The sequence below is a fragment of the Maylandia zebra genome, linkage group LG14, assembly GCF_041146795.1.
Source record: "Maylandia zebra isolate NMK-2024a linkage group LG14, Mzebra_GT3a, whole genome shotgun sequence".
Taxonomy (NCBI): Eukaryota; Metazoa; Chordata; class Actinopteri; order Cichliformes; family Cichlidae; genus Maylandia; species Maylandia zebra.
The window spans coordinates 140,135-206,193 of NC_135180.1; the positions used below are offsets into that span (position 1 = coordinate 140,135).

The 66,059-nt window shown below is 38.9% G+C and overlaps 3 protein-coding genes and 3 long non-coding RNA genes across 8 annotated transcripts; 5 read left to right on the plus strand and 1 right to left on the minus strand.

Moving 5' to 3' along the window:
- The first annotated feature begins 26,433 nt into the window (after window positions 1-26,433).
- LOC143412525 (histone-lysine N-methyltransferase set-1-like) lies at window positions 26,434-29,431 on the plus strand. Its single transcript, XM_076873569.1, has 5 exons — window positions 26,434-26,609; window positions 27,304-27,424; window positions 27,508-27,670; window positions 27,789-27,981; window positions 29,303-29,431. The coding sequence occupies exons 1-5, from the start codon at window positions 26,571-26,573 to the stop codon at window positions 29,429-29,431; spliced, it is 645 nt and encodes a 214-aa protein (XP_076729684.1). The 5' UTR covers window positions 26,434-26,570.
- Window positions 29,432-37,850: 8,419 nt separating this feature from the next.
- Window positions 37,851-39,121, plus strand: LOC143421908 (uncharacterized). Its single transcript, XR_013101506.1, has 3 exons — window positions 37,851-37,936; window positions 38,149-38,254; window positions 39,059-39,121. It is a non-coding gene; the product is annotated as an uncharacterized LOC143421908 (long non-coding RNA).
- A 7-nt stretch (window positions 39,122-39,128) lies between these two features.
- LOC106675255 (uncharacterized) lies at window positions 39,129-40,412 on the plus strand. Its single transcript, XR_003023900.2, has 3 exons — window positions 39,129-39,217; window positions 39,296-39,352; window positions 39,785-40,412. It is a non-coding gene; the product is annotated as an uncharacterized LOC106675255 (long non-coding RNA).
- Window positions 40,413-44,415: 4,003 nt separating this feature from the next.
- On the plus strand, window positions 44,416-46,852 carry LOC143421909 (uncharacterized). 2 transcript variants are annotated; one of them, XR_013101507.1, is made up of 5 exons: window positions 44,416-44,604; window positions 45,530-45,593; window positions 45,962-46,026; window positions 46,451-46,580; window positions 46,807-46,852. XR_013101507.1 is itself a non-coding variant. In XM_076891994.1 (5 exons), the coding sequence occupies exons 1-4, from the start codon at window positions 44,582-44,584 to the stop codon at window positions 46,538-46,540; spliced, it is 306 nt and encodes a 101-aa protein (XP_076748109.1). In that variant the 5' UTR covers window positions 44,416-44,581; the 3' UTR covers window positions 46,541-46,580; window positions 46,807-46,852. The 2 variants fall into 2 exon arrangements, 1 of the variants encoding a protein (XP_076748109.1); XM_076891994.1 differs by having other exon boundaries at window positions 45,530-45,657.
- Window positions 46,853-47,896: 1,044 nt separating this feature from the next.
- On the plus strand, window positions 47,897-49,786 carry LOC112434113 (E3 SUMO-protein ligase ZBED1-like). The gene is made up of 3 exons (XM_024801922.2): window positions 47,897-48,450; window positions 48,627-48,879; window positions 49,038-49,786. Exons 1-3 carry the CDS (start codon window positions 47,948-47,950, stop codon window positions 49,452-49,454), a joined length of 1,173 nt encoding a protein of 390 aa, XP_024657690.1. The 5' UTR covers window positions 47,897-47,947; the 3' UTR covers window positions 49,455-49,786.
- Window positions 49,787-53,309: 3,523 nt separating this feature from the next.
- Window positions 53,310-55,476, minus strand: LOC112434112 (uncharacterized). Of its 2 annotated transcripts, XR_003023898.2 has the most exons (4): window positions 55,404-55,476; window positions 54,863-54,941; window positions 54,389-54,484; window positions 53,310-53,333 (listed from the first exon to the last, which is right to left on the minus strand). It is a non-coding gene; the product is annotated as an uncharacterized LOC112434112 (long non-coding RNA). The 2 variants fall into 2 exon arrangements; XR_013101508.1 differs by lacking the exon at window positions 53,310-53,333 and having other exon boundaries at window positions 54,126-54,484.
- Window positions 55,477-66,059: the final 10,583 nt, after the last annotated feature.

The window sequence follows — 66,059 nt, forward strand, 5'->3', positions numbered from 1 at the left end:
ATATTTGTGATTGTGTGGCTGTAATAAATTTTTTTGCAGATTTTTGTCATTTAACAAGTATATTTGAGGGACCCTCAGCATGTTCAGCATTTTTTCAGCTGTCCATTTTGCTTTTCCAATTTTTCTGTTTAACTTATTACTATTGTGCTAAATCATACTATTTCTGCTATTTTATAAGATTTGTGCTTAATATACTATTTCTGCTTTTATAGGATTTGTGCTTAATATAGTATTTCTGCTAAATGTAGTATTTATGCTTAATCATACTATTTTTGCTTTTCATAGTATTTGTGCTTAATATAGTATTTCTGCTAAATTTAGTATTTCTGATTAATTATAGTTTTTCTACTAAATCATAGTACAGTATTTCTGCTTTTTATGGGATTTGTGCTAAAACAAAGTATTTCCACTAAATGTAGTATTTGTGCTTAATCATACCATTTCTGCTTTTTATAGGATTTGTGCTTAATATAGTATTTCTGCTAAATTATAGTATTTCTGCCAAATTATAATATTTGTGCTAAAACATAGTCTCAATTTAAAATTACAATATTCATAGTTCATCACAGTGTCTCTGGTAAATCACAATATTTCTGCTCTGTTGTACTATTTTTCTAAATCATAGTGTTTCTGTAATGTTTAAGTATTTTTGGCTAAATATATTCTTTCTGTTATCTTATACTATTTCTCCTAAATTCTTGTATTTTTGAGAAGTTATCATGTTTCTGGTAAGTTACAATATTTCTGCTAAATTCTGCTATGCTATTGTATTTCTGCCAAGTATTATGTTTCCTCTAAGATATTGCAGTTCTGCTAAGTTATTCCATTTTAGCAAACTTCTTTTGCTTCTGCAAAGTTTTTACAATTTCTGCAACTTTTCAGCTTTTTCAGCTACTTTTTGCATACAGCTTCAGCTTTAAGCATCCACACTGCATTTTCGCAGGAAATGCAAATTTTTCTAGTTCTTTATTATTATTATTATTCTTAGGACTTCCGTACACTTTTCGCCGTAGAACTACTTCCACAATTTTCAGCCGATTTTCACCGTTCAAATTTTAAACTATTCAGCTATTTTTGCTAATGCCGGCTATGACTTTTGCTATTTTTAACTATTATACTTTTTAAAATATTCCACTTTTTTCCTTTAATTTGTCCCATTGAAATGAATGGGAAACTTCAGCAATTCTGCTAAAATTTGCTTGTTTTTGAAACTTAACTACTTCCTCATACTTTCACCTAGAACAACCATTCAAATTTTAAAATGTTCACAAATTATTGGGCTATTCAGGTATGATTCAGCTTTTTCAAATCTTTTACTGTTTTACTTTTATGCCTCTTAAAGTTTTGAGTTGCAAAATTGTGATTTTTCACAAAATACATGCGTTGTTATGGTTGCTATGCTCTTGGCTTCCAGTGTGCCACTGAAGGTTTTGCAGTCTTCTCTTCATGTCCGAACAACTGTTTGCTACTTGCTCAATTTTCACTCAACTTCCACAAATTATACATCAAAACGTAGGTATTTTTGCTGGCTTTCAGAAAATGTCACTATCATTGTTGTGGTATTCATAGAACTTTCGCAAATCTCCTCAGACTAACACAAGGTCAGAAAACTCTCCATATAAAGTCAATGGAGAGTTTGTTCAAAATCACCGCTGCATTTCTGTAATGAGAGGCATATTCGAATCGTCATATCTCCTTAACGAAGCAAAGTTAAGACATGAGGCTTGTCCCCGAATATCTTCAGACACTCGTGACGCTCACAATTCAAGAATTTCTTTCTCAACTATTACCGTTCTGAAATGAGTTGGACTTGTTTGAGGGTAGGAAATTCGTCCTTCGCTCAGATTTCTTCAGATTTCAAAGTCTGGAAATGAACCACTTTTTTCTCTCGTCATAACTTTTTGTTGGATTTCCACAGAGACCTGAAAATTTCCATGATTGTTCACCAAAGCCTGCTGTCTCTTACGGTGAAAGAATGATATTGATACTCCAAACAGATTTCAAGTTACAAAGCGTTGTTTGAGTGCAAGTCAAGGCAGTTTTTGCTTCACTCTACTCAGTTATGGTGCATTAGAAGTCAAATATCTTTAATAATTCATATTTTAATGATAAATTGTAAACACTGGAAGATTCCCCCATGTCTTCTGAACAAAACGGTGTAAGAATGACCGTTCTAGCCCCTACGGTTAGGAAATTATGGTCATTTGTTTGAGGGGAGTCGTCACTATGAGAAATAGACTGCAATAATCCTGTGCCTCTCTCTGCTGCGTGTGTAAAAAGATGCACCTTTTTTGGCGGGAAAACGTAAACAGCCACTCTGATTGGTGGATTTAAATTCGGCAGCTCTCTCCCTCTGTGCCTGTGTGTGTGTGTGTGTGTGTGTGTGTGTGTGTGTGTGTGTGTGTGTGTGTGTGTGTGTGTGTGTGTGTTTAGTGGGAGAGAGAGGACCCTGCCCTTATTTGGCAGCATGTCATTGTAGGATTTAAATTGAATATAGTTAGACTGATTGACTGGATTAGAGCCTGTGTTTGTGTGTCCCTCTCTGCATTTCTGTTTCAATATGCCTCCATATTTGTAATTTTGTAAGTTATTGCTATTCTGCTAAATCATAGTATTTCTGGTACTTTTTGGTACTTGTGCTAAATACAGTATTTCTGCTAAATTATAGTATTTCTGCTTTATTATACTATTTGTGCTAAAACATAGTATTTCTACTAAATGTAGTATTTCTGCTTTTTATACTATTTGTGCTAAATTATAATATTTCTGCTTTTATACTATTTGTGCTAAATTATAATATTTCTGCTTTTTATACTATTTGTGCTAAATTATAATATTTCTGCTTTTTATACTATTTGTGCTAAAACATAGTATTTCTACTAAATGTAGTATTTATGCTTAATCATACTATTTGTGCTAAATTATAATATTTCTGCTTTTTATACTATTTGTGCTAAATTATAATATTTCTGCTTTTTATACTATTTGTGCTAAATTATAATATTTCTGCTTTTTATACTATTTGTGCTAAAACATAGTATTTCTACTAAATGTAGTATTTATGCTTAATCATACTATTTCTGCTTTTTATAGGATTTGTGCCTAATATAGTATTTCTGCTTTTTATAGGATTTGTGCTTAATATAGTATTTCTGCTAAATTATAGTATTTCTGCTTTTTATAGTATTTGTGCTAAAACATAGTATTTCTACTAAAAGTAGTATTTATGCTTAATCATAGTATTTCTATATATTTCTGCCAGGTCCCCAGGCAGCCAATCCTCTGTGAGGACTTAGACATTCAAATTTTCAAATCAGGGCCTGCACGGTTTCCCAGCCAATCATATATGTGTCCTGAGGCATTCAAATTTGCATATTGGGGCCTTCATGGCTTCTAAGCCAGCCAATCATATCTGAGGGCTGAGGAATTCAAATCCACAAATCAGGGCCTGCACGGCTTCCCAGGCAGCCAATCATATATGTGGCCTCAGGCATTCAAATTTGCATATTGGGGGAATTCGTGGCTTCTAAGTCAACAAGTCATCCATGTCGTATATCTCTAAAAATTCACATTTTAATGATAAATTGTTAACACTGGAAGATTCCCCCATCTCTTCTGAACAAAACGGTGTAAGAATGACCGCTCTAGCCCCTACGGTTTGGAAATTATGGTCATTTGTTTGAGGGGAGTCCTCACTATGAGAAATAGGCTGCAAAAATCCTGTGTCTCTCTGTGCTGCTGCGTGTGTAAACAGATGCACCTGTTTTGGTGGGGAAAAGTGCACAGCCTCTCTGATTGGTGGATTCAAATTCACCAGCTCCCAGGCTGACCTAGAAACTTACTTCTCTCTCCCTGTGTGTGTGTGTGTGTGTGTGTGTGTGTGTGTGTGTGTGTGTGTGTGTGTGACAGAGAGAGAGAGAGAGAGAGAAAGGCTTTTAATGGGATGATCTCATTCTAAGATTTAAATTCAATATATTTAGACTGGTTGACTGAATTGGATCTTGTGTGTGGGTCTCTCTGTGCATGTGTGTTTCCTCATGTGTACATATTTGTGATTGTGTGGCTGTAATAAATTTTTTTGCAGATTTTTGTCATTTAACAAGTATATTTGAGGGACCCTCAGCATGTTCAGCATTTTTTCAGCTGTCCATTTTGCTTTTCCAATTTTTCTGTTTAACTTATTACTATTGTGCTAAATCATACTATTTCTGCTATTTTATAAGATTTGTGCTTAATATACTATTTCTGCTTTTATAGGATTTGTGCTTAATATAGTATTTCTGCTAAATGTAGTATTTATGCTTAATCATACTATTTCTGCTATTTTATAAGATTTGTGCTTAATATACTATTTCTGCTTTTCATAGTATTTGTGCTTAATATAGTATTTCTGCTAAATTTAGTATTTCTGATTAATTATAGTTTTTCTACTAAATCATAGTACAGTATTTCTGCTTTTTATGGGATTTGTGCTTAATATAGTATTTCTGCTTTTTATAGAATTTGTGCTTAATATAGTATTTCTGCTTTTTATATGATTTGTGCTTAATATGGTATTTCTGCTAAATTATAGTATTTCTGCTTTTTATAGTATTTGTGCTAAAACATAGTATTTCTACTAAATGTAGTATTTATGCTTAATCATACTATTTCTATATATTTCTGCCAGGTCCCCAGGCAGCCAATCCTCTGTGAGGACTGAGACATTCAAATTTTCAAATCAGGGCCTGCACGGTTTCCCAGCCAATCATATAAGTGTCCTGAGGCATTCAAATTTGCATATTGGGGCCTTCATGGCTTCTAAGCCAGCCAGTCATATCTGAGGGCTGAGGAATTCAAATCCACAAATCAGGGCCTGCACGGCTTCCCAGCCAGCCAATCATATATGTGGTCTCAGGCATTCATATTTGCATATTGGGGAATTCGTGGCTTCTAAGTCAACAAGTCATCCATGTCGTATATCTCTAAAAATTCACATTTTAATGATAAATTGTTAACACTGGAAGATTCCCCCATCTCTTCTGAACAAAACAGTGTAAGAATGACCGCTCTAGCCCCTACGGTTAGGAAATTATGGTCATTTGTTTGAGGGGAGTCCTCACTATGAGAAATAGGCTGCAATAATCCTGTGCCTCTCTGTGCTGCTGCGTGTGTAAAAAGATGCACCTGTTTTGGCGGGAAAACGTAAACAGCCACTCTGATTGGTGGATTTAAATTCGGCAGCTCTCTCCCTCTGTGTGTGTGTGTGTGTGTGTGTGTGTGTGTGTGTGTGTGTGTGTGTGTTTAGTGGGAGAGAGAGGACCCTGCCCTTAATTGGCAGCATGTCATTGTAGGATTTAAATTGAACATAGTTAGACTGGTTGACTGGATTAGAGCCTGTGTTTGTGTGTCCCTCTGTGCATTTGTGTTTCAATAAGTTATTACTATTCTGCTAAATCATAGTATTTCTGGTACTTTTCGGTACTTGTGCTAAATACAGTATTTCTGCTAAATCATACTATTTCTGCTTTTCATAGGATTTATGCCTAATATAGTATTTCTGCTAAATTATAGTATTTCTGCTTTTTATAGGATTTGTGCCTAACATAGTATTTCTGCTAAATTATAGTATTTCTGCTTTTTATAGGATTTGTGCTTAACATAGTATTTCTGCTAAATTATAGTATTTCTGCTTTTTATACTATTTGTTCTAAATTATAGTATTTCTGCTTTTTATAGGATTTGTGCTTAATATAGTATTTCTGCTAAATTATAGTTTTTCTTCTTTTTATAATATTTGTGCTAAAACATAAAACATAGTATTTCTACTAAATGTAGTATTTATGCTTAATAATAGTATTTCTATATATTTCTGCCAGGTCCCCAGGCAGCCAATCCTCTGTGAGGACTGAGACATTCAAATTTTCAAATCAGGGCCTGCACAGTTTCCCAGCCAATCAAATAAGTGTCCTGAGGCATTCAAATTTGCATATTGGGGCCTTCGTGGCTTCTAAGCCAGCCAATCATATCTGAGGGCTGAGGAATTCAAATCCACAAATCAGGGCCTGCACGGCTTCCCAGCCAGCCAATCACATATGTGGTCTCAGGCATTCAAATTTGCATATTGGGGAATTCGTGGCTTCTAAGTCAACAAGTCATCCATGTCATATATCTCTAAAAATTCATATTTTAATATTAAATTGTCAACACTTGAAGATTCCCCCATCTCTTCTGAACAAAACGGTGTAAGAATGACCGTTCTAGCCCCTACGGTTAGGAAATTACGGTCATTTGTTTGAGGGGAGTTGTCACTATGAGAAATAGACTGCAAAAATCCTGTGTCTCTCTGTGCTGCTGCGTGTGTAAACAGATGCACCTGTTTTGGTGGGGAAAAGTGCACAGCCTCTCTGATTGGTGGATTCAAATTCACCAGCTCCCAGGCTGACCTAGAAACTTACTTCTCTCTCCCTGTGTGTGTGTGTGTGTGTGTGTGTGTGTGTGTGTGTGTGTGTGTGTGTGACAGAGAGAGAGAGAGAGAGAGAGAGAGAAAGGCTTTTAATGGGATGATCTCATTCTAAGATTTAAATTCAATATATTTAGACTGGTTGACTGAATTGGATCTTGTGTGTGGGTCTCTCTGTGCATGTGTGTTTCCTCATGTGTACATATTTGTGATTGTGTGGCTGTAATAAATTTTTTTGCAGATTTTTGTCATTTAACAAGTATATTTGAGGGACCCTCAGCATGTTCAGCATTTTTTCAGCTGTCCATTTTGCTTTTCCAATTTTTCTGTTTAACTTATTACTATTGTGCTAAATCATACTATTTCTGCTATTTTATAAGATTTGTGCTTAATATACTATTTCTGCTTTTATAGGATTTGTGCTTAATATAGTATTTCTGCTAAATGTAGTATTTATGCTTAATCATACTATTTCTGCTTTTTATAGTATTTGTGCTTAATATAGTATTTCTGCTAAATTTAGTATTTCTGATTAATTATAGTTTTTCTACTAAATCATAGTACAGTATTTCTGCTTTTTATGGGATTTGTGCTAAAACAAAGTATTTCTACTAAATGTAGTATTTGTGCTTAATCATACCATTTCTGCTTTTTATAGGATTTGTGCTTAATATAGTATTTCTGCTAAATTATAGTATTTCTGCCAAATTATAATATTTGTGCTAAAACATAGTCTCAATTTAAAATTACAATATTCATAGTTCATCACAGTGTCTCTGGTAAATCACAATATTTCTGCTCTGTTGTACTATTTTTCTAAATCATAGTGTTTCTGTAATGTTTAAGTATTTTTGGCTAAATATATTCTTTCTGTTATCTTATACTATTTCTCCTAAATTCTTGTATTTTTGAGAAGTTATCATGTTTCTGGTAAGTTACAATATTTCTGCTAAATTCTGCTATGCTATTGTATTTCTGCCAAGTATTATGTTTCCTCTAAGATATTGCAGTTCTGCTAAGTTATTCCATTTTAGCAAACTTCTTTTGCTTCTGCAAAGTTTTTACAATTTCTGCAACTTTTCAGCTTTTTCAGCTACTTTTTGCATACAGCTTCAGCTTTAAGCATCCACACTGCATTTTCGCAGGAAATGCAAATTTTTCTAGTTCTTTATTATTATTATTATTCTTAGGACTTCCGTACACTTTTCGCCGTAGAACTACTTCCACAATTTTCAGCCGATTTTCACCGTTCAAATTTTAAACTATTCAGCTATTTTTGCTAATGCCGGCTATGACTTTTGCTATTTTTAACTATTATACTTTTTAAAATATTCCACTTTTTTCCTTTAATTTGTCCCATTGAAATGAATGGGAAACTTCAGCAATTCTGCTAAAATTTGCTTGTTTTTGAAACTTAACTACTTCCTCATACTTTCACCTAGAACAACCATTCAAATTTTAAAATGTTCACAAATTATTGGGCTATTCAGGTATGATTCAGCTTTTTCAAATCTTTTACTGTTTTACTTTTATGCCTCTTAAAGTTTTGAGTTGCAAAATTGTGATTTTTCACAAAATACATGCGTTGTTATGGTTGCTATGCTCTTGGCTTCCAGTGTGCCACTGAAGGTTTTGCAGTCTTCTCTTCATGTCCGAACAACTGTTTGCTACTTGCTCAATTTTCACTCAACTTCCACAAATTATACATCAAAACGTAGGTATTTTTGCTGGCTTTCAGAAAATGTCACTATCATTGTTGTGGTATTCATAGAACTTTCGCAAATCTCCTCAGACTAACACAAGGTCAGAAAACTCTCCATATAAAGTCAATGGAGAGTTTGTTCAAAATCACCGCTGCATTTCTGTAATGAGAGGCATATTCGAATCGTCATATCTCCTTAACGAAGCAAAGTTAAGACATGAGGCTTGTCCCCGAATATCTTCAGACACTCGTGACGCTCACAATTCAAGAATTTCTTTCTCAACTATTACCGTTCTGAAATGAGTTGGACTTGTTTGAGGGTAGGAAATTCGTCCTTCGCTCAGATTTCTTCAGATTTCAAAGTCTGGAAATGAACCACTTTTTTCTCTCGTCATAACTTTTTGTTGGATTTCCACAGAGACCTGAAAATTTCCATGATTGTTCACCAAAGCCTGCTGTCTCTTACGGTGAAAGAATGATATTGATACTCCAAACAGATTTCAAGTTACAAAGCGTTGTTTGAGTGCAAGTCAAGGCAGTTTTTGCTTCACTCTACTCAGTTATGGTGCATTAGAAGTCAAATATCTTTAATAATTCATATTTTAATGATAAATTGTAAACACTGGAAGATTCCCCCATGTCTTCTGAACAAAACGGTGTAAGAATGACCGTTCTAGCCCCTACGGTTAGGAAATTATGGTCATTTGTTTGAGGGGAGTCGTCACTATGAGAAATAGACTGCAATAATCCTGTGCCTCTCTCTGCTGCGTGTGTAAAAAGATGCACCTTTTTTGGCGGGAAAACGTAAACAGCCACTCTGATTGGTGGATTTAAATTCGGCAGCTCTCTCCCTCTGTGTCTGTCTGTGTGTGTGTGTGTGTGTGTGTGTGTGTGTGTGTGTGTGTGTGTTTAGTGGGAGAGAGAGGACCCTGCCCTTATTTGGCAGCATGTCATTGTAGGATTTAAATTGAATATAGTTAGACTGATTGACTGGATTAGAGCCTGTGTTTGTGTGTCCCTCTCTGCATTTCTGTTTCAATATGCCTCCATATTTGTAATTTTGTAAGTTATTGCTATTCTGCTAAATCATAGTATTTCTGGTACTTTTCGGTACTTGTGCTAAATACAGTATTTCTGCTAAATTATAGTGTTTCTGCTTTATTATACTATTTGTGCTAAAACATAGTATTTCTACTAAATGTAGTATTTCTGCTTTTTATACTATTTGTGCTAAATTATAATATTTCTGCTTTTTATACTATTTGTGCTAAATTATAATATTTCTGCTTTTTATACTATTTGTGCTAAATTATAATATTTCTGCTTTTTATACTATTTGTGCTAAAACATAGTATTTCTACTAAATGTAGTATTTCTGCTTTTTATACTATTTGTGCTAAATTATAATATTTCTGCTTTTTATACTATTTGTGCTAAATTATAATATTTCTGCTTTTTATACTATTTGTGCTAAATTATAATATTTCTGCTTTTTATACTATTTGTGCTAAAACATAGTATTTCTACTAAATGTAGTATTTATGCTTAATCATACTATTTCTGCTTTTTATAGGATTTGTGCCTAATATAGTATTTCTGCTTTTTATAGGATTTGTGCTTAATAATATAGTATTTCTGCTAAATTATAGTATTTCTGCTTTTTATAGTATTTGTGCTAAAACATAGTATTTCTACTAAATGTAGTATTTATGCTTAATCATAGTATTTCTATATATTTCTGCCAGGTCCCCAGGCAGCCAATCCTCTGTGAGGACTTAGACATTCAAATTTTCAAATCAGGGCCTACACGGTTTCCCAGCCAATCATATATGTGTCCTGAGGCATTCAAATTTGCATATTGGGGCCTTCATGGCTTCTAAGCCAGCCAATCATATCTGAGGGCTGAGGAATTCAAATCCACAAATCAGGGCCTGCACAGCTTCCCAGCCAGCCAATCATGTATGTGGGCTCCAGGTATTCAAATTTGCATATTGGGGAATTCGTGGCTTCTAAGTCAACAAGTCATCCATGTCGTATATCTCTAAAAATTCACATTTTAATGATAAATTGTTAACACTGGAAGATTCCCCCATCTCTTCTGAACAAAACGGTGTAAGAATGACCGCTCTAGCCCCTACGGTTAGGAAATTATGGTCATTTGTTTGAGGGGAGTCCTCACTATGAGAAATAGGCTGCAATAATCCTGTGCCTCTCTCTGCTGCGTGTGTAAAAAGATGCACCTGTTTTGGCGGGAAAAAGTACACAGGCTCTCTGATTGGTGGATTCAAATTCAGCAGCTCCCAGGCTGACCTAGAGACTTACTTCTCTCTCCCTGTGCATTTTTATGCTGATTTTTTCATTTAACAAGTATATTTGAGGGACCCTCAGCATGTTCAGCATTTTTTCAGCTGTCCATTTTGCTTTTCCAATTTTTCTGTTTAACTTATTACTATTGTGCTAAATCATACTGTTTCTGCTATTTCATAAGATTTGTGCTTAATATAGTATTTCTGCTTTTAATAGGATTTGTGGTTAATATAGTATTTCTGCTTTTTATAGAATTTGTGCTTAATATAGTATTTCTGCTTTTTATATGATTTGTGCTTAATATGGTATTTCTGCTAAATTATAGTATTTCTGCTTTTTATAGGATTTGTGCTAAAACATAGTATTTCTACTAAATGTAGTATTTATGCTTAATCATAGTATTTCTATATATTTCTGCCTGGTCCCCAGGCAGCCAATCCTCTGTGAGGACTTAGACATTCAAATTTTCAAATCAGGTCCTGCACGGTTTCCCAGCCAATCATATATGTGTCCTGAGGCATTCAAATTTGCATATTGGGGACTTCATGGCTTCTAAGCCAGCCAATCATATCTGAGGGCTGAGGAATTCAAATCCACAAATCAGGGCCTGCACAGCTTCCCAGCCAGCCAATCATGTATGTGGGCTCCAGGTATTCAAATTTGCATATTGGGGAATTCGTGGCTTCTAAGTCAACAAGTCATCCGTGTGATATATCTCTAAAAATTCATATTTTAATGATAAATTGTCAACACTTGAAGATTCCCCCATCTCTTCTGAACAAAACGGTGTAAGAATGACCGTTCTAGCTCCTACGGTTAGGAAATTATGGTCATTTGTTTGAGGGGAGTCATCATTATGAGAAATAGACTGCAATGATCCTGTGTCTCTCTGTGCTGCTGCGTGTGTAAAAAGGATGCACCTGTTTTGGAGGGAAAGAGTGCACAGGCTCTCTGATTGGTGGATTCAAATTCAGCAGCTCCCAGGCTGACCTAGAAACTCACTTTTCTCTCCCTGTGTGTGTGTGTGTGTGACAGAGAGAGAGAAAGGCTTTTAATGGGATGATCTCATTCTAAGATTCAAATTCAATATATTTAGACTGGTTGACTGAATTGGATCTTGTGTGTGTGTCTCTCTGTGCATGTGTGTTTTCTTATGTGTACATATTTGTGATTGTGTGGCTGTTATAGATTTTTTTGCTGATTTTTTTCATTTAACAAGTATAGTTGAGGGACCTTCAGCATGTTCATCATTTCTTCAGCTGTCCATTTTTGCTTTTCCAATTTTTCTGTTTAAGTTATTACTATTGTGCTAAATCATACTATTTCTGCTATTTTATAAGATTTGTGCCAAATACCGTATTTCTGCCAAATATAGTATTTCTGATTAATTATAGTTTTTTCTACCAAATCATAGTACAGTATTTCTGCTTTTTATAGGGTTTGTGCTTAATATAGTATTTCTGCTAAATTATAGTATTTCTGCTTTTTATAGTATTTGTGCTAAATTATAGTATTTCTGCCAAATTATAATATTTGTGCTAAAACATAGTCTTAATTTAAAATTACAATATTCATAGTTCATCACAGTGTCTCTGGTAAATCACAATATTTCTGCTCTGTTGTACTATTTTTCTAAATCATAGTGTTTCTGTAATGTTTAAGTATTTTTGGCTAAATATATTCTTTCTGTTATCTTATACTATTTCTCCTAAATTCTTGTATTTTTGAGAAGTTATCATGTTTCTGGTAAGTTACAATATTTCTGCTAAATTCTGCTATGCTATTGTATTTCTGCCAAGTATTATGTTTCCTCTAAGATATTGCAGTTCTGCTAAGTTATTCCATTTTAGCAAACTTCTTTTGCTTCTGCAAAGTTTTTACAATTTCTGCAACTTTTCAGCTTTTTCAGCTACTTTTTGCATACAGCTTCAGCTTTAAGCATCCACACTGCATTTTCGCAGGAAATGCAAATTTTTCTAGTTATTGTGTGGATGCTTAAGCATCCACACTATTGAGTTCCTGTTTCTCTTTATTCTTTATTATTATTATTATTATTATTATTCTTAGGACTTCCGTACGCTTTTCGCCGTTAAACTACTTCCACAATTTTCAGCCGATTTTCACCGTTCAAATTTTAAACTATTCAGCTATTTTTGCTCTTTCCGGCTATGACTTTTGCTATTTTTAACTTTTATACTTTTTAAAATATTCCACTTTTTTCCTTTAATTTGTCCCATTGAAATGAATGGGAAACTTCAGCAATTCTGCTGAAATTTGCTTGTTTTTGAAACTTAACTACTTCCTCATACTTTCACCTAGAACAACCATTCAAATTTTAAAATGTTCACAAATTATTGGGCTATTCAGGTATGATTCAGCTTTTTCAAATCTTTTACTGTTTTACTTTTATGCCTCTTAAAGTTTTGAGTTGCAAAATTGTGATTTTTCACAAAATACATGCGTTGTTATGGTTGCTATGCTCTTGGCTTCCAGTGTGCCACTGAAGCTTTTGCAGTCTTCTCTTCATGTCCGAACAACTGTTTGCTACTTGCTCAATATTCACTCAACTTCCACAAATTATACATTAAAACGTAGGTATTTTTGCTGGCTTTCAGAAAATGTCACTATCATTGTTGTGGTATTCATAGAACTTTCGCAAATCTCCTCAGACTAACACAAGGTCAGAAAACTCTCCATATAAAGTCAATGGAGAGTTTGTTCAAAATCACCGCTGCATTTCTGTAATGAGAGGCATATTCGAATCGTCATATCTCCTTAACGAAGCAAAGTTAAGACATGAGGCTTGTCCCGGCATATCTTCAGACACTCCTGACGCTCACAATTCAAGAATTTCTTTCTCAACTATTACCGTTCTGAAATGAGTTGGACTTGTTTGAGGGTAGGAAATTCGTCCTTCGCTCAGATTTCTTCAGATTTCAAAGTCTGGAAATGAACCACTTTTTTCTCTCGTCATAACTTTTTGTTGGATTTCCACAGAGACCTGAAAATTTCCATGATTGTTCACCAAAGCCTGCTGTCTCTTACGGTGAAAGAATGATATCGATACTCCAAATAGATTTCGAGTTAGAAAGCGTTGTTTGAGGGCAAGTCAAGGCAGTTTTTGCTTCGCTCTACTCAGTTATGGTGCATTACAAGTCAAATATCTTTAATAATTCATATTTTAATGATAAATTGTAAACACTGGAAGATTCCCCCATGTCTTCTGAACAAAACGGTGTAAGAATGACCGCTCTAGCCCCTACGGTTTGGAAATTATGGTCATTTGTTTGAGGGGAGTCCTCACTATGAGAAATAGGCTGCAATAATCCTGTGCCTCTCTGTGCTGCGTGTGTAAAAAGAGGCACATGTTTTGGCGGGAAAAAGTACACAGGCTCTCTGATTGGTGGATTCAAATTCAGCAGCTCCCAGGCTGACCTAGAAACTTACTTCTCTCTCCCTGTGCATTTTTTTGCTGATTTTTTCATTTAACAAGTATATTTGAGGGACCCTCAGCATGTTCAGCATTTTTTCAGCTGTCCATTTTGCTTTTCCAATTTTTCTGTTTAACTTATTACTATTGTGCTAAATAATACTATTTCTGCTATTTTATAAGATTTGTGCCTAATATAGTATTTCTGCTAAATTACAATATTTCTGCTTTTTATACTATTTGTGCTAAAACATAGTATTTCTACTAAATGTAGTATTTATGCTTAATCATACTATTTCTGCTTTTTATGGGATTTGTGCCTAATATAGTATTTCTGCTTTTTATAGGATTTTTGCTCAAACATAGTATTTCTACTAAATGTAGTGTTTATGCTTAATCATCCTATTTCTGCTTTTTATAGGATTTGTGCTTAATATAGTATTTCTGCTAAATTATAGTATTTCTGCTTTTTATAGTATTTGTGCTAAAACATAGTATTTCTACTAAATGTAGTATTTATGCTTAATCATAGTATTTCTATATATTTCTGCCAGGTCCCCAGGCAGCCAATCCTCTGTGAGGACTTAGACATTCAAATTTTCAAATCAGGGCCTGCACGGTTTCCCAGCCAATCATATATGTGTCCTGAGGCATTCAAATTTGCATATTGGGGCCTTCATGGCTTCTAAGCCAGCCAATCATATCTGAGGGCTGAGGAATTCAAATCCACAAATCAGGGCCTGCACGGCTTCCCAGGCAGCCAATCATATATGTGGCCTCAGGCATTCAAATTTGCATATTGGGGGAATTCGTGGCTTCTAAGTCAACAAGTCATCCATGTCGTATATCTCTAAAAATTCACATTTTAATGATAAATTGTTAACACTGGAAGATTCCCCCATCTCTTCTGAACAAAACGGTGTAAGAATGACCGCTCTAGCCCCTACGGTTAGGAAATTATGGTCATTTGTTTGAGGGGAGTCCTCACTATGAGAAATAGGCTGCAATAATCCTGTGCCTCTCTCTGCTGCGTGTGTAAAAAGATGCACCTGTTTTGGCGGGAAAAAGTACACAGGCTCTCTGATTGGTGGATTCAAATTCAGCAGCTCCCAGGCTGACCTAGAAACTTACTTCTCTCTCCCTGTGCATTTTTATGCTGATTTTTTCATTTAACAAGTATATTTGAGGGACCCTCAGCATGTTCAGCATTTTTTCAGCTGTCCATTTTGCTTTTCCAATTTTTCTGTTTAACTTATTACTATTGTGCTAAATCATACTGTTTCTGCTATTTCATAAGATTTGTGCTTAATATAGTATTTCTGCTTTTAATAGGATTTGTGCTTAATATAGTATTTCTGCTAAATTTGGTATTTCTGATTAATTATAGTTTTTCTACTAAATTATAGTACAGTATTTCTGCTTTTTATGGGATTTGTGCTAAAACAAAGTATTTCTACTAAATGTAGTATTTATGCTTAATCATACCATTTCTGCTTTTTATAGGATTTGTGCTTAATATAGTATTTCTGCTAAATTATAGTATTTCTGCCAAATTATAATATTTGTGCTAAAACATAGTCTTAATTTAAAATTACAATATTCATAGTTCATCACAGTGTCTCTGGTAAATCACAATATTTCTGCTCTGTTGTACTATTTTTCTAAATCATAGTGTTTCTGTAATGTTTAAGTATTTTTGGCTAAATATATTCTTTCTGTTATCTTATACTATTTCTCCTAAATTCTTGTATTTTTGAGAAGTTATCATGTTTCTGGTAAGTTACAATATTTCTGCTAAATTCTGCTATGCTATTGTATCTCTGCCAAGTATTATGTTTCCTCTAAGATATTGCAGTTCTGCTAAGTTATTCCATTTTAGCAAACTTCTTTTGCTTCTGCAAAGTTTTTACAATTTCTGCAACTTTTCAGCTTTTTCAGCTACTTTTTGCATACAGCTTCAGCTTTAAAGCATCCACACTGCATTTTCGCAGGAAATGCAAATTTTTCTAGTTATTATTATTATTCTTAGGACTTCCGTACACTTTTCGCCGTTAAACTACTTCCACAATTTTCAGCCGATTTTCACCGTTCAAATTTTAAACTATTCAGCTATTTTTGCTCTTTCCGGCTATGACTTTTGCTATTTTTAACTATTATACTTTTTAAAATATTCCACTTTTTTCCTTTAATTTGTCCCATTGAAATGAATGGGAAACTTCAGCAATTCTGCTAAAATTTGCTTGTTTTTGAAACTTAACTACTTCCTCATACTTTCACCTAGAACAACCATTCAAATTTTAAAATGTTCACAAATTATTGGGCTATTCAGGTATGATTCAGCTTTTTCAAATCTTTTACTGTTTTACTTTTATGCCTCTTAAAGTTTTGAGTTGCAAAATTGTGATTTTTCACAAAATACATGCGTTGTTATGGTTGCTATGCTCTTGGCTTCCAGTGTGCCACTGAAGCTTTTGCAGTCTTCTCTTCATGTCCGAACAACTGTTTGCTACTTGCTCAATATTCACTCAACTTCCACAAATTATACATCAAAACGTAGGTATTTTTTCTGGCTTTCAGAAAATGTCACTATCATTGTTGTGGTATTCATAGAACTTTCGCAAATCTCCTCAGACTAACACAAGGTCAGAAAACTCTCCATATAAAGTCAATGGAGAGTTTGTTCAAAATCACCGCTGCATTTCTGTAATGAGAGGCATATTCGAATCGTCATATCTCCTTAACGAAGCAAAGTTAAGACATGAGGCTTGTCCCGGCATATCTTCAGACACTCCTGACGCTCACAATTCAAGAATTTCTTTCTCACCTATTACCGTTCTGAAATGAGTTGGACTTGTTTGAGGGTAGGAAATTCGTCCTTCGCTCAGATTTCTTCAGATTTCAAAGTCTGGAAATGAACCACTTTTTTCTCTCGTCATAACTTTTTGTTGGATTTCCACAGAGACCTGAAAATCTCCATGATTGTTCACCAAAGCCTGCTGTCTCTTACGGTGAAAGAAGGATATCGATACTCCAAATAGATTTCAAGTTACAAAGCGTTGTTTGAGGGCAAGTCAAGGCAGTTTTTGCTTCACTCTACTCAGTTATGGTGCATTAGAAGTCAAATATCTTTAATAATTCATATTTTAATGATAAATTGTAAACACTGGAAGATTCCCCCATGTCTTCTGAACAAAACGGTGTAAGAATGACCGTTTTAGCCCCTACGGTTAGGAAATTATGGTCATTTGTTTGAGGGGAGTCGTCACTATGAGAAATAGACTGCAATAATCCTGTGCCTCTCTCTGCTGCGTGTGTAAAAAGATGCACCTTTTTTGGCGGGAAAACGTAAACAGCCACTCTGATTGGTGGATTTAAATTCGGCAGCTCTCTCCCTCTGTGTCTGTCTGTTTGTGTGTGTGTGTGTGTGTGTGTGTGTGTGTGTGTGTGTGTGTGTGTTTAGTGGGAGAGAGAGGACCCTGCCCTTATTTGGCAGCATGTCATTGTAGGATTTAAATTGAATATAGTTAGACTGATTGACTGGATTAGAGCCTGTGTTTGTGTGTCCCTCTCTGCATTTCTGTTTCAATATGCCTCCATATTTGTAATTTTGTAAGTTATTCTGCTAAATCATAGTATTTCTGGTACTTTTTGGTACTTGTGCTAAATACAGTATTTCTGCTAAATTATATTATTTCTGCTTTATTATACTATTTGTGCTAAAACATAGTATTTCTACTAAATGTAGTATTTCTGCTTTTTATACTATTTGTGCTAAATTATAATATTTCTGCTTTTTATACTATTTGTGCTAAATTATAATATTTCTGCTTTTTATACTATTTGTGCTAAATTATAATATTTCTGCTTTTTATACTATTTGTGCTAAAACATAGTATTTCTACTAAATGTAGTATTTCTGCTTTTTATACTATTTGTGCTAAATTATAATATTTCTGCTTTTTATACTATTTGTGCTAAATTATAATATTTCTGCTTTTTATACTATTTGTGCTAAATTATAATATTTCTGCTTTTTATACTATTTGTGCTAAATTATAATATTTCTGCTTTTTATACTATTTGTGCTAAAACATAGTATTTCTACTAAATGTAGTATTTCTGCTTTTTATACTATTTGTGCTAAATTATAATATTTCTGCTTTTTATACTATTTGTGCTAAATTATAATATTTCTGCTTTTTATACTATTTGTGCTAAATTATAATATTTCTGCTTTTTATACTATTTGTGCTAAAACATAGTATTTCTACTAAATGTAGTATTTATGCTTAATCATACTATTTCTGCTTTTTATAGGATTTGTGCCTAATATAGTATTTCTGCTTTTTATAGGATTTGTGCTTAATATAGTATTTCTGCTAAATTATAGTATTTCTGCTTTTTATAGTATTTGTGCTAAAACATAGTATTTCTACTAAATGTAGTATTTATGCTTAATCATAGTATTTCTATATATTTCTGCCAGGTCCCCAGGCAGCCAATCCTCTGTGAGGACTTAGACATTCAAATTTTCAAATCAGGGCCTGCACGGTTTCCCAGCCAATCATATATGTGTCCTGAGGCATTCAAATTTGCATATTGGGGCCTTCATGGCTTCTAAGCCAGCCAATCATATCTGAGGGCTGAGGAATTCAAATCCACAAATCAGGGCCTGCACGGCTTCCCAGGCAGCCAATCATATATGTGGCCTCAGGCATTCAAATTTGCATATTGGGGGAATTCGTGGCTTCTAAGTCAACAAGTCATCCATGTCGTATATCTCTAAAAATTCACATTTTAATGATAAATTGTTAACACTGGAAGATTCCCCCATCTCTTCTGAACAAAACGGTGTAAGAATGACCGCTCTAGCCCCTACGGTTTGGAAATTATGGTCATTTGTTTGAGGGGAGTCCTCACTATGAGAAATAGGCTGCAATAATCCTGTGCCTCTCTGTGCCGCGTGTGTAAAAAGATGCACCTGTTTTGGCGGGAAAAAGTACACAGGCTCTCTGATTGGTGGATTCAAATTCAGCAGCTCCCAGGCTGACCTAGAAACTTACTTCTCTCTCCCTGTGCATTTTTTTGCTGATTTTTTCATTTAACAAGTATATTTGAGGGACCCTCAGCATGTTCAGCATTTTTTCAGCTGTCCATTTTGCTTTTCCAATTTTTCTGTTTAACTTATTACTATTGTGCTAAATCATACTGTTTCTGCTATTTCATAAGATTTGTGCTTAATATAGTATTTCTGCTTTTAATAGGATTTGTGCTTAATATAGTATTTCTGCTTTTTATAGAATTTGTGCTTAATATAGTATTTCTGCTTTTTATAGAATTTGTGCTTAATATAGTATTTCTGCTTTTTATAGAATTTGTGCTTAATATAGTATTTCTGCTTTTTATAGGATTTGTACCTAATATAGTATTTCTGCTTTTTATGTGATTTGTGCTTAATATGGTATTTCTGCTAAATTATAGTATTTCTGCTTTTTATAGTATTTGTGCTAAAACATAGTATTTCTACTAAATGTAGTATTTATGCTTAATCATAGTATTTCTATATATTTCTGCCAGGTCCCCAGGCAGCCAATCCTCTGTGAGGACTGAGACATTCAAATTTTCAAATCAGGGCCTGCACGGTTTCCCAGCCAATCATATAAGTGTCCTGAGGCATTCAAATTTGCATATTGGGGCCTTCATGGCTTCTAAGCCAGCCAATCATATCTGAGGGCTGAGGAATTCAAATCCACAAATCAGGGCCTGCACAGCTTCCCAGCCAGCCAATCATATATGTGGCCTCAGGCATTCAAATTTGCATATTGGGGAATTCGTGGCTTCTAAGTCAACAAGTCATCCATGTCATATATCTCTAAAAATTCATATTTTAATGATAAATTGTCAACACTTGAAGATTCCCCCATCACTTCTGAACAAAACGGTGTAAGAATGACCGTTCTAGCCCCTACGGTTAGGAAATTATGGTCATTTGTTTGAGGGGAGTCGTCACTATGAGAAATAGACTGCAATAATCCAGTGTCTCTCTCTGTGCTGCGTGTGTAAACAGAAGCACCCGTTTTGGTGGGGAAAAGTGCATAGCCTCTCTGATTGGTGGATTCAAATTCAGCAGCTCCCAGGCTGACCTAGAAACTTACTTCTCTCTCCCTGTGTGTGTGTGTGTGTGTGTGACAGAGAGACAGAGAGAGAGAGAGAGAGAGAGAGAGAGAGAGAGAGAGAGAGAAAGGCTTTTAATGGGATGATCTCATTCTAAGATTTAAATTCAATATATTTAGACTGGTTGACTGAATTGGATCTTGTGTGTGGGTCTCTCTGTGCATGTGTGTTTCCTCATGTGTACATATTTGTGATTGTGTGGCTGTAATAAATTTTTTTGCAGATTTTTGTCATTTAACAAGTATATTTGAGGGACCCTCAGCATGTTCAGCATTTTTTCAGCTGTCCATTTTGCTTTTCCAATTTTTCTGTTTAACTTATTACTATTGTGCTAAATCATACTATTTCTGCTATTTTATAAGATTTGTGCTTAATATACTATTTCTGCTTTTATAGGATTTGTGCTTAATATAGTATTTCTGCTAAATGTAGTATTTATGCTTAATCATACTATTTCTGCTTTTCATAGTATTTGTGCTTAATATAGTATTTCTGCTAAATTTAGTATTTCTGATTAATTATAGTTTTTCTACTAAATCATAGTACAGTATTTCTGCTTTTTATGAGATTTGTGCTAAAATAAAGTATTTCTACTAAATGTAGTATTTGTGCTTAATCATACCATTTCTGCTTTTTATAGGATTTGTGCTTAATATAGTATTTCTGCTAAATTATAGTATTTCTGCCAAATTATAATATTTGTGCTAAAACATAGTCTCAATTTAAAATTACAATATTCATAGTTCATCACAGTGTCTCTGGTAAATCACAATATTTCTGCTCTGTTGTACTATTTTTCTAAATCATAGTGTTTCTGTAATGTTTAAGTATTTTTGGCTAAATATATTCTTTCTGTTATCTTATACTATTTCTCCTAAATTCTTGTATTTTTGAGAAGTTATCATGTTTCTGGTAAGTTACAATATTTCTGCTAAATTCTGCTATGCTATTGTATTTCTGCCAAGTATTATGTTTCCTCTAAGATATTGCAGTTCTGCTAAGTTATTCCATTTTAGCAAACTTCTTTTGCTTCTGCAAAGTTTTTACAATTTCTGCAACTTTTCAGCTTTTTCAGCTACTTTTTGCATACAGCTTCAGCTTTAAGCATCCACACTGCATTTTCGCAGGAAATGCAAATTTTTCTAGTTATTATTATTCTTAGGACTTCCGTACTCTTTTCGCCGTAGAACTACTTCCACAATTTTCAGCCGATTTTCACCGTTCAAATTTTAAACTATTCAGCTATTTTTGCTCTTTCCGGCAATGACTTTTGCTATTTTTAACTATTATACTTTTTAAAATATTCCACTTTTTTCCTTTAATTTGTCCCATTGAAATGAATGGGAAACTTCAGCAATTCTGCTAAAATTTGCTTGTTTTTGAAACTTAACTACTTCCTCATACTTTCACCTAGAACAACCATTCAAATTTTAAAATGTTCACAAATTATTGGGCTATTCAGGTATGATTCAGCTTTTTCAAATCTTCTACTGTTTTACTTTTATGCCTCTTAAAGTTTTGAGTTGCAAAATTGTGATTTTTCACAAAATACATGCGTTGTTATGGTTGCTATGCTCTTGGCTTCCAGTGTGTCACTGAAGGTTTTGCAGTCTTCTCTTCATGTCCGAACAACTGTTTGCTACTTGCTCAATTTTCACTCAACTTCCACAAATTATACATCAAAACGTAGGTATTTTTGCTGGCTTTCAGGAAATGTCACTATCATTGTTGTGGGATTTATAGAATTTTGGCAAATCTCCTCAGACCAACACAATGTCAGAAAACTCTCCATATAAAGTGAATGGAGAGTTTGTTCAAAATCACCGCTGGATTTCTGTAATGAGAGGCATATTCGAATCGTCATATCTCCTTAATGAAGCAAAGTTAAGACATGAGGCTTGTCCCCGAATATCTTCAGACACTCCTGACGCTCACAATTCAAGAATTTCTTTCTTACCTATTACCGTTCTGAAATGAGTTGGACTTGTTTGAGGGTAGGAAATTTGTCCCTCGCTCAGATTTCTTCAGATTTCAAAGTCTGGAAATGAACCACTTTTTTCTCTCGTCATAACTTTTGGTGGATTTCCACAGAGACCTGAAAATTTCCATGACTGTTCACCAAAGCCTGCTGTCTCTTACGGTGAAAGAATAATATCGATATTCCAAATAGATTTAGAGTTACAAAGCGTTGTTTGAGGGCAAGTCAAGGCAGTTTTTGCTTCGCTCTACTCAGTTATGGTGCATTAGAAGTCAAATATCTTTAATAATTCATATGTTAATGATAAATTGTTAACACTGGAAGATTCCCCCATCTCTTCTGAACAAAACGGTGTAAGAATGACCGCTCTAGCCCCTACGGTTAGGAAATTATGGTCATTTGTTTGAGGGGAGTCCTCACTATGAGAAATAGGCTGCAATAATCCTGTGCCTCTCTGTGCTGCTGCGTGTGTAAAAAGATGCACCTGTTTTGGCGGGAAAACGTAAACAGCCACTCTGATTGGTGGATTTAAATTCGGCAGCTCTCTCCCTCTGTCTGTGTGTGTGTGTGTGTGTGTGTGTGTGTGTGTGTGTGTGTGTGTGTGTGTTTAGTGGGAGAGAGAGGACCCTGCCCTTATTTGGCAGCATGTCATTGTAGGATTTAAATTGAATATAGTTAGACTGGTTGACTGGATTAGAGCCTGTGTTTGTGTGTCCCTCTGTGCATTTGTGTTTCAATATGCCTCCATATTTGTAATTTTGTAAGTTATTACTATTCTGCTAAATCATAGTATTTCTGGTACTTTTCGGTACTTGTGCTAAATACAGTATTTCTGCTAAATCATACTATTTCTGCTTTTAATAAGATTTGTGCCTAATATAGTATTTCTGCTAAATTATAGTATTTATTATTTTTATAGGATTTGTGCCAAACATAGTATTTCTGCTAAATTATAGTATTTCTGCTTTTTATACTATTTGTGCCTAATATAGTATTTCTGCTTTTTATAGGATTTGTGCCTAATATAGTATTTCTGCTTTTTATAGGATTTGTACCTAATATAGTATTTCTGCTTTTTATAGGATTTGTGCTTAATATAGTATTTCTGCTAAATTATAGTATTTCTGCTTTTTATAGTATTTGTGCTAAAACATAGTATTTCTACTAAATGTAGTATTTATGCTTAATCATAGTATTTCTATATATTTCTGCCAGGTCCCCAGGCAGCCAATCCTCTGTGAGGACTGAGAAATTCAAATTTTCAAATCAGGGCCTGCACGGCTTCCCAGCCAATCATATATGTGTCCTGAGGCATTCAAATTTGCATATTGGGGCCTTCATGGCTTCTAAGCCAGCCAATCATATCTGAGGGCTGAGGAATTCAAATCCACAAATCAGGGCCTGCACAGCTTCCCAGCCAGCCAATCATGTATGTGGGCTCCAGGTATTCAAATTTGCATATTGGGGAATTCGTGGCTTCTAAGTCAACAAGTCATCCATGTCATATATCTCTAAAAATTCATATTTTAATGATAAATTGTCAACACTTGAAGATTCCCCCATCTCTTCTGAACAAAACGGTGTAAGAATGACCGCTCTAGCCGCTATGGTTAGGAAATTATGGTCATTTGTTTGAGGGGAATCCTCACTATGTGAAATAAACTGAAAGAAGCAGGTCTATGTCTCTGTGCTGCGTGTGTAAAAAGATGCACCTGTTTTGGCGGGAAAACGTAAACAGCCTCTCTGATTGGTGGATTCAAATTCAGCAGCTCCCAGGCTGACCTAGAAACTTAGTCCTCTCTCCCTGTGTGTGTGTGTGTGTGTGTGTGTGTGTGTGTGTGTGTGTGTGTGTGTGTGTGTGTGTGTGTGTGTGTGTGTGTGTTTAGTGGGAGAGAGAGGACCCTGCCCTTATTTGACAGCATGTCATTGTAGGATTTAAATTGAACATAGTTAGACTGGTTGACTGGATTAGAGCCTGTGTTTGTGTGTCCCTCTGTGCATTTGTGTTTCAATAAGTTATTACTATTCTGCTAAATCATAGTATTTCTGGTACTTTTCGGTACTTGTGCTAAATACAGTATTTCTGCTAAATCATACTATTTCTGCTTTTCATAGGATTTATGCCTAATATAGTATTTCTGCTAAATTATAGTATTTCTGCTTTTTATAGGATTTGTGCCTAACATAGTATTTCTGCTAAATTATAGTATTTCTGCTTTTTATACTATTTGTTCTAAATTATAGTATTTCTGCTTTTTATAGGATTTGTGCTTAATATAGTATTTCTGCTAAATTATAGTTTTTCTTCTTTTTATAATATTTGTGCTAAAACATAGTATTTCTACTAAATGTAGTATTTATGCTTAATAATAGTATTTCTATATATTTCTGCCAGGTCCCCAGGCAGCCAATCCTCTGTGAGGACTGAGAAATTCAAATTTTCAAATCAGGGCCTGCACAGTTTCCCAGCCAATCAAATAAGTGTCCTGAGGCATTCAAATTTGCATATTGGGGCCTTCGTGGCTTCTAAGCCAGCCAATCATATCTGAGGGCTGAGGAATTCAAATCCACAAATCAGGGCCTGCACGGCTTCCCAGGCAGCCAATCATATATGTGGCCTCAGGCATTCAAATTTGCATATTGGGGAATTCGTGGCTTCTAAGTCAACAAGTCATCCATGTCGTATATCTCTAAAAATTCACATTTTAATATTAAATTGTCAACACTGGAAGATTCCCCCATCTCTTCTGAACAAAACGGTGTAAGAATGACCGCTCTAGCCCCTACGGTTAGGAAATTATGGTCATTTGTTTGAGGGGAGTCGTCACTATGAGAAATAGGCTGCAATAATCCTGTGCCTCTCTCTGCTGCGTGTGTAAAAAGATGCACCTGTTTTGGCGGGAAAAAGTACACAGGCTCTCTGATTGGTGGATTCAAATTCAGCAGCTCCCAGGCTGACCTAGAAACTTACTTCTCTCTCCCTGTGCATTTTTTTGCTGATTTTTTCATTTAACAAGTATATTTGAGGGACCCTCAGCATGTTCAGCATTTTTTCAGCTGTCCATTTTGCTTTTCCAATTTTTCTGTTTAACTTATTACTATTGTGCTAAATCATACTGTTTCTGCTATTTCATAAGATTTGTGCTTAATATAGTATTTCTGCTTTTTATAGAATTTGTGCTTAATATAGTATTTCTGCTTTTTATAGAATTTGTGCTTAATATAGTATTTCTGCTTTTTATAGAATTTGTGCTTAATATAGTATTTCTGCTTTTTATAGAATTTGTGCTTAATATAGTATTTCTGCTTTTTATAGGATTTGTGCTTAATATAGTATTTCTGCTAAATTATAGTATTTCTGCTTTTTATAGTATTTGTGCTAAAACATAGTATTTCTACTAAATGTAGTATTTATGCTTAATCATAGTATTTCTATATATTTCTGCCTGGTCCCCAGGCAGCCAATCCTCTGTGAGGACTTAGACATTCAAATTTTCAAATCAGGGCCTGCACGGTTTCCCAGCCAATCATATATGTGTCCTGAGGCATTCAAATTTGCATATTGGGGCCTTCATGGCTTCTAAGACAGCCAATCATATCTGAGGGCTGAGGAATTCAAATCCACAAATCAGGGCCTGCACGGCTTCCCAGCCAGCCAATCATGTATGTGGGCTCCAGGTATTCAAATTTGCATATTGGGGAATTCGTGGCTTCTAAGTCAAAAAGTCATCCATGTCATATATCTCTAAAAATTCATATTTTAATGATAAATTGTCAACACTTGAAGATTCCCCCATCTCTTCTGAACAAAACGGCGTAAGAATGACCCTTCTAGCCCCTACGGTTAGGAAATTATGGTCATTTGTTTGAGGGGAGTCGTCACTATGAGAAATAGACTGCAAAAATGCTGTGTGTCTCTGTGCTGCGTGTGTAAACAGAAGCACCTGTTTTGGCGGGAAAGAGTGCACAGGCTCTCTGATTGGTGGATTCAAATTCAGCTGCTCCCAGGCTGACCTAGAAACTTACTTATCTCTCCCTGTGTGTGTGTGTGTGTGTGTGTGTGTGTGTGTGTGTGAGTGCGTCTATGTGGTATGGATTGACATTTGACCTGCGCTGTACCTGGGCTCCGGGGACATTTCGACTTTTTGCTGTGTATTCATGTGTCCCCCTAAAACATGACTTGTAAATGCATTTTTAAGTGTCTAAATAATATTTTTTTCTACTTCTTATGAGGTCATTATTTATCTTTTGACCTGTATTTGCTTAAACTGTAGTGTAAATTCATTTATTAAACTATAATTAAAAGATTTTCTGATTTTCTTAAAAGTCCACCTATACCCCTCACCTGATTTTTGTGTATTCCAGTGTATTGCACGGCGACGTTTCGAGTTAGAGTGGATGTGTGTAGGTACTGCAATTTAATACACATTTTCAATACACACGGCCGGAAGTCATTGTGATTGGTAGGCTATATATATAGGCGGTACCTACAGGAAACGGCGCCACAACTTTCGCGCGCGTGCCCTTTAACAAGTGTATGTCGACGGCAATACGAAGACGGATTAAAAACACAAAGGTAAGCCTTTTTTAATGTAAAATGCACCATGACTTTAATACTATATGAAATTATAGGTGCACAGGCCTATATTAAACTGGTTTAATTTATGCTTTATGGACTGTTAGTGAGTCTTTGAAGAAGTAAAACGGCCCCAGCGTTTGTCATTGAGTAAATAAAATAGGGCTGATGACTAACCGCGTCAACGCGATAAAGCGGGCTAACCCGTGTTAGGATTTACTCGGTGTTAAAGCATTATTGTGGCTTAAACGTGTTAATGCCGACATCGCGACTAACGCGATTAACAATTAAACCAGCGCAGTCTGAGTCAAAATCCCTGATGTCGCTGTTAGCTAATTTCGGGCAGTTTGTCCAATGTCTGTCCATTCTGCTGACAGCCCTAAAATAAAAGCAAGGGTATAAGTGTATTTAGTCGTGTATTTATTTATATGCCTGAAGAAAAAACTTCTTACAGTTTTGATGCCTAAGCTTTCTCAGTACTTGTATCACTCTCTGCAGTCGCCATTACAGAAATGTCACATGTCGCCATTTTGAGTACTAGGCCTTTAACATTTTAAAAGAAGGCATAAATTAGCACTATGAATAAGTCAGCTGTGTTTATGCTGTAAACTACACTACTGCTAGTTCTGCTACTACTGATGATGATGACAATGATGACGATAATCGTAATACTTTATATGCTTTGGTAATACAGCCAATCGTACAGGAGAACATGCGAAGGAGACGCATTCCTCCACGGGAGGATGCAGTCTGTCATGTTTCTGCTGGAAGGGACAAACTGGGACTTGATATCCACTACATAAATGCCTTCAAAGGTAAGTTGGTCTTTAGTTTGGATTAGATTTGGAGTTTGTCACTTTGTCTTTTGTCACTCACTTGGTATGCCTCTGCAATTCAGGTCGGGGCATTTTCACGACTGTTCCATTCCAAAAAGGAGACTTTCTTTTGGAATACAGAGGTAAACTCATAACAAAAGAAGAATGTGAGCGGAGACACAGAGTTTATCATGACAGCCTGAAGGTGTTCATGTTTGAATTCAAGTTTGATGGAAAACTCTGGTGGTGCGTATTATATCAGTGTAGTTTGATTAAGATTAAATGACACATTGCTTTTGATTTATGAAAAAAAAAGCTTCCTAACTAACTAGTTAAGCTAATACTTTTTTGCCTAACCCCACAGTGTGGATGCATCTCAAGAAGATGGGTCATTAGGCAGACTTGTCAACGACAACCACATCAGTCCAAGTGCTAAGATGAAAATATTAAATATCAATGGAAAGCCCCATCTATGCTTATTTGCAAGCAGAGACATAAGTCCAGGCGAAGAAATAGACTATAATTATGGTGACTCGGATTGGCTCTGGAGATGCAAGGTATTTCTACAATTGTACTTTTTGGAACTGATAAATTGCATACCCTAAGCCATTTTTACATTTGTACCTACTCAAATTGGCTTAACGTGACTTAGGGCATCTAGTTTTTCACTGAAATTGAGTATCACCTACTGTGCCTGGGGTCACTATAGCAATGCAGCCGAGCATCCAGTGATATAAATGCCACAGCAAGCATGGACGTCAAGGTGACAAAATGCCTGCTGCTCAGTCTATACTTTAGTGTTCAATTCAGGGATCACGCTGTTAATTTTGGTCGCTATTTCAAACATTTCAGAGTTTCAAAAATGATGGCTTGGATTTTCACGAAGGAGGCGCACTCATAACTTATCGAGTGACACCATTGACCAGCCACCTGGTGGCATTCAGTCTATGTCAAATTTTCTGATCACTTTGGATCACTTGGAACCTTGGTGCAGTAGTTACTGAAAAACTACATGGTACTATAACCTACTGGAAAAACAGGGGTAGGTACTAATGGAAAACAGGCAATTGTGATGGCTGCCACATCAAAGCCCTCTAAAAGCACTAAAAAAATATCAGCAGGTATGCAGAAATAAAAAATGGCTTTCGGTTTCTAAATTTTAACAGTGATTGATGTTTAATATGATTCTACACAGCAAAATCTCCAGTGTTAAATTAACACTGGAGAGTGTCTATAAGGGTCCACACCTCTGAGTGTTAAATACAACACTGTTGAGTGTTAAATTAACACTTTTGACAGTGTTATATGTTTAAAAGTAACCTAGTCAGTTTTGAAGATTAACAATGGCTAACACTGAGCAGTGCTGATTTTCTAACACTGGAAAATAACTCAAAATGTTAGAAATATTCCAGTGTTAGAAAATCAGCACTGCTCAGTGTTAGTCTTTGTTAATCTTCAAAACTGACTAGGTTACTTTTAAACATATAACACTGTCAAAAGTGTTAATTCAACACTCAACAGTGTTGTGTGGACCCATATAGACACTCTCTAGTGTTAATTTAACACTGGAGATTTTGCTGTGTAGCCTCTTTAGTTAGATTCATTTTAAATTTTGTCCCTTGAAGATAAATGGGCCCTAGTGACAGTTCGTTGCTGCTACAGGTGATTGTTTTACTCCTTTAGCAATGGCTTAAAAAATAAAGAAATCACACTGACTATTTGTCTCTTAATCATAGGGCCTTAAATTCTCTATACATGACAGTGAATATTTTAAAGACAATAGCTTGAAACTTATCTTTCTCATACAGTTTATTTAATGTTTCAAAAGCCTCTTCAAAAATGCACTGTATATTCATTTTCTATCTGTTACACACGAAGACGGAGACCAGCCAGATTCAGAAGACTGTGAGCTGCCTAAAGCCGCAACCAAACAGCTTTCCAAACAATGATCTGGACCTGAAACATCCAGAGCCTGAAAGGGTAAATATAATCCAGTGTACCACTTAATGAACTAATAATTTAATCTATCATCATTCTTTATGGATGCTGTGTGTGTGTGTTTGGCAGTCACCTGGGTGTGATGTGATTTACATGGACCGTGGCTTGTAGGTCCTTTTCATTGTTTCAAAGTGCAAGTCTGGATAACATCTGAGTGTGTGTGTGTGTGTGTGTGTGTTAACCACCCAAATGTGACTTAGGAGGACCACACTGTTATTGGGAGACTCCGTCAAAGTTTGCTTCATGGTGACATCACTCTGGTTTTAGGAGGGGTCTTCTCGTATTTCTTGACAGTTTGACCTACAGCATGCAGAGCTGACTGCATGTGCTTTGTTTCTATGTTGAAATTTTTTGAAACTCAGGCTTGAACATTAAGATAGATAGTACTATACAACTTCTTAACTTGTTTTAGGCACTTTTTACTGCTTTAGTGCATGGGCTCTCTCTGGCTGTGTACTCTGGCTTCTTCCCACAGTCCAAAGATGTAGCTTATGGGGTTAGGTTAACTGGTGATTCAAAACTGCCCTTTGGTGTGAATGCAAATGCTTGTCCTTCCATGTTAGACTGGTGATCTGTCCAGGTTGTACTGCCCTATGGTAGCTGGTATAGGCCCCAAAACTGCTACCCCACAATCCTGATAAGGATAAGTGGAAGAGGATGGATGATTGCAAAGGAATCAGTTGTTAACTATTGTAGCCAGTATTTTTTTCAGAAGAAAACATTTCTTGAGTGGAAAGCCCCCCCCCCCCCCCCCCACACACACACACACACACATGCAAATTAAAGACAGAAGCACAGGCCTGCCCAGTACAGTTGCAAGAAGAGCACTTGGTCTAATCTTTGTGCCATCTTTTCTTTGTTGCAGGATCTTGATGAAGAAATGCCTCAGCAAGGCTCAGAAGCCATGCATTCTTCTTCAGTGCAAGATTTTGAAGAGGTAACATTGACCTAGGACAGATTTTAATGAATGTTTCTCATGCACGATGTGTACCTTACGCTATTTGCCGATAGTGAAATGGTCTATTCATCCTCTTGAGTGATGCATTTTTAGTAACTGTCAGATTACTGTTCTTTTGTCTTCATTCTCTATCTGTTACACACGAAGACTGAGACCAGCCAGATTCAGAAGACTGTGAGCTGCCTAAAGCCGCAACCAAACAGCTTTCCAAACAATGATCTGGACCTGAAACATCCAGAGCCTGAAAGGGTAAATATAATCCAGTGTACCACTTAATGAACTAATAATTTAATCTATCATCATTCTTTATGGATGCTGTGTGTGTGTGTGTTTGGCAGTCACCTGGGTGTGATGTGATTTACATGGACCGTGGCTTGTAGGTCCTTTTCATTGTTTCAAAGTGCAAGTCTGGATAACATCTGAGTGTGTGTGTGTGTGTGTGTTAACCACCCAAATGTGACTTAGGAGGACCACACTGTTATTGGGGGACTCCGTCAAAGTTTGCTTCATGGTGACATCACTCTGGTTTTAGGAGGGGTCTTCTCGTATGTCTTGACAGTTTGACCTACAGCATGCAGAGCTGACTGCATGTGCTTTGTTTCTATGTTGAAATTTTTTGAAACTCAGGCTTGAACATTAAGATAGATAGTACTATACAACTTCTTAACTTGTTTTAGGCACTTTTTACTGCTTTAGTGCATGGGCTCTCTCTGGCTGTGTACTCTGGCTTCTTCCCACAGTCCAAAGATGTAGCTTATGGGGTTAGGTTAACTGGTGATTCAAAACTGCCCTTTGGTGTGAATGCAAATGCTTGTCCTTCCATGTTAGACTGGTGATCTGTCCAGGTTGTACTGCCCTATGGTAGCTGGTATAGGCCCCAAAACTGCTACCCCACAATCCTGATAAGGATAAGTGGAAGAGGATGGATGATTGCAAAGGAATCAGTTGTTAATTATTGTAGCCAGTATTTTTTTCAGAAGAAAACATTTCTTGAGTGGAAAGCCCCCCCCCCCCCCCCCCCCCCCCCCCCCCCCCACACACACACACACACATGCAAATTAAAGACAGAAGCACAGGCCTGCCCAGTACAGTTGCAAGAGCACTTGGTCTAATCTTTGTGCCATCTTTTCTTTGTTGCAGGATCTTGATGAAGAAATGCCTCAGCAAGGCTCAGAAGCCATGCATTCTTCTTCAGTGCAAGATTTTGAAGAGGTAACATTGACCTAGGACAGATTTTAATGAATGTTTCTCATGCACGATGTGTACCTTACGCTATTTGCCGATAGTGAAATGGTCTATTCATCCTCTTGAGTGATGCATTTTTAGTAACTGTCAGATTACTGTTCTTTTGTCTTCATTCTCTATCTGTTACACACGAAGACTGAGACCAGCCAGATTCAGAAGACTGTGAGCTGCCTAAAGCCGCAACCAAACAGCTTTCCAAACAATGATCTGGACCTGAAACATCCAGAGCCTGAAAGGGTAAATATAATCCAGTGTACCACTTAATGAACTAATAATTTAATCTATCATCATTCTTTATGGATGCTGTGTGTGTGTGTGTTTGGCAGTCACCTGGGTGTGATGTGATTTACATGGACCGTGGCTTGTAGGTCCTTTTCATTGTTTCAAAGTGCAAGTCTGGATAACATCTGAGTGTGTGTGTGTGTGTGTGTTAACCACCCAAATGTGACTTAGGAGGACCACACTGTTATTGGGGGACTCCGTCAAAGTTTGCTTCATGGTGACATCACTCTGGTTTTAGGAGGGGTCTTCTCGTATGTCTTGACAGTTTGACCTACAGCATGCAGAGCTGACTGCATGTGCTTTGTTTCTATGTTGAAATTTTTTGAAACTCAGGCTTGAACATTAAGATAGATAGTACTATACAACTTCTTAACTTGTTTTAGGCACTTTTTACTGCTTTAGTGCATGGGCTCTCTCTGGCTGTGTACTCTGGCTTCTTCCCACAGTCCAAAGATGTAGCTTATGGGGTTAGGTTAACTGGTGATTCAAAACTGCCCTTTGGTGTGAATGCAAATGCTTGTCCTTCCATGTTAGACTGGTGATCTGTCCAGGTTGTACTGCCCTATGGTAGCTGGTATAGGCCCCAAAACTGCTACCCCACAATCCTGATAAGGATAAGTGGAAGAGGATGGATGATTGCAAAGGAATCAGTTGTTAATTATTGTAGCCAGTATTTTTTTCAGAAGAAAACATTTCTTGAGTGGAAAGCCCCCCCCCCCCCCCCCCACACACACACACACACATGCAAATTAAAGACAGAAGCACAGGACTGCCCAGTACAGTTGCAAGAAGAGCACTTGGTCTAATCTTTGTGCCATCTTTTCTTTGTTGCAGGATCTTGATGAAGAAATGCCTCAGCAAGGCTCAGAAGCCATGCATTCTTCTTCAGTGCAAGATTTTGAAGAGGTAACATTGACCTAGGACAGATTTTAATGAATGTTTCTCATGCACGATGTGTACCTTACGCTATTTGCCGATAGTGAAATGGTCTATTCATCCTCTTGAGTGATGCATTTTTAGTAACTGTCAGATTACTGTTCTTTTGTCTTCATTCTCTATCTGTTACACACGAAGACTGAGACCAGCCAGATTCAGAAGACTGTGAGCTGCCTAAAGCCGCAACCAAACAGCTTTCCAAACAATGATCTGGACCTGAAACATCCAGAGCCTGAAAGGGTAAATATAATCCAGTGTACCACTTAATGAACTAATAATTTAATCTATCATCATTCTTTATGGATGCTGTGTGTGTGTTTGTGTTTGGCAGTCACCTGGGTGTGATGTGATTTACATGGACTGTGGCTTGTAGGTCCTTTTCATTGTTTCAAAGTGCAAGTCTGGATAACATCTGAGTGTGTGTGTGTGTGTTAACCACCCAAATGTGACTTAGGAGGACCACACTGTTATTGGGAGACTCCGTCAAAGTTTGCTTCATGGTGACATCACTCTGGTTTTAGGAGGGGTCTTCTCGTATTTCTTGACAGTTTGACCTACAGCATGCAGAACTGACTACATGTGCTTTGTTTCTATGTGGTTTGAAACTCAGGCTTGAACATTAAGATAGATAGTACTATACAACTTAACTTGTTTTAGGCACTTTTTACTGCTGGTAGTGCATGGGCTCTCTCGCTGTGTACTCTGGCTTCTTCCCACAGTCCAAAGATGTAGCTTATGGGGTTAGGTTAACTGGTGATTCAAAACTGCCCTTTGGTGTGAATGCAAATGCTTGTCCTTCCATGTTAGACTGGTGATCTGTCCAGGTTGTACTGCCCTATGGTAGCTGGTATAGGCCCCAAAACTGCTACCCCACAATCCTGATAAGGATAAGTGGAAGAGGATGGATGATTGCAAAGGAATCAGTTGTTAACTATTGTAGCCAGTATTTTTTTCAGAAGAAAACATTTCTTGAGTGGAAAGCCCCCCCCCCCCCCCCCCCCCACACACACACACACACACATGCAAATTAAAGACAGAAGCACAGGCCTGCCCAGTACAGTTGCAAGAAGAGCACTTGGTCTAATCTTTGTGCCATCTTTTCTTTGTTGCAGGATCTTGATGAAGAAATGCCTCAGCAAGGCTCAGAAGCCATGCATTCTTCTTCAGTGCAAGATTTTGAAGAGGTAACATTGACCTAGGACAGATTTTAATGAATGTTTCTCATGCACGATGTGTACCTTACGCTATTTGCCGATAGTGAAATGGTCTATTCATCCTCTTGAGTGATGCATTTTTAGTAACTGTCAGATTACTGTTCTTTTGTCTTCATTCTCTATCTGTTACACACGAAGACTGAGACCAGCCAGATTCAGAAGACTGTGAGCTGCCTAAAGCCGCAACCAAACAGCTTTCCAAACAATGATCTGGACCTGAAACATCCAGAGCCTGAAAGGGTAAATATAATCCAGTGTACCACTTAATGAACTAATAATTTAATCTATCATCATTCTTTATGGATGCTGTGTGTGTGTGTGTTTGGCAGTCACCTGGGTGTGATGTGATTTACATGGACCGTGGCTTGTAGGTCCTTTTCATTGTTTCAAAGTGCAAGTCTGGATAACATCTGAGTGTGTGTGTGTGTGTGTGTGTTAACCACCCAAATGTGACTTAGGAGGACCACACTGTTATTGGGGGACTCCGTCAAAGTTTGCTTCATGGTGACATCACTCTGGTTTTAGGAGGGGTCTTCTCGTATGTCTTGACAGTTTGACCTACAGCATGCAGAGCTGACTGCATGTGCTTTGTTTCTATGTTGAAATTTTTTGAAACTCAGGCTTGAACATTAAGATAGATAGTACTATACAACTTCTTAACTTGTTTTAGGCACTTTTTACTGCTGTAGTGCATGGGCTCTCTCTGGCTGTGTACTCTGGCTTCTTCCCACAGTCCAAAGATGTAGCTTATGGGGTTAGGTTAACTGGTGATTCAAAACTGCCCTTTGGTGTGAATGCAAATGCTTGTCCTTCCATGTTAGACTGGTGATCTGTCCAGGTTGTACTGCCCTATGGTAGCTGGTATAGGCCCCAAAACTGCTACCCCACAATCCTGATAAGGATAAGTGGAAGAGGATGGATGATTGCAAAGGAATCAGTTGTTAATTATTGTAGCCAGTATTTTTTTCAGAAGAAAACATTTCTTGAGTGGAAAGCCCCCCCCCCCACACACACACACACACACACATGCAAATTAAAGACAGAAGCACAGGACTGCCCAGTACAGTTGCAAGAAGAGCACTTGGTCTAATCTTTGTGCCATCTTTTCTTTGTTGCAGGATCTTGATGAAGAAATGCCTCAGCAAGGCTCAGAAGCCATGCATTCTTCTTCAGTGCAAGATTTTGAAGAGGTAACATTGACCTAGGACAGATTTTAATGAATGTTTCTCATGCACGATGTGTACCTTACGCTATTTGCCGATAGTGAAATGGTCTATTCATCCTCTTGAGTGATGCATTTTTAGTAACTGTCAGATTACTGTTCTTTTGTCTTCATTCTCTATCTGTTACACACGAAGACTGAGACCAGCCAGATTCAGAAGACTGTGAGCTGCCTAAAGCCGCAACCAAACAGCTTTCCAAACAATGATCTGGACCTGAAACATCCAGAGCCTGAAAGGGTAAATATAATCCAGTGTACCACTTAATGAACTAATAATTTAATCTATCATCATTCTTTATGGATGCTGTGTGTGTGTTTGTGTTTGGCAGTCACCTGGGTGTGATGTGATTTACATGGACTGTGGCTTGTAGGTCCTTTTCATTGTTTCAAAGTGCAAGTCTGGATAACATCTGAGTGTGTGTGTGTGTGTTAACCACCCAAATGTGACTTAGGAGGACCACACTGTTATTGGGAGACTCCGTCAAAGTTTGCTTCATGGTGACATCACTCTGGTTTTAGGAGGGGTCTTCTCGTATTTCTTGACAGTTTGACCTACAGCATGCAGAACTGACTACATGTGCTTTGTTTCTATGTGGTTTGAAACTCAGGCTTGAACATTAAGATAGATAGTACTATACAACTTAACTTGTTTTAGGCACTTTTTACTGCTGGTAGTGCATGGGCTCTCTCGCTGTGTACTCTGGCTTCTTCCCACAGTCCAAAGATGTAGCTTATGGGGTTAGGTTAACTGGTGATTCAAAACTGCCCTTTGGTGTGAATGCAAATGCTTGTCCTTCCATGTTAGACTGGTGATCTGTCCAGGTTGTACTGCCCTATGGTAGCTGGTATAGGCCCCAAAACTGCTACCCCACAATCCTGATAAGGATAAGTGGAAGAGGATGGATGATTGCAAAGGAATCAGTTGTTAACTATTGTAGCCAGTATTTTTTTCAGAAGAAAACATTTCTTGAGTGGAAAGCCCCCCCCCCCCCCACACACACACACACACACACATGCAAATTAAAAACAGAAGCACAGGCCTGCCCAGTACAGTTGCAAGAAGAGCACTTGGTCTAATCTTTGTGCCATCTTTTCTTTGTTGCAGGATCTTGATGAAGAAATGCCTCAGCAAGGCTCAGAAGCCATGCATTCTTCTTCAGTGCAAGATTTTGAAGAGGTAACATTGACCTAGGACAGATTTTAATGAATGTTTCTCATGCACGATGTGTACCTTACGCTATTTGCCGATAGTGAAATGGTCTATTCATCCTCTTGAGTGATGCATTTTTAGTAACTGTCAGATTACTGTTCTTTTGTCTTCATTCTCTATCTGTTACACACGAAGACTGAGACCAGCCAGATTCAGAAGACTGTGAGCTGCCTAAAGCCGCAACCAAACAGCTTTCCAAACAATGATCTGGACCTGAAACATCCAGAGCCTGAAAGGGTAAATATAATCCAGTGTACCACTTAATGAACTAATAATTTAATCTATCATCATTCTTTATGGATGCTGTGTGTGTGTGTGTTTGGCAGTCACCTGGGTGTGATGTGATTTACATGGACCGTGGCTTGTAGGTCCTTTTCATTGTTTCAAAGTGCAAGTCTGGATAACATCTGAGTGTGTGTGTGTGTGTGTGTGTGTTAACCACCCAAATGTGACTTAGGAGGACCACACTGTTATTGGGAGACTCCGTCAAAGTTTGCTTCATGGTGACATCACTCTGGTTTTAGGAGGGGTCTTCTCGTATTTCTTGACAGTTTGACCTACAGCATGCAGAACTGACTACATGTGCTTTGTTTCTATGTGGTTTGAAACTCAGGCTTGAACATTAAGATAGATAGTACTATACAACTTAACTTGTTTTAGGCACTTTTTACTGCTGGTAGTGCATGGGCTCTCTCTGGCTGTGTACTCTGGCTTCTTCCCACAGTCCAAAGATGTAGCTTATGGGGTTAGGTTAACTGGTGATTCAAAACTGCCCTTTGGTGTGAATGCAAATGCTTGTCCTTCCATGTTAGACTGGTGATCTGTCCAGGTTGTACTGCCCTATGGTAGCTGGTATAGGCCCCAAAACTGCTACCCCACAATCCTGATAAGGATAAGTGGAAGAGGATGGATGATTGCAAAGGAATCAGTTGTTAACTATTGTAGCCAGTATTTTTTTCAGAAGAAAACATTTCTTGAGTGGAAAGCCCCCCCCCCCACACACACACACACACATGCAAATTAAAAACAGAAGCACAGGCCTGCCCAGTACAGTTGCAAGAAGAGCACTTGGTCTAATCTTTGTGCCATCTTTTCTTTGTTGCAGGATCTTGATGAAGAAATGCCTCAGCAAGGCTCAGAAGCCATGCATTCTTCTTCAGTGCAAGATTTTGAAGAGGCAACATTGACCTAGGACAGATTTTAATGAATGTTTCTCATGCACGATGTGTACCTTACGCTATTTGCCGATAGTGAAATGGTCTATTCATCCTCTTGAGTGATGCATTTTTAGTAACTGTCAGATTACTGTTCTTTTGTCTTCATTCTCTATCTGTTACACACGAAGACTGAGACCAGCCAGATTCAGAAGACTGTGAGCTGCCTAAAGCCGCAACCAAACAGCTTTCCAAACAATGATCTGGACCTGAAACATCCAGAGCCTGAAAGGGTAAATATAATCCAGTGTACCACTTAATGAACTAATAATTTAATCTATCATCATTCCTTATGGATGCTGTGTGTGTGTGTGTTTGGCAGTCACCTGGGTGTGATGTGATTTACATGGACGAAGTTTATTAGTTGATATCTGCAACTGAATTGAAAACACCTCATCTTTCCAACTGTCCAAAACAAATAAATGTTGCAATATTTTGCTAACAGTGTCACAATCATCGTCTGGTGTGCACAACAATATCATCTTTGGACAAGTGCATTCAGTGTGTGGGACTGGTTTCCTCCCTCAAGTGGCTTGGCTATAAGTGCAAAGGTGAGACATTTAGTGAATAGGTACATTATATAGTAAAAAGCATTAATGGAGTTCAACAAGTTAAGACTAGCTGAAATGAACACTGCTCCCTTTTTAATTAATGGGTGGTCACGTCTAATTAAAGAAATGTAGTATTACCTCATTGGTGCAGGACCTTGTAAAAATGGTATACTTGGGATTGTCCTCAATTCCCCATTCCATAACATAAACTGCTTAAAATAATAAAGGGAACACTTAAACGATGCGATGTTACTCCAAGTCAGTCACACTTCTGTTATATCAAACTGTTCACTTAGGAAGTAACACTGACAACCAGTTTCACATGCTGTTTTGCAAATAGAGTAGACAACAAGTGGAAATTATAGTCAATTCACCATAATAAAGGACTGGTTCTGCAGGTGGTGACCACAGACCACTTCTCAGCACTTATTCTTTCTGGCTGATGTTATGGTCACTTTTGAATGCTGGCGGTGATTTCATTTTAGTGGTAGCATGAGACAGTCTACAACCCACACAAGTGGCTCAGGTAGTGCAGCTCATCTAGTGTAGCACATCAATGTGAGCTGTGGCAAGAAGGTTTGCTGTGTCTGTTAGTGTAGTGTCCAGAGCATGGAGGTGCTACCTGGATGTGGAGTAGGCCATAGGAGGGCAACAACCCAGCAGCAGGCCTTAAATAGTAAAACTATGTACTATAATTTCCAGTATTTGCTCTGTTTTTTGTCATATCTCGTTGTTAATGTGAGGTTTTTGGGGGGGTTGTATGTGTTTGGTTTTTTTGGGTTTTTTTCCCCCACAATTTCTCAGATGAAATTGCATTAAGTGATGCTGAAACAAAGGACAGTGAGAGTGAATCAGATGATGATGACACAGCACTCACAATGTCGGCGTGTGGCACCAGTGAGCCTGTACATGCAGTAGCTGATTCCACAAACACAGCGCAGCCCCAAGACACTGTAGATTGTGGTAAGTTACCACTAGCTTGGTTTCTGTGGATAAAATGTTTGTTACAAATATTAAAACTTAATCAAATTGTGTAATCAGCAGATGAAGGACTACTCACAATGCCTGCAGCAAGTGAGACTGCTGCTCCCTCTGAAGGTAAGGGGTGCAGTTGGTTCTCGAAGCTTATTATTGTTTCATCACTTTGCAACATATGGCAAACTGCAGAGTGGTGGCAAAAAGTCACTTGGATGAGTGACAAAATGTTTCTCCCACTGAAAACGCTACGTCCAGATTAACAGAATCAACGTTTTGGGATTTACTTACCTGGATGATTGAGCATGCATCAAGAGACTTTTATTCAACTTTTTATTCAGTCTTTTATTCACAGCGGAACACTAAATGTTGTCTCATTTTAGAAATTTGATAAATTTTCAAACAGAATTTTAGCTCGTTTTGATATTGATGGTAGCAACACATTTCAGAAGTTAGTACAGGGTAGCATCCATTCTTTTAACAAGCAAATGTTTTTTGTTTTTTTTGTTTGGTTTTTTGTTTGTTTTAACTACTACTACTTTATATATCTTCCAGAGAAAAATGCTGCTCAATCCCACAATTCCCGAAGAGCTCCCAAAAACATGTGGTCCAAGGCTGAGGTTGCTGCAGTGATGAGGCATTTTAAAGACCACATAAACGAAGGGAAACTAGCCACCAAAAATGAATGCAGTCATTGCAAATTGGTAGAAGATCCGGTGTTGGCAGGAAGAACAGTTCAAAACATAAGAGATTTTGTAAGAAACAGAGGATTAACTGCAAAAAGGCAGAAAAAAATGAACTAAAATAACTGTTTAGAGAGCTGTGGTTTTACATCTTGGTCAGATTGCCAATTGTTGTTAACACTGATGTTCTGTTTAAAGAAAAAAAAGTTCTTGTTAAATACAGAAGTAGTTTGTATTTCATAATTTTTACATTTAATTTATTTAGGGTTTTTTTTGACGGGTTATATTTAAAATAAAAAATTATAAATGCATATTTTCTCCCCTTAATATTTACCTTTAAACTATTAAAATTCATTTTAAATGTTTTTAATTTTTCTGTTTTCTATATTTTTATATTTCTGTGGGAAGCGTGGGCATTTTTGTCCATAGATTTCTTTTTTTATTTATGGTTAAAATTAATGTTCAGATCCAAGAACACTAATAAAATGATGTTCCAGTAATCCTGTGTCCTGTCAGATGTGTATTCATGGTAATGATGAGCTATTTACATATTACATCATTGTCCCTTTAAAGACCCAATATTGTTTTTTTGGACCTCATAAAACACATTGTTGTCAAGTGGACAATGTCTCCAGAAAACACAATAGAGTCTGGTTGGTGTGTATCAGTGTATCTAGACTTCTATAGGGAGTGTATGAGGTCTGAAGTGACCCAAATTTTTTTCAGATTTTTTCGAACACTTTAACCTCGCTCCCTTGGCTCTAAGTCCTTTCAAAAGGGTAGTCCACTTAAACCACCACCGGGCGGATTGACGTAGTATAGTCCCGCCATACCACATAGACCCGTATGTGTGTGTGTGTGTGTGTGTGTGTGTGTGTGACAGAGAGAGAGAGAGAGAGAGAGAGAGAGAAAGGCTTTTAATGGGATGACCTCATTCTAAGCTTCAAATTCAATATATTTAGACTGTTTGACTGAATTGGATCTTGTGTGTGTGTCTCTCTGTGCATGTGTGTTTCCTTATGTGTACATATTTCTGATTGTGTGGCTGTTATATATTTTTTTTGCTGATTTTTGTCATCTAACAAGTATATTTGAGGGACCCTCAGCATGTTCAGCATTTTTTCAGCTGTCCATTTTGCTTTTCCGATTTTTCTGTTTAACTTATTACTATTGTGATAAATCATACTATTTCTGCTTTTAATAGGATTTGTGCTTAATATACTAGTTCTGCTTTTTATACTATTTGTGCCTAATATAGTATTTCTGCTTTTTATAGGATTTGTGCCTAATATAGTATTTCTGCTTTTTATAGGATTTGTGCTTAATATAGTATTTCTGCTAAATTATAGTATTTCTGCTTTTCATAGGATTTGTGCTAAAACATAGTATTTCTACTAAATGTAGTATTTATGCTTAATCATAGTATTTCTATATATTTCTGCCAGGTCCCCAGGCAGCCAATCCTCTGTGAGGACTGAGACATTCAAATTTTCAAATCAGGGCCTGCACGGCTTCCCAGCCAATCATATATGTGTCTTGAGGCATTCAAATTTGCATATTGGGGCCTTCATGGCTTCTAAGCCAGCCAATCATATCAGGGCTGAGGAATTCAAATCCACAAATCAGGGCCTGCACGGCTTCCCAGCCAGCCAATCATATATGTGGCCTCAGCCATTCAAATTTGCATATTGGGGAATTCGTGGCTTCTAAGTCAACAAGTCATCCATGTCATATATCTCTAAAAATTCATATTTTAATGATAAATTGTCAACACTTGAAGATTCCCCCATCACTTCTGAACAAAACGGTGTAAGAATGACCGTTCTAGCCTCTACGGTTAGGAAATTATGGTCATTTGTTTGAGGTGAGTCGTCATTATGAGAAATAGACTGCAAAAATCCTGTGCCTCTCTGTGCTGCGTATGTAAACAGAAGCACCTGTTTTGGAGGGAAAAAGTGCACAGGCTCTCTGATTGGTGGATTCAAATTCAGCAGCTCCCAGGCTGACCTAGAAACTTACTTCTCTCTCCCTGTGTGTGTGTGTGTGTGTGTGTGTGTGTGTGTGTGTGTGTGTGAGAGAGAGAGAGAGAGAGAGAGAGAGAGAGAGAGAAAGGCTTTTAATCGGATGATCTCATTCTAAGATTCAAATTCAATATATTTAGACTGGGTGACTGGGTGACTGTGTGTTTCCTTATGTGTATATATTTGTGATTGTGTGGCTGTTATAGATTTTTTTTGCCAACTTTTTTTCATTTAACAAGTATATTTGAGGGACCCTCAGCATGTTCAGCATTTTTTCAGCTGTCCATTTTGCTTTTCCAATTTTTCTGTTTAACTTGTTACTATTGTGCTAAATCATACTATTTCTGCTATTTCATAAGATTTGTGCTTAATATAGTATTTCTGTTTTTTAAAGGATTTGTGCTTAATATAGTATTTCTGCTTTTTGTAGAATTTGTGCTTAATATAGTATTTCTGCTTTTTATAGAATTTGTGCTTAATATAGTATTTCTGCTTTTTATAGGATTTGTGCTTAATATAGTATTTCTGCTAAATTATAGTATTTCTGCCAAATTATAATATTTGTGCTAAAACATAGTCTTAATTTAAAATTACAATATTCATAGTTCATCACAGTGTCTCTGGTAAATCACAATATTTCTGCTCTGTTGTACTATTTTTCTAAATCATAGTGTTTCTGTAATGTTTAAGTATTTTTGGCTAAATATATTCTTTCTGTTATTTTATACTATTTCTCCTAAATTCTTGTATTTTTGAGAAGTTATCATGTTTCTGGTAAGTTACAATATTTCTGCTAAATTCTGCTATGCTATTGTATTTCTGCCAAGTATTATGTTTCCTCTAAGATATTGCAGTTCTGCTAAGTTATTCCATTTTAGCAAACTTCTTTTGCTTCTGCAAAGTTTTTACAATTTCTGCAACTTTTCAGCTTTTTCAGCTACTTTTTGCATACAGCTTCAGCTTTAAGCATCCACACTGCATTTTCGCAGGAAATGCAAATTTTTCTAGTGTTTGAACTATAAGTACCAGAATATTGGGTCCTGGTTATTGAATTGTATTTATCTGACTGTTTATTTGTTTTTGAATTATTTTGTTTATTGTTCTTATAAGTTGTTTTTGATGTTTTTTCAGTGACATATTATTTAGTTTGTGCTTTTTGTTTTTGAGAGCTTAAGTTAATGTTTTAAAACAATTTGTTGTATTTGATTCATTATATTATTGTAGTGTTAATGAAGCTGCAGACACAGCTGTTACGTTTCGGTGTTGTCAGTGTTTTGTTTTTTACCAAACTGTCATGTGTTTCCTGTTTTACTTTGAAAGTCTGTGTTATCTTAGTGTTTTCAGTTTACGTTTCCCTGTCTCGTCAGGTCTAATTTGCCCCAGCTGTGTTTCCCTCCTGTTGTCCATTTTCCTGATTGCTCCTTCTATGTATTTAAGCCTTGTGTTTCTGTATGTCATGGTCGCGATCTTCCCCCCCGTTGTAAATAGTTTGGTGTTTTTGTTGTAAATAAATAGTCTGTTGTAAATAGTTGTGAATGGGTTTGTTAATACTTTCGTCATGGGATATTTTCGTTTTGGGATTTTGGTGGAGAGCCTTCGTGGTTTTATTTTCCTTATCTTTGTTTTTCTACGTTGCACCCCGGTTGCCTAGGCCGGGGTGTAACATATGGGGGCTCGTCCGGGATTGCCTTCGCTGAGGGGAGGGTCCGTGGGACCGCCCCAGCCTTTGTCGTCGCTGGAGGGTCTGTGGGACCGCTCCAGCCTTCATCCGCCTTCGCTGGAGGGTCCGAGGGACCGCTCCAGCCTTCGTCGTCTGCTGGAGGGTCAGTGGGGCCGCTCCAGCCGTCATCAGCTTCGTCTGCCTTCGCTGAGGGGAGGGTCCGTGGGACCGCCCCAGCCTTTGTCGTCGCTGGAGGGTCTGTGGGACCGCTCCAGCCTTCATCCGCCTTCGCTGGAGGGTCCGAGGGACCGCTCCAGCCTTCGTCGTCTGCTGGAGGGTCAGTGGGACCGCTCCAGCCTTCATCAGCTTCGTCTGCCTTTGCTGAGGGGAGGGTCCGTGGGACCGCCCCAGCCTTTGTCGTCGCTGGAGGGTCCGTGGGACCGCTCCAGCCTTCATCCGCCTTCGCTGGAGGGTCCGTGGGACTGCTCCAGCCTTCGTCGTCTGCTGGAGGGTCAGTGGGACCGCTCCAGCCTTCATCGGCTTCATCTGTCTGGATCAAACTTTTCACTTGGTGTTAAATGTTTGATTTTTGGGTGGGGGGAACTGTTACGTTTCGATGTTGTCAGTGTGTTGTTTTTGGCGTGACTGTTATGTGTTTCCTGTTTTAAATAGTTGTAAATAGTTTGACGTCTGGTGTTTGGTGATGTAAATAAATGTGGTATTTTGCTTTAAATCTCGTTTTGGGATTGTTTTTATTTTCCTTTTTTTTTTTATTTTTCTGCGTTGCACCCCGGTTGCCTAGGCCGGGGTGTAACACAGCTCCTTTCAGCATGGCCGGAGGAGAGGTGTACTGGCAGTCGCGTGACACACACAGATCAGACACATATTTCTGTGTTGCAGATGTGCAGTAAAGAGCCAAAGACCCAGTACTGTCTCCTGCCTCTTACTTTCACGCCAGAACACAACGCAAGAACAACAGGCGTAACACATGAACGGGTTACACATACTGAGGTGAGTTGTTGAGGATATGTCGAGCTGTTGATAAGCACGGCTGTTTTTGTGCTCGTATATACTGTTAGCCTGTTTTGCTGCCGTTAGTGAAGCTGTTTTCAACTGGATGTAACATTGTTGAACTCTGATGATTAATGAATAAACTCTCGATGTGACGACGTGAGCATGTAATTGTAACTAGAGCTGGGCGATAGAACGATAACGATATGTATCGCGATATAACTTTTACTCGATAGAGAAATTAAGCTATCGCGATAGACCTCGCCGCTCTTGTCCTCAAAAAAAAAAAAAAAGGTCAGCCAATCCAAACTAAGTAGCGCAGAGCCGAACCAATCACAGCCGCAGCGTCACGTCGCGTGACTTGTTACGTACAGCACAAGTGCCAAGCCCCACGTGTGTTTGTTTGGGAAGCAGCCAGCGCGTAATGGAGGAAATGAGTGTGCCGACTAGAAAAATCAACCGAGCGTGACCGAAGAGAAAACAGACGATGGTTCCAATGCCGGAGAGATTGTCGAACGGAAGAGCCATAGAAGTTCCGTAGTGTGAAGGTATTTCGGCTATTTCAAGTCTGACAAAAAACAGAGTAGCTGCACTGTAAATTGTGCCGAAAGCAAGTCTGGAAATACAATAAACTGGTGCATGTGTCACACTGTGCGCCACGTTATTGTTTCGGTGAAATGAATTTCTACAATACTGTTACTGTTAATTCTACTCTCTGCAGTGTTTAAATGCTTACATATACACACACAGTTACTGTCCCGCCACACGTAGGACTCAATTCTGCTTCTATGCCCCATCTTTGTTTACTCTTTCCCACCCAACAAGTGCATAAATAAGATGTTAAAAACGTCATCATCATATCAAACATGATCGATTTGGGGGGAGTTTGTTTGGCACATGCTGACTGCATTCTAATTATAACCAGAAGAGGAGGCGAGAGCAGAGAACGAGAGTGCAGCAGTTTGGTGAAAGGAACAGGTGAAGAAGAGGTGAGCATCCAAGAGATGAGCAAGAGGACAGTTTCAAAGCAGACATTATGGCACAATAAAAGCTGTAAGAGCAGAGATTCATTCATATCTTTACTATTTTTCTTTAGCTTCTACTCCCGCTGCTTACAATAAATCCGAGATAAAGAACAAACAAGAACAACTCACATGGCATTGATTGTTTAGTTCAGTGTCACTCTGTGATTGTTTGACATTTCATATAAATGTGACTCTAAAATCTAGCCAATAATATTAAAAAGCTGCTGTTACTGAGTCAAACTTGAAGGATTATGATAAACTTCAGTTCTTACTGAATCTGTAACATTGCTTTTTAAAAAATTGTTAAATGACTTTTGTGTCACTGTGCACAGTGAAAAGCTCACTTGATGTAGTGGTGAGGCCATGTTCACCACTAGATGGAGACAACCTGGCACAGGTATTTTCTATACACTAAATTTCACACTGAAAAGCCTTGGTGGGAATTGTTGTTTCATAGAAAGTAAAGGAAAACATGTCTTGAGGTCTTTTTCCAGTGTTTTCAAAATTGTGTTTTTCACATACACATCAAAACTTCACACAGACAAACACACACACAAAACAACAAAATATGTCAAATTAGGGAGGGCAGAGAGCGCAGCCTTTACATTGTTTTATTGTAGAGTGACAGGAACTGCCTATGAGCTTCTAATCAAGCAGAAGTGTTGACGGAAAATCTATCAAACGAAATACATTGATGAAAATCAAAGAAGAGAAATATTTATGTGATGTTCCATTTTCCTGAGAGCTGATTGGCTGTGACGACTCCTTCAAGTACTACATGCTACTTTGTCCTGCTAGTTAAGCCTGCTGTCTGTTCTCAGGCCTCCTCCTGTTTCACTGCCATATATCCACCACCAGAGGGCTCCACTGACCTGCCTGCTGACATCAGAGCACACCCCTGTGTCATGTGACCTGGCAGGAGTAGCAAAGCTGGACTCAGACCTGGCCCAGGCAAGTTCAAAGGCAGCTGTGGTAGAGAGTATATGGGCTCAAATTGTGCTCATAAATATTTTGTACTTGTAAATCAGGATTTGTGTGTGTATGGGATCAGAACGATGCCACCTTGAAATGAAACCGAAAAAAATATTGAAACTGAAAAAAATATTGAAACTGAAATAAATGTACAACGTGGCTGCGGTCACGGACAAACTTGCATGTGTCTGTTCGGGAATGGCAGATGCTGAGAGGTCCAGCGTTTACATTACCGGCTATTTCAAAGTGACTACCAGACAGGAGGACCTGAGGCCCCACCGTATTATTTTCGGTAAGTTAAATGTGTGTGTAAGCTAATCCTTAACTTAGGTCCTTAGGTGAGCACTCGGCTGTCGGGGAAACTTGTTTTATAAAGTTCGTTTAGCTAACCCGTGCAGGTGAATGAATTTACCCTGACTAAAGAAATCAAGAGAAACGCACCGGGCTGCTCAGTGACTAACCACGGTTACTGTACTTTTATTATGAGTATAATTAGGGGTGTCAAATTATCGCGTTAATTGCGATTAATTAATTACAATGCTATTTAGCGCGTTATGTTTTTTAATCTCGTTAATCTAATTTTTAATCTCTTGACGTCACTGATTTTGTATGAGAGTTGCTATGTTATAAAATCCGTTTTTATGTGCTGGGCTCCTTGTGCTTGACTTGTTGGGGGTGGAGTCACGTCGTGAGGTCAAGGTGAGAAGTGGTGATTAGCTTACAGTGTGGATATGGAGGCGCATCTGAGAGTTGTTGGCCCAATGAACGGGAAATTTGTGTTTCATAAACGCCCCGACGGCACCATTGACAAAGGTAAAGTGGTCTGCCTAGAGTGTAAGAAGGAGTTTGCTTACCACCGAAGCAGCTCAAGTTTGGCCCATCACCTCAACGCAAAGCACCCAGCCGCGAGTGCAGCAACAGCTAGCAGTGAAGACGTTAGCAATATAGCAAGCCAGAGCAAAGCTTTTCGCCAAACAAAACTAGAGAATACCCCTCGTATGAGCAAGTCTACGACCGACAGGCTGACTAATGTTATTGCCAAGTGGATAGCGATGAACTGTAGGCCGATAAATATAGTAGAGGACGAAGGATTGACAGAGGTGTTGCAAATTGCGTCCAATGACCCGTCATACAAGCCGCCGTGCAGGACTACAGTAACGACCAAAATCAGCAAAATGTACGACGGCGAAAAGAAAAACAAACTTGAGATTTTGGCGGAGGATTCTCCCAACTGTGTTGCTATAACCGGAGATCACTGGACCTCAGCTGGCAACCACAGCTATGTTGGGGTGACTGGACACTTTATTGATAGTGAGTGGAACCTCAACTCATTTGCACTGACCGTCATGAGAACAGAAACCAGGCACTTTGCTGATAAATGCGCCGAACAGTTCTTCAAGGTAGCAAATGACTGGGGTATTGAAAACAAGATATCCACCATTGGCACAGACAGCGCAGCAAACATGCTGGCTGCTATGAGAGCACTTCCATATGAGCACATCGCCTGCAATGCTCACATTCTCCAGAGGACCATCACGGTATGTCTCGATAGCAGTGGTTTTGTCGGTGTACTGGCAAAGTGCCGCAAGATTGTTGGTCATTTTAAACAAAGCCCTGCGAGTACCACAGAACTTAACCAACAACAAGTAGCACTCGGAAAGAAGAGCGATCAACTTATACAGGATGTACCCACCAGGTGGAACTCGACTCTCGCAATGGTCTCACGCCTCCTATGTAACCGAGAGGCTGTCCAGGCTACGTTGGACCAACAGAACCACAGGTTGGTCTTGCCAACCGAAGCTGAGTGGGCGAAACTGCAGAGGCTGGAGCTCCTGCTTGAACCATGCAAGTAAGTTCAAATAAACACCTTCCCATTTTAATTATATAAACTACTGTTACATGTGTAAAATCAAAATTAATGAACATAACAAGGAACTTTTAAGGACAATTAAATTGGAAATCAGTTACACTTTGATTTAAATGAATCCAGCTAGGTTTATTTAGCAAACCTCTCCACCTCTGCAGGTATGTGACAGAGCTGCTGGGTGGTGAGGCCTACGTCTCTTGCTCTGTAGTGCTGCCTGCTTTTCGCCATCTGTACCGTGTCATGGACATTACTGATGATGATCCTGCCTACGTGGTGAAGTTCAAGAATGCCTTCCAGAAGGATCTGGCAGCACGACGAGCTAATGGCAACGAGATATGGTTCGAGGTGGCCACAGCATTGGATCCACGGTTTAAGGATTTGAAATGTCTTCCAAGAGAAAAGAGGGAACAGGTAGGACAATAAGGTTAAGCTGGACTAATGAGTCCAATTCATTATCAAATCAAACTTTTATTTATTATATGGAACACAAAGTTCTTTACAAGATTAAATAAAATAAAATAAAAAGCACTTAGTTTTAATCACAATCATTCATTCATTCATTCATTCAGGTGTGGACCATTCTGGAGAATATGCTCCAGGCAGCAGAGCCCAGAAGAGCAGATAGTCTCCAGCCCTCCACAGAGGATGATGGACCAGCTCAGAAGAAGAGGAGGAGCGAACTCCTTCTGGGGTCTGACTCTGACTCAGAAGATGGAATTGAGTCTGGAGAGCTGCAGCGCTACAGAGCAGAACCCAGCATCAGTATTGATGACTGTCCCCTGCAGTGGTGGTATGCTCACTCAGGAGTCTATGAAAAGCTGTCAGTCCTAGCACAAAAGTACCTGGCCTCCCCAGCTACCTCTGTACCCTGTGAGAGACTCTTTAGCCTTGCAGGCCACATAGTGCAAAAGAAAAGGGCAGCCTTGCTTCCAGAAAATGTTACCAGGCTGGTGTGTCTTAGCGACTGGCTGAGGAAGAAGAAATGAGACACATGTGGTCAGCATAGCTGCTGTGTCATTTGTAGCCTACTAGAATAGATTGCTTGATGTTCAGCACTTTTTTTTGTGATGGAAGAATACTTTGATGTGCTAACTTGCAGCACTGCAATGTCAGTTTTATTTTTCATTATCTGAAGCAGAGGAATTTCAGTGCTGTATTGCTCAGAAAAGAGCAACTCTGATGTGCTAACTTGCAGCACTTAATTTATTTGATTTTATTTGTATTTATTTTTCCACTTATTTTACAAAAGAATACAACAGTATGTAAATGGTTGCATCTGTTTAACGTTTGTTAAACAATAAATGACTTTATAAAGTCACTTTCTTTGTTATATCAGTCTTTTGGTCTGCCACAATAAGTTGAGGGCTTTCCTCAGCTATTTTTAGGTGAGATTAAAAAAGAGATTAATTAGATCAATTAATTAAAAATCATAATTAATTAATCTCTATTTTTTTTTTAATCTCTTGACAGCACTAAGTATAATACTGTAAGAGCAACAGGCTGGACTCTGCTTCTGCTCCTGTGCAGAGCTGATTATTAACTAGAAAAATTTGCATTTCCTGCGAAAATGCTGTGTGGATGCCTTAACGCTGAAAATGTCTGCAGAAAAAAGCTGAAAAAGTTGGAAAAAAATGTTGCCCTGAGCAGGATTCGAACCTGGCCCTTCTTGTCTCAAAGCAGCTACTCATCTCACTCTGCCAAACTGATTCTCACAAAGAAGAGGTGGAGAGACTGACAATTGTGCTGAAATGAGCAGAAGCGGCTGAGAATTGTGCTGATAAGAGGTGAAAAGGCTCAAAACTTTGCAGAAAAGAGGTGAATCAGCAGAATTTCTGCTGAAAAGAGTTGAATGAGCAGAATTCTGCTGAAAAGAGGTTTTTGCTGAAAGAGCTGGAATTTGTGTTGAAAATGGGTGAAGAAGCTAAAAATTGAAAAGAGTTAAAGTTCAACTGTGAACTGAAAATATTGTTGCCACAAGCGGGATTTGAACCCAGGCCTCCCACTCCGAGAACGGCTGCTCATCTCACTGAGCTAAAACACAGCTCAACCCGGCATGCAAAATCAGTGACCACATTGATTTCAATGGTCAAAAGTCATAACACACATTAAAAAATTCTGCTATTTCTGCTAAAGTTTAAACATAGTATTTCTGCTAAAACTTAGTATTTATACTAAATAATATTTTTTTCCTACCAAATCATAGCATTTGTGCTGAAACACAGAAAATTCTGCCAAATCATAGTATTTGAGCCAAATCATACAATTTGTGCTAAAACATTATTTATGATTTAGCAGAAACACTGGGATTGGTAGAAATACTATGATTTACATGAAATACTTTGACTTAGCAGAAGTACTACAATCTAGCAAAAAAGTACTACAGCATAGCAGAAATTCTATCATTGAGCAGAATTACTAGGATTTAGAAGAAATACTAAGATTTAGCACAAATACTATGTTTTAGCACAAACACTGATGTGGCTCAAGAACCTTTATCGTGCAGTTATACTATGCTTTGGCACAAATACTATGATTTGGAAGAAATATTATGTTTTGGCTCACATACTATGATTTACCAGTAATACTATGTTTTGGTACAAATACTATAATTGAGTACAAGTACTATAAGATTACAGAAATACTATGATTTAGCAGAAATGCAATGTTTTTGCAGAAACACTGTAATTTCACTTAAATAGTATGAAATACCAGTAATACTATGATTTGGCAGAAATACTACTTTTTAGCACAAATACTATTGTACAGAATGGTGTACGTCAGTTTAATGCTGGGTGGTGCTGCAATAGTAACTATCCTCGGTCAGAAGGAGAGGCTGACATCCAGGGATTAGATTACCACAGGTGGAGTTTATTGGCGGTCAGATGGATGGTACAGGGAGGTATGGCATACAGTAGGAGGATGTGGAGAGGTGATATGGTGTGGTTTCTATGATTACAGTTTTTCTCGATTGCTTAAACACTATAACCAGGCCTCTAAACTAAAATTCCAAAACCGTAACGCTATTGTTCAAAAAGCTCACCCATTTCCCTGAACTATAAACACTATTCCCTGCTTTGACACATGACTCAAATTTGGTGAACTGTTACTGCAAAACTCTACACACAAATCCCTACATTTTACAGTGCTTACACCACACTGTAAACCCGAACAAGTTGACTGAACTTAAAACTTTTGTGGAAACTGATTACCTCAAAAGATTTAAGTACAAAAACTCATATCTTCTAAGTATGGGGTACTCAAAATTTGTATTTGTTGTTAACCTCCAGGCTGGAGAAACTGATCAGGAGGGCTAGCTCTGTGGTCGGCATGAAGCTGGACACTCTGGTGACAGTGGCAGAGAAAAGGACATTAAAGAAACTGATGGACATTATGGACAATGCCAGGCATCCTCTGCACACGGCCATTAACAACCAGAAGAGTCTGTTCAGTGACAGGTTGCTTCTCCCAAAGAGAAGAACTAACAGACTTAAAAACTCCTTTGTCCCACACGCCATCAGACTGTTTAACTCCTCTCTGGAGGGGAGAGGGAGGGGAAACAGGAGGACAAAGGAGGGGGGAACAACTAAGCTGTAGTGCCTCTTCACCTCACTGTGCAATACCTTTTGTGCAATACTTTTGTAAATAGTCAACGGTGCAATAGACCTCAATACTTGAAATGTGCAATTCACTTGTATTTTTATTTTTATTCCTATTTATTCTATTTATCCCCTTTGTATATTTTATTTATATTGTCTCTGTATTTATATATATGTGTGTGTGTATAACTCTGTAACTTCTGTCGGTGCTGTGCTTTTTTGGAAATCGAATTTCCCAGAGGAACCCACCCGAGGGATTAATAAAGTTCTATCTTATCTTATCTTATCTTATCTTATCTTAACCTAAAAATTTTAAATTATATTTTATGTTTTATTAATTGAGCTTTACTCAAAGACTGTATACTTTAATTTCAATATTTTTGTGTTTCTTGTAGTTTATTATTTTGATGCAACACAATGCAATTATATTACAACCTAAACTCAAATTATCTGATTATTAATTAAAAGATATTTATGTTGTGAGTGTAGACTACTAAAAAAAAAAAAAAGTACGGAAATTCAGTTACTTTACATTTTGTTTATTTAACATTTTTTCATGAAAATTTAAAAACATCACAAATGTTTTTATAAAACAACTAACATGGACATCGGCACCATAAAGTGAGCATTATAAATTCTGTGTAGAACATTTATCTTTTTATAAACTCACAAAGGACGACATCAGTCCTAATTGCATCTTTCTCAAAATACACAAAAATGCAAAACAAAAAGTCAAATACTAATCACTTTTTTTTAAAATAGAAATGAAAAACAATTTTTTAAAATGGGTACAAAGACGATCAGCTTCCAAATAACCAGATAAGGCAGTCAAGTATAGGAAAATTAGGTAAACTGATGGAGTTAAATCCACCCAAAGCCTGTAGTAAACTTAAAGTGCTTAAAGTGCTTCAAACAAAGTGCTCAGTAACAGAGTGCGTGTCCTAACAAACATTGCCTTATATTCCTTAAGAGCATGTAGGCAGGGGTTTCAGGGGTTTGCCATCATCAAGCCCCATGAAGATATTTTGGACTAAGGCAAATGTGTGAACCAGCTTCCTGGGGTAGTCTAAATGCAGAGCATAGATCAAGCCAAACAATAAAGCAAATGCATTTGCAAATCTGGGAATATCACGCATCACCTAGTTGCCTTTCACCAAAACAGCCATGCTTGAGGAAGTAAAATGGACTGGACTGGGAAGCGCCGTCGGTAACCACTGGGAGAAGGGCAACTGGAGTGTCAATGAGGGTCGACTCATCCAATGCGTCCGCCTGGAATAGACACAGTATCAATGGTAAATGGCCTGTATTTGTATAGCGCTTTACACATTCAGTCATCCAGACATTCACACACTGGTGATGGCAGCTACATTGTAGCCACAGCCACCCTGGGGCGCACTGACAGAGGCAAGGCTGCCGGACACTGGCACCAGCAGGCCCTCTGACCACCACCAGTAGGCAACGGGTGAAGTGTCTTGCCCAAGGACACAACGACCGAGACTGTCGGAGCCAGGGCTCGAACCGGCAACCTTCTGATTACAAGGCGAACTCCCAACTCTTGAGCCACGATCGCCCCAATTAAATAAGTAAGGTTGGTTTGAGAGAATGTGACAAGCATGACCTGTAATCTAGCAAAACATTCAGCAGTGTAGTGGGTTACTTTGTAACGAGTTAGGGTGTTGGCGACTTTCAAGCCTTTGAGTCGCCGAGCAGCTGAATAGGGGAATAATGTTGACGCGCCCGCTGTTTAAAACGTTAGTCAAAGTTCCAAGTTAAAACTCCTTTATTTGTTATCAAATCCTTAAAATCCGTAGAAAAACAGCGATCAAAAACATTCCAAGCTTGAGCGGTCAGCAAAAGTCGACTTCCCCCATCACCCACTCATTCACAAAATTTCCCTCGGGCCGTGAACAGGTGATATAGCAATCACTATTACAGACACCACGTGACCCAAAGCTACGCCTATCCATAACATAGGGTACTCTACTTTTTTTGAAAAATGTACATTAACGTGTTAGCTTCTTGCATTACATAATTTGTATTTTTATTATTTTTCTAAAAAAAAAAAGTAATTTTTTATTTCATGACTTTATCTCAAAAAGAAACTAAATCTTGACTTCAGCCTGGTTTTTGGGCCACCTGCAGCATAGCCATAGTGCTGTGATACGCCTGTGCCCTGCTCCTGACCTGTGTGTGTGTGGGTTTTCTACAGAGAGGGTATTTTGTTTGTACAATTTGGTAGCTGCTAGGGTATTAAATTGTATTTAAAAAAATCCATAGCATTTTATCTTACTGGCAGAATTTAAGTAATGCAAAAATACACTTACATTACATGTCTAAAAGAATTCTGGGTCCTCCTCCCGCAGGTATACAGGAAGGGCACGAAGTACTGCAGTGCGTTTCACGTTGATATCAGGCGCCTCCTAAAAAGGGAAAAGAAAAGTTCATTTAACGCAAAGTTTTCAGGTGTCATTCTTTGGGGAGAATACATGTTTATGAAACTGCATGACATCAGACTCTACTAAATTTTGGAGACTTTTCTTTTAAGATACAACCTTTCTGTCTCTTGTGACAGAGAGTATGTTTCTTAATCATTTGACAAAAACCCTACACAGTATTTTAATATAGTGTTCTCCAGATCAGAGCTGTGATCTATATAGAACATGGGGTTCAAAGCAAGGAAAAATTGTGTGTTTATCAGTGAAACTTTTAATTTGTGTTAATTTTATCATTATCAATATATGAAATCTTCACCTTAAGGGACTTAATGAATGGTTTCTTCAATAGATCTTTCAACTCACCTGTGTTTACTGTCTCCACCTGAAATTAATTGCAGTCTGAATTTTTTTTTCTTCTGTCTTTTTGTCTTTGGCCTTCAGCCTTGGAAGAAAAAATAAAAATATTGAAAACCTTATCAGCACACTAAATATACAACACCTTGCTATATTTCAATTGTTTTAGATAGAAGTTGCCACTGCTAGCTAAGTCACTTTTGAATGATGCTAATGAGAAGAAAAAAAAAAAACCTGCCGAACAATGAGGCTGCTGTTGTAAAAACGCCAACTTTCTTGCGTTGGCAAGGGGTCGTTAAAATATCACTAAGACCCTTTCTTTATGTGTGATTCTTCGTAAAACTGTGTTTTAATCGGTTAAAACTGTAAAACTGACGACATAATCTATGTTTGAAAAAGAGCGCGAACAACCGCGAACAACTATTCACCACCTGGGTCTGTGCTTTTTAACACAACAGCGCATTCGAAAACAAGTTATTGGCTGCAACATATTAATATATTTGCTTTTTTACGGAAAAAATAAACATAACGAAGGTTCCGTTTTACTTACAAGTTTCTCCAAATGTGTTCTCCAGTCGCTCGAGAAGGGCAGCCATATTGAACAGAATTTTCTGTCAACGTCGTTCAGGTTAGAGAGATGACGTCATGACGTCATGACGTCCACATGCGGAGCTCGGAAAAAAACATTTACTCAAAAATCATAATTAAGAAAGCAGTATTTACTCTTAACTTCTAAGCCATGTACAATTATAACTGTTTGAATCGTTAACCGAACAGAAAAGTTTTAAGTTGTTTCAACTTTGTGAGGAATTTTAATTGTTATATCCACAAACTTTATAAGTCAGGTAGACTGTTGGGGTTTACAGTGCATGTAGTCATTTAGAAAGCACTAGCATGCAATAATGTTAACTTAAGTCAGCATAGCTTGAGCTCAATTAGCACACAATTAACCAGGTGGAAACACTAGGAGTCAAAATTTAGCACACACCAATCAGAACCTGCGATGGATAGATAAAAGGGCCAAAGTCAGCTCATTCAGGTTTGAAACAATGGATCCAAAGAGATGCAAAGCAAGAGGACGTGGTGGAGAAAGAGGACATGGTGAAAGAGGAGGACGTGGTGGAAGAGGAGGAGGAGGTGGTCTAGGACAACAGGAAGGTGGTGGAGGAGGAGGGAGAGGTGGAGGAGGAGGAGGACGTGGTGAAGGAGGTGGAGGTGGAGAACGACGGCGACAAGGAAGGGGAAGAGCAAGGGCAAGAAGACAGTCAGTCTCGGATGAAATTCGAGCCACTTTAGTTGACCATGTCCTTGTCCATGGGATGACTATGAGGGAGGCTGGGCAACGAGTACAACCAAATTTGAGTCGCTTCATTGTTGCCTCCATCATCAGAACCTTCAGGGAGGAAAACAGGTAGGTGCACTTGCAGTAAGACTGCTTTGTACAGTAACGTTTAAGTTACTGATGTTGGGTTTAGATTTTATTATTGTCATTTGTATTAGGAAACATTTAACCATATATGCTTAGAGGTGTATAATCAATTGTGTAGTGATAAGTTGTGTGATCTTTAACAGGCTACAGAGGCTTGGTGTGTATTCCACACTGGAATGCACACCTGCATCTTGGGGGCATGGGAAAAGTTCGCATCTTGTCTTATTGTTTTATGGTAGGATTAACGTAGCTACGTCTGTTCTAGTCTGAGTGCTTTTCTGTTTAGATGAACTGCTGGACTTCCTTACCGGGGGGGTCTAGTCTACCCTCTTCCTGACCAAGGATGTTTGATGCTTTCATGTTATATGACCCTTTTGACCACACACACACACACACACACACACACACACACACACACACACACACACACACACACACACACACACACAGTATTCTTTGTTCACATGTATACCTATGTGAGATGCTATATGTTAATGACCCTATGCATATTCATGTAACCACAATAAAAGGAGTGCTGTGGGGAAACCTGGCTGAGAGTCTGATGGCGGTCAAGTGGTGGAACGACACTTGGCTCCAGCCAGGTCTCCCTCATGCATGAGTAACCAGAGAACTTTGGTGCCTTGAGTCTTGTTTTTTGCTGTGTAGCAGATTGTCCTTAACGTTCCAGCGAATAGGTTTATGCTACAAACCTATCATTAATTGGTCCTTCGAGAGCCGGATTCCTGGAATCGACGTTCACCGAGGGGAAAAGAGACACACCGAAAGACTGACGTCAGCCAGGACTTATAGAGGTCCTGCAACAAAGTCCCGAGGCGTGAGAATTCGTCATCGGGCCGGTGGATTAGCCGTCTGTTTTTCTCCTTGATGGATGGCGATTGACGGGATTCGGGACTGATGCTACACGCAATGAGCAACACCAAGTAAGTTTACAGAGGCTGACTATATAACCGTGTCGTTGTGCAGTCTCCGCCATTTTGTTAGGCGTTGAGAAGTTCGTTACTTAATAAGTGATAATAATAAGTAGTTATAATAATAAGTGAGTTTTTCGCTGCTTTGTGGAGCGATAACTGGGTTCCTCGCTGCTTTGTGGAGCGAGAGGTTCCTCGCTGCTTTGTGGAGCGAGAGGTGAGTTCTCCGCCACTTTGTGAGGCGTTGAGAAGTTCCGCGGGGTCCAGAGTGTGCTGGACGATAGGCCTGTTTTGTGTTGTTGTTGTTGTCATTATTGTCATCGTTGTTGTTGTTGTTGTGTGAGTGTGTGCGGAGCAGAACGCGTGGTGTGTGACATCAGCAGTTGTTGTTGTTATTATGGGTTCCCAAGCAACCAAGAGTGTGTCAGAGGGTGATGAGAAGTTTATGATGAAATTCGCTCCCGGTAGCGCAAAGTATTTAGGACATTGGCGCAAGAAATATGATTTTGAAGGTAAATTGGTTGTAGGACAATGTCAAATGTTAGTAGATCAGTTGACAGTAAAGGCAGCTTGTGCGAAAGGAAAATTGAAACAGGAGAAGGAGTTACAACTGGCGTCCGCTAAATAGTGGTTGGAGCAGGCGCTGAAAAGACAGGAGGCAGTGAATGCGAAGAGAGCAGCTTTGCAGGCATTAGCTGTGAAACCTGAAGATGAGACGGTGCGGTCTACTTCAGTGGTGCTGACGTTAAAGGACCAACAGCGTAGAGCAGCATTAGAGAGAGAGAGAGAGAGAGTTCAGAGAGGAGGAAGAAAAGCGGGAGCAGGAGAAGAGAGAGAGAGAGGAGGAGGACAGAGTACGGCTGGAGTTTGGGGATGCCGCAGCAGAATATTTAAGTCCTTATAACACTAGATCCAAATCTAAAAGCCATGAGGCGAGTGCAGCTGGTATGCCTGTCTACTCTTTTCATGATAGCTTTCCCATGGTGGAGGTTGCAAATCCCCACTTTGGTGTTGGAGATGACCAAAGCCGTGTTATTTGTGTTTACAGGCCATGGACTGAATCTGAATGTGCAGAGGCATGTAAAGATTTAGGAAACCCGTTGACTAATGTTGATGAATTTATCGCCCGACACAAGCAACTCTGCTCCTCGTATCGTTTAAACGGTCAGGAAACAGAAGCCACCTTTAGGAAGTGTCTCACTTATAACTGGGCTCGGGTGCGAGGCACCTACACAGTGAGGGATGGTGATACAGTCCTAGCCTATGGCCATGCAAATTTAAGAGGCCAAGTTGATGGGGTTTATGAGCGTCTTAGAAATACTTTTAAAGCTTCTGTAGATTACAACAAAATTGCCCAATGCATTCAGAAGGAAGGAGAGGATGTTCATGAGTTCAGGGCAAGATTAGAGGAAGTTTTCAAAGAACATAGTGGCCTTGAAGAGAGTGCAGAGAAGGCCAGTCCATATCAGCAGCAGTTAAAACATGCTTTGATGAATGGCTTTCATTCACCCATTGCTGATTTCATCAGAAAACAAAATGTTAGTCATAACACTGACGGGTCCGTTGAATGCATGAACTGGGCCCGCCACGCACAGGAAGTCATTAAAAATAAAAAAAAGAAGTCCCAAAGTTCTGAGGCCGCTGCTTTTTTAGCAGGTGAAATTTTGTTTCAGGGACAGGCTGGAAGAGAGCAAAACAGAGGCAGGAATAGGAGAAATAGAGACTCATGGCAATTTGGGAGGAACCGTGGGAAAAGAGATGATAGATGCTATGCATGTGGGGAAATGGGCCATCACGCAAGGGAGTGTCCTGATCGCATGCCTGAAGAGTATAAACGCCCTGATCCAAGAAACCCTTATTACAATAAATGACTAGCACCTGTTGACACTGCTAACACACATACATGTACAAATGATCCCTTACTTTGGCAGAATTTACAACAGCCTGTGTTTCAGACTCTAGATTTGACTGAAGTACTGTTAAATCTGTCAGGGAAAGAAGTAAAACCAGTTCGCACGTTAACTGTGCAAGGCAAAACTGTTCAATTTCTGTGTGATTCAGGTGCAGATAAAACTGTTTTAAAAGATCATGTGTCAGGAGTTGACCCTTCAAATGGCACAATTTATGTGAAGTCTGCAAATGGTCAGTTAAATCAGCATAGAATCTCTAAACCAGTGTGGATTAGAGATCCTACCACAGGACAGGCAGTTCAGAGTTCAGTTGTAATATGCCCAACTTGTCCGGTGAACCTCTTGGGAAGAGATATGATGATGAAACTTGGAATTTCAATAATTCCAACATCCATTGGGATGATAGCTGCAGGAAAAGGTGAAACTGCTGAGACAATGGTTCATCAGGACAGTGGGGATTTGCATTATTACTGGACACTTGACCTGTCGGCCTCCAGACCTGATCAAATAAACTGTAAACTGTTAGCTGCAGCTGAGGAAATGTTGACAACTAGCCATGACATACAGCCACCAGATGATTTGCATGTCACACTGAGATTTAAGACCATGCCTGGGCCTGATGAGGCCTACACAGATAAAGTGCTGAAATTAGGGCCACAGAGAATCACCATAAAAGCAATATATACTGATGGTGAAACCATGGCTGGATGTAGTGTGATCCTTTCTGAAGCTGCACAACAACTTTTTACAGGGCAAACACCACATATTTCACTGACAAAGAGTGGCACAGCTGAGTGGACAGACTTAGCATCTTTGGTGAGACAGGGGGAGAGTGTTGGAATGTGGCAGCAAGCTGGAGGGGGTTGGGAGACAGACGTGCAGCACAGCATCTTTCGTAAAAAGCTGGGATGGGTGACACATACTACACCACAAACGCATTTAATGGGGGGTGAGGATGACACAGTAGAATGATATGTTGTAGATGTCAAAGATCACCCGGAGCTTAAACAGGTCCCAGAGAAGCTCTGGTCTACTGGGAAGACTGATGTGGGGTTAATAACAACAGCGAGTCCAGTAGTAATAAAACCCAAAACGTCTTTTAGGCCAAGAGTGAAACAATATCCTTTAAAGCCTGATGCAGTAGAAGGCATTAAACCAGTAATAGAGGATATGATTAAGGCAGGGATACTAGTTGAAGCTCCACAAGCAGTATGTAACACACCCATCTTCCCAGTTAGAAAGGCTGATTCACAGTCGTGGCGCATGATTCAAGATTTAAGAGCTGTAAATCAGGCAGTGGAGAGCATCGCTCCATGCGTCCCCGACCCCCACACCTTATTAAATCAGCTTAAACCAGACATGACACACTTCACAGTGGTAGATTTAAGTAATGCTTTCTTTTCCATACCAGTACATGAGAATTCACAAGGCTGGTTTGGTTTTACGTATCAAGGCAAAAAATACACATACACCAGACTGCTGCAAGGTTTTTGTGATAGTCCTACAATTTTCACACAGAATATTACAAATTGTCTGTCTGATTTTGTGATTCCATCACATTCACAGATGTTGGTATATGTCGATGACATTTTAATTGCATCCAATTCAGAGAAGAACTGCAAAGACATATCATTGGCATTGCTGACTCACTTAGCTGAGACAGGTAACAAGGCCTCACTTTCAAAGCTACAGTGGGTAAAGACAGAAGTGAAATTTTTAGGACATCTGCTTAGTGCAGCAGGGAAAAGCATACATCCAGAGAGGAAAACAGCTATCTTGGCAGCGCCTAGGCCAGTGACAAAGAAACACATGATGCAATTCCTAGGGTTGCTAAATTTCTGTCGATCGTGGATGCCCCATTACTCTGAAATTGCGCAGCCATTATTAGATATGATGTACAGTAAGCCTTTGGCTATGTCAGAAAGTTTAAGTTGGACCCCTGAGGGGGAGCAAGCTTTGTGCACGCTGAAACAGATGCTGACAGGAGCATCGGTTCTAGGGCTTCCAGATTATAACAAGCCTTTTGTTCAAACTGTTGACTGTAAAGGGCATTTTATGACATCCATGTTAGCACAAAAATGTGGAGGTGGAATGAAGCCAGTAGCTTATTATTCTAAGAGGCTGGATCCTGTGGCTTGTGCCCTACCTCACTGTGTGCGATCTGTGTGTGCAGCCGCTGAAGCCGTAAAGTGTTCTGGTGAAATTGTTTTGTTTCACCCTTTGACCCTGCTGGTTCCACATGAGGTTGATGTTTTATTGCTGCAGACTAAAATGACATTCTTGTCACCTGCCAGACACTTGTCTTTAATGTCACTGTTGCTCTCCCAGCCACACATAACTATTAAGCGGTGTACTACTTTGAATCCCTCTACATTGTTGCCCACAGAGGAGGAGGGTACACCACATGTGTGTAGTGAGCATGTGGAAACACAGTGTAAACCTAGAAGTGATTTAACGGACATACCACTCACTGAGGGCAAGATTTGGTTTGTTGATGGTTCCAGTTTTAAAACAGCAGAGGGAAAGACTAAAACAGGCTTTGCTGTTGTGGATGATGTGCAGGTCATTCGTGCTGGGCAGTTATCACATTCCATGTCTGCCCAAGCAGCTGAGATAGTGGCTCTGACGGAAGCCTGCAAAGCAGCTGAAGGGCAGGCAGTGACTATATATACAGACAGTATGCATATGCTACACTTCATTTCTTTGCCGCTCAGTGGTCAAGACGAGGCATGACAACTTCAACAGGGAAACCTGTGGAGCATGCGACATTGTTGCAGGCCCTGTTGAAAGCAGTCTTGCTGCCTAGTAAAGTTGCAGTTTACAAATGTGCAGCACACACACGTGGCACTGACCCCATTGTACTGGGCAACGCCTTTGCAGACAAAATTGCAAAGGAAGCGGCCCTTGGAACACATGGGGTTCATATTCTGGGGGCACAGGAGCAAACTATGCCCATCACACATGATGTGTTAGCAGACATGCAGTCACACTCACCTCCAGCTGAGAAACAGCTGTGGCTCACTAAAGGAGCAAGCCTGCGAGGTGATGTCTACTTTCTTTGTGATAAACCTATATTGCCTAAGAACCTATATAGGACTGCTGCAATTTTGAGTCATGGACTCTGCCACATTTCGACAGCTGGAATGGTAGCAGCAGTTGAACAGCAGTTTTTCACATTGGGATTCAATGCTTATTCAAAATATTTTTGTAAAGCATGTTTAATATGTTGTAAACATAATGCTCAGGGGAACCTCAGACCTAAAAGAGGAAGGTTTCCCAGACCCAGCTACCCATTTGAAGTAATCCATATGGATTTCATTGAGTTGTCTAACTGTAACACCTACAGGTACTGCCTGGTAATTGTGTGCCCGTTCTCAAAGTGGGTAGAAGTTGTCCCCACTAAGAAAGCAGATGCTATTTCAGTGGCTAAAGTAATATGCAAAAACGTGATCCCAGAGCATGGGATCCCCCAGACTATTTACAGTGACAATGGTCCTCATTTTGTGAATGAAGTAATTGAGAAAATGTCACAACATCTGGGGATAACGCTGAAAACGCACTGCTCATATCACCCACAGAGTGCGGGGCTGGTTGAAAGGACTAATGGCACAGTAAAGCTGAGACTCAGGAAAACAATGGAGGAAACAGGCAGAACATGGGTAGACTGCATTGAGCTAGTGAAAATGTATATGAGAATCACACCAACTGATAATGGCCTAACGCCTTTTGAAATAATATATGGCAGGCCATTTAGAGTCCCAGTGTTCTGTAATGATAATGATAAAGCAGAAGAAGAAAACACACTAGCAGACTGGATGATTAAAATGCTGAAAAGCAAAGAAGTCATGAGTGCAAATAATCTGCCAGATGATTCTGTTTCTGTACAGGAAGAACGTCTGAAGCCAGGGGACTGGGTGCTGATAAAGGTCATAAAGAGGAAGTGCTGGTCGAAGCCACGGTGGGACGGACCATACCAGGCTCTGCTGACAACACCAACAGCTGTGAAAATTGCAGAACGACCCACCTGGGTACACCAAAGCCACTGCAAGAAGGTGACACACATCCAGGCCAGCTCGGAGTAAGTGGCAGGAAGACCGGGTACAAAGGGGGGGGAAAGCCTCCAGGGCCCCTCGTCTCAATCCGGTGAAGAAACCAACTGAGCCACAGGTACTCATCAGAATGGCTGGTAAAGTGTTGTCTACCCTGCTGGGTGTAATGGCTTTGATGTCATCATGGTCAGCTGTGGAGACCCTGTATGTCCAAGGAAACCACACCCAATACCCTCATGGCTATTCTACAAACTTTTGGTGGCAGTTTATGAATACAACTGCTCACTTGAACAATAGGACGGACTGCTATGTGTGTGCTCATATGCCGTTATCCGCATATACATCTGGACTGTGGCCGTACAGCATACCAGAGGACAGGAGTTGGTGTCTGTTGGACTTAGCAACTCATCCTGGTAACAGAGTCCTCTGGTCCCAGGCCAATTACAGTACACCTCTGAACATCACCTGGAGTAAGTCGCCACTTCTAAACATGAATTGTTCTGAGCAAACTGACTTATTGGCCTGGCCTCAAGTGTCAGACCCACTGCCAGACATAATATTGCTGAACAAGCTGAATACAGCCCAATTGCCGTTGTGTGTGATGAACAATGGATCACTGTCAGTGGGGGAGTTGCCGCTTCGCTTATGTGGATACATATACACCTACTGCCCTCCAGAGGATGAGAGCAGGTGTATGAAATGCTTGACCAATGCAAAGTGCGCTGAGAACTTGACATTAAGGAGGACTGAATGCAAGTCCAACCGGGCTTACAGGATACCAGTAAAGGCAAAGAGTCAGAAGTGGACAGGATGTTCAAGGACGGTGCCGAGCAGCAAAGGAACAAGAGTTTTGGCTGATTGGTATTTCCTGTGTGGACATAAAGCCTATCTATCACTCCCTGAAGGATGGGGAGGATTGTGTGCCGTGGTGAAGTTATCAGATCATGTCTTCTTCATGGACAGAGTTGAACATCACCCTAGCAACCGACGGAAGCGTGAGGTGAATATAGCCTCACCTAACTCTTTTGGAGTGACAGTAGACACTGGAGTGCCACGAGAATTTCGCATTTGGAGTGGAGGAGCTAAATTCTTACAAAGTCTGATCCCAAACATCGGAGTTGCAGAGGTGCGGGATCATGTGGAGATCAACCGGTATGCCTTACTGCGACACATTAATCTCACTAAGACTCTGGGAACAGTCTTAGCGGAGGAGCAACAGGCCATCAGAACGATGGTACTGCAGAACAGGCTGACCCTAGACTTGATAACAGCATCACAAGGAGGAGTGTGTAAGCTGATTGGAGAGACGTGTTGTACGTTTATCCCGGATGGATATACGACTGGAGGAGACATCTATGAGGCACTGCAGAACTTAACTGCTCTGCAGAAATATGTGGCAGACCACACATCAGGAGGAGACGCGTCACAAGGCTAGATAGCCTGGTTGACATCTGGACCATGGTGGAATATGTTCTTACGGTTTTTGACTCCCATTCTTACATTATTGGCATTGCTTTGCTTGTTTACAGGTTGCATTTTGCCATGTGTAAGATCGATGGTGAATAAAATGATTGCTAACACCTTTACCAATTACATACTGTTGCAGCAGAGTGACATGGATACTAAGGCTGATATGTGTGTATGAAATGAAGCCTGCACTGAAAATGTTGACAAGTGGTGTAGAGCTGAAGATATATATATACGCCGTATAGCCTTAAAAAATGACAATACAGGGTGGTGATGTTGGGTTTAGATTTTATTATTGTCATTTGTATTAGGAAACATTTAACCATATATGCTTAGAGGTGTATAATCAATTGTGTAGTGATAAGTTGTGTGATCTTTAACAGGCTACAGAGGCTTGGTGTGTATTCCACACTGGAATGCACACCTGCATCTTGGGGGCATGGGAAAAGTTCGCATCTTGTCTTATTGTTTTATGGTAGGATTAACGTAGCTACGTCTGTTCTAGTCTGAGTGCTTTTCTGTTTAGATGTGTCACGATCCTGGGTCTTAGGACCCAGTGTTTTGAGTTTTAGTTCATTTTGATGTTTATAGTATGTTTAGCTCATTAGGCCTCCTATGTTGATTTGCTTATTAGTTCCCCCTTGTGTTTCAACCCATGTTAAGTCTCCCCTGCCCTTCATGTCTCTCTGTGCCCCCTCTGTTCTGTTTATGGTGTGTCTTTGCATGTTTGAGTTTCTTGTTTTCTGTCACCCTGCATTGTGCATTATGTTCTCATGGTTGGTCTTTTGTTACTCCCTCTAGTCTAGTCTCTTGTGTTCAAAGCTGAGTATTTCCCTCTGTGTATTTTGGTTCTTAGACCTCTGCCTTATGGTTTGTCTCTGTTTCTTAGTTGCTGTCTCCACTGTGTCTAGTTCGCGTCTCTGTGTGATACTTCCTGTTTTACTTTGAAGGTCCATGCCTCATGTGAGTGTTTCTAGTTTTGCGTCTCTGTCTCGTCCAGTCCTGATTTCTCCCAGCTGTGCCCTCCTTCTGTGTCTCATTCCCTCGTTATCCCTCTGTGTATTTAAGCCCTGTGTTTCTCTTTGTCAGTGTCGTAGTCTCCATCATAGCTGTGTGATTGTTCCCTGTGGCTCCTTGTGCTTTAGTTTTTCCAGTTTAGTTTATTTTGTATTGTTTTTCGTGTCCCACTCCACGCCAGCAATAAAGCTGTGTTTTTTGAGTTTACCTTTTGTCTCTGTGAGTTTGCGTTTGGGTCCTCTCCTGCCTGCCACACAGCCGAACCATGACAAGATGAACTGCTGGACTTCCTTACCGGGGGGGTCTAGTCTACCCTCTTCCTGACCAAGGATGTTTGATGCTTTCATGTTATATGACCCTTTTGACCACACACACACACACACACACACACACACACACACACAC

Bases quoted from the DNA above. Each gene is read 5' to 3' on its own strand.
- LOC143421909 (XM_076891994.1), top strand. From the start codon at position 44,582: ATGAACGGGTTACACATACTGAG. The intron at 45,658-45,961 runs GTAAGAGCAGAG...CACTGTGCACAG, and splicing joins ATTATGGCACAATAAAAGCT to TGAAAAGCTCACTTGATGTA. The intron at 46,027-46,450 runs GTATTTTCTATA...GTCTGTTCTCAG, and splicing joins ATGGAGACAACCTGGCACAG to GCCTCCTCCTGTTTCACTGC.
- LOC112434113 (XM_024801922.2), top strand. From the start codon at position 47,948: ATGAGAACAGAAACCAGGCACTTTGCTGATAAATGCGCCGAACAGTTC. The intron at 48,451-48,626 runs GTAAGTTCAAAT...CCACCTCTGCAG, and splicing joins CTCCTGCTTGAACCATGCAA to GTATGTGACAGAGCTGCTGG. The intron at 48,880-49,037 runs GTAGGACAATAA...TCATTCATTCAG, and splicing joins CAAGAGAAAAGAGGGAACAG to GTGTGGACCATTCTGGAGAA.
- LOC143412525 (XM_076873569.1), top strand. From the start codon at position 26,571: ATGTCGACGGCAATACGAAGACGGATTAAAAACACAAAG. The intron at 26,610-27,303 runs GTAAGCCTTTTT...TTGGTAATACAG, and splicing joins GACGGATTAAAAACACAAAG to CCAATCGTACAGGAGAACAT. The intron at 27,671-27,788 runs GTGCGTATTATA...CTAACCCCACAG, and splicing joins TTTGATGGAAAACTCTGGTG to TGTGGATGCATCTCAAGAAG.